Here is a 72,089-nt window from a genome sequence, read left to right as displayed (position 1 = left end):
GTGAAAGAAATAAGAAGGTAAAGCAGTTTATAATAAAGATAAATTATAAAAATAAAAATGCAAACTAAGTTTTATAATGGTTTGGTCGTCGTGACATACATCCACTCCGCTGATTCCCCTTCCGTTGAGGCCACCGACATCTACTAACGATTTTCTTTCAATGGACAAAGATTAACTATCCTTTTACACCCCTTTTTTTCTTTTCACAGGTTTAGGAGATAACCTTTTACAAGCACTCACTCCTCCCTAAATAGAATTCTAAACTTAGAACTAGAGGAGGGAATCTCTCAAGTGTTTGCTATAGTGTTTTCCCACTTTTAAGCTCTTTATGCTTATGTATATCAACCAGTGATGAGAAGGATATTTATAGGCCTTAAATGGATACAAACTTGGAGGTTAAAAATGTCTCATCTTGGGTTTCCCGAGTCCTGGCTGTACCACTGCTTGTGTTGGGCGGTACCACCGCCTACAAAACTAACATTGGGCGATACCACCTCCTAGTCTAGCGGTACCACCAGCTAGTCTAGCAGTATCACAGCCTGACAATCTCTCGGAGACTATGTTTGGGCGGTACCATGGCCCAGACTGACGGTACCATCGCCTGACATAGTCTCGGAGACTGTACCACAACGATTCTACTAATTATAGGTGCCCTACAAGCTAATCATGTGAATAATGACACATGTGACTTAACACGCTGTCTTTTTGCTTATTATATTTTGATATTTCTCACTTTATATATATATATATATATATATATATATATATATATATATATATATATATATATATATATATATATATATATATATATATATATATATATATATATATATATATATATATATATATATATATATATATATATATATATATATATATATATATATATATATATATATATATATATATATATATATATATATATATATATATATATATATATAGTGATGTCCTTCGATTTATGCAATGGGAATCAAATCGTGATGAGATCATGATAATGAGACCGATTCGCCTTTAAACATAGATCTTAAACATAGACCGGTGTGTTGTATACCTGTCCATATGATGGATGCAGCTGGTCTCATAGTTGCTCGTGTGGGGACACTAGGGATACAATACAAGTGCTCATTGGGGAATGAGTTCACTAATTGATCCGCTTACGGAATGCTAAATGGTTGATAATGTCTTATTGTCAGACAATAATTCTACAGTCCTAATGGTGTATATGGTACTTAGACTTGAGACACCAAGGATGTCTTGTATGAGTACTCCACTCTTTGATACCAGACTTATAGATTTGGATATCCCAGATCTAGTACGGTCGGTCATCAGGAGTGGTAGTCAATAGAGGATCATCCACTCTCGTTGTCATAAGAGAAATATCTCATGTGTTCTTGCTCAGACAAATCCCTAGCTGGGTCATTTGGATTGAGAGAGAAAGAGTTCTCTGGGAGAGTCCGATTAGAGCGAGACTCGAGAAGAAACCGTATGGGTCTGACATCACCATGCCCGATATATGGTCTCTAGGATATTAGATGGATGAGGGACTATAGGTACATGGTAACTAAGGACAAACATGTCTAATGGATTGGATTCCCCTGTAGCATTTGAAGACTACAACGTAGTGGCGTAGTATATCTGCAGTCGATGAATCGAGTGAATTATTATGGAGATAATAATTCACTGAGCCAAAAAAAGTTCTGATATATATAACTCACGGCCAGCTCGATATTGGGCATAGAGGGTCACACACATATGGTAGGCGTTGCGATGAGTATGTTGGGAAATCATGGGGGGGCGACATCATATGCGCAGCGGAAGAACAAGAAAACAAAAATCCCCGATTCCCAAAAAGATGTTCGTCGTCGTGCGAAGATTGGTGCGCAAAAATCCGTAAAACATAAAACTGCGTATAGAGATTGTGTTACCTAGGGAGATCGTATATCCCTATTTCCTTGCAGATCCTTAGGAGAGGGTGAAGGAGGTCAAGCGTCCTCCTCTCTAGCGGTGATCCACACAGCAGGGTTGCGACGACGCTCCTCAAAACTCCAGGCCTACTCTAAGGTGGAGAGGGAGAGGAGAATAGGAAGGGCAAGCAAAGACTCTAGCCTATGAGGATGTGAATCCCTCCTATTTATAGAGATCCCGTGTCAAACCCTAATGGGTCCTTCCCTAGTGGGTATTGGATCTGCATCCAATAAGACAAGGGCTCCGTCGGATATCTCATATCCGAACCTCTACTCATCGCAATGCCTACCATATGTGTGTGACCCTCTAGGCCCAATATCGAGCTGGCCGTGAGTCATACCTGTCAGAACTCCTTCTAACTAAGTGAATTATTATCTCTGTAATAATTCACTCGACTCATCGACTACGGACGTACTAGGCCACTACGCCGTAGTCCCCAGACGATATAGGGGAATCCAATCCATTGGACCTGTCTGTCCTCAGTTACCATGTACCTATAGTCCCTCATCCATCTAATATCACAGAGATCGTATATCGAGCATGGTGCTGTCAAACCCATAAGGTTTCTACTCAAGTCTCGCTCTAATCGGATTCTCCCGGAGAACTCTTTCTCTCTCAACCCGAATGACCCTAGCCAGGGATTTGTCTGAGCAAGAACACATGGGATATTCCTCTCATGACGCCGAGAGTGGATGATCCTCTGTCGACACTCAATAGCCCTCGTAAGGTCGACTACCACTCCCAATGACCAGCTGTACTAGATCTGGGACAGCCAAACCTATAAGTCTGGTATCAAAGAGTGGAGCACTCATACAGGACATCCTTAGTGTCTCAAGTCTAAGGACCAGATACACCACTAGGACTACGGAATCGCTATCTGACAATAAGGCATCATCAACCATCCAGCATTCCGTAAGCAGATCAATCAATGAACTCATTCTCCAATTAGCACCTGTATTGTATCCCTAGTGTCCCTACACGAGCAGCTATGAGACCAGCTGCATCCATCATATAGACGGGTATACAGCACACCAGTCTATCCGGTTATCACGATGTCCCTCTCGAGTAACCTATGACCGGGATTATTTAGGATATGTGTTTAAAGGTGAATCGATCTCATTATCGTGATCTCATCACGATCCGATTCCCATTGCACAAATCCAAGGACATCACAATATATATATGCATTTATGCAATAGTTATAAAGTGATATATGCTAAAATATAATAAGCAAAAAGATTCTGTATCAAGTCACACGTGTCATCACTCACATGATTGGCTTGCTGGGCACCTATGACTAGCAATCTCCCACTTGACCTAAAGCCAATCACCTATGTGTCTGATCCCCATCAGACTCCTGTGACGCTCAAAGACAATCTGAGATAACGACTTTGTCAGTGGATCTGCAATGTTATCTTCGGATGGAACTCTTTCTATTGCTACATCTCCTCGGGTTACGATCTCTCTGATAAGCTGGAACCTCCTCAGAACACTTCTGATGAGACTCGGGTTCCCTTATTTGAGTAATCGCCCCATAGTTGTCGCAATATAAGGAAGTCGACTTCTCGCTATTCGGAACGACTCCCAAATCTGTGATGAACATCTTCACCCAGACTCCCTCCTTTGCTGCATCTGATGCAGCAATGTACTCCGCCTCTGTGGTTGAGTCAGCAGTGGTATCTTGCTTGGAACTCTTCCAGCACACTGCTCCTCCATTCAAGGTGTACACATACCCTGAATTCGACTTGCTATCATCGACATCAGACTGAAAACTTGAGTTAGTGTAGCCTTCAACCTTAAGGTTATTACCTCCATATACTAGTAAAAGATCCTTAGTCATTCTCAAGTACTTAAGGATACACTTTACTGCTTTCCAGTGCTCCAAGCCTGGATCTGCCTGATACCTGCTCGTGACACTCAGAGCATGCGCTATATCAGGCCTAGTACATAGCATGGCATACATGATAGACCCTATTGCTGAGGCATAAGGTATCATATCCATGTTCGCCCTTTCTTCTGGAGTCTTTGGGGACATACTTGTAGAAAGCGATATCCCATGTCTCATCGGTATGAGACCTCTCTTGGAATTTTCCATGCCAAACCTTTTGATAATGGTTTCTATGTACTTGGACAGGGACAAGCCAAGCATCCTCTTGGATCTATCTCTATAGATTCTAATCCCCAAAATATAGGATGCTTCCCCTAAGTCCTTCATGGAGAAGTGTCTAGATAACCAAGCCTTTACTATGGATAGCATTCCTATATCATTCCCAATGATGAGGATGTCATCCACATATAACACCAAAAAAGGTGATAGCGCTCCCACTTACCTTTCTGTATACACAAGGCTCATCTTCGTTCTTAACGAAGTCATAAGATCTGATTACCTCATCAAATCTTATATTCCAACTTTGGGAAGCTTGCTTTAGTCCATAAATGGATCTAAGCAACCTACACACCTTATCTGGGCAGTTCTTGGACACGAATCCCTCAGGTTGCATCATATACACCTCCTCCTCGAGGTTCCCGTTGAGGAATGCGGTTTTCACATCCATCTGCCAGATCTCATAATCATAGTGTGCTGCAATAGCCAATAGAATTCTGATGGATTTTAGCATTGCTACGGGTGAGAAAGTTTCGTCGTATTCAACACCTTGCCTTTGACGATACCCCTTAGCCACTAGCCTTGCTTTATAGGTCTCTACCTTTCCATCTACTCCGATCGTTTTCTTAAAGATCCACTTGCAACCGATGGGTACAATACCTTCGGGCGCATCAACTAGGTTCCAAACCTTATTGGAGTACATAGAATCCATCTCAGAATTCATGGCTTCTTTCCACTTCCCGGAGTCTATACTCATAATAGCCTCCTCGTAGGTTTGAGGATCAATATCCTCTACATCCTCTGCTCTAATATGTCCCACATATCTCTTAGGAGGATGGGATACTCTATCAGACCTGCGTAAAGTTGATACTTGTGTATTAGGTACCTGAACAGACTCGGGCTGTAGAGTAGTGCTTGAGCTTGGTTCTCCAACCTCGCTCAATTCTATCATTCTCCCACTGTCTCCGTCAAGAATGTGTTCCTTCTCAAGGAACACTGCTCTCTTAGCTACAAAGACCTTTTGGTCCTCGAGATGATAGAAATAATACCCACAAGTTTCCTTGGGGTATCCCACAAATTTGCATCGCTCTGTCCTTAATTCTAACTTATCGGGGTTGTGTCTTCTAACATGGGCAGGGCAGCCCCAAATCTTAACAACCTTAAGATCAGGCTTCTTCCCTTTCCATATCTCATATGGTGTAGACACTACCGACTTAGTTGGAACTCTGTTCAGAAGGTAAGATGCGGTTTCTAGGGCATATCCCTAGAATGAGATGGGTAGGTCAGCGAAACTCATCATGGATCGTACCATATCTAATAATGTACGATTTCTCCTTTCAGAGACACCATTGAGCTGAGGTGTATAAGGAGGTGTCCATTGGGATAATTGTTAGGATCGAGAGCACTAAGAGGGGGGGGGGGTGAATTAGTGCAGCGGAAATCTTACAGCGATTAAAAACCAAAAGCTGCGTTCGTTCAAAAACTATTATGATGCAAAAGCAAATTCTCAGTTTGTATCTAAGTGCAGTTTGCGTCTAAGCGCAGATTGCGTCTAAGCGCAGTTTTGCGTCTAAGCGCAGTTTACGTCTAAACTCAGATTTACGTCTAAACGCAGTTTTACGTCTAAACGCATATTTACGTCTAAACGCAGATTTACGTCTAAACGCAGATTTACGTCTAAACTCAGATTTACGTCTAAACGCAGATTTACGTCTAAACGTAGATTTACGTCTAAACGTAGATTTACGTCTAAACGCAGTTTTACGTCTAAACGCAGATTTACGTCTAAACTCAGATTTACGTCTTAAACTCAGATTTACGTCTAAAAGCATATTTACGTCTAAACGCAGTTTTACGTCTAGACGCAGATTTACGTCTAAACTTTGAAACTTGTTTGTATACTCGCAGAAGGCAGTATGCAGTTGAAATCAAGACGTAAACGTGAACTAAAATCTGATGATTGAGCGAGGAAAGCCGATTTACGTCTGAATGCAGTTTTACGTCTAAATGTTGAAACTCGTTCGTAAAATCATAGAGGAAAGTTTGCAGTTATCAATAGGATCAAAATGTAAGTGTAAACTGCAAAGAAGCTCGTTCGTAAAAGCACGGAAGACAGTTCTGCAGAATCAAACGTAAACGTAAACAGTAATGTATGAAAATACGAATTTACGTCTGAATGCAGATTCGGAAGAACAGCACTTAGAACTTGTTCGTGAAAGCGCAGAGAGCAGTAGCAATGGAGGAGGTTTGCAGTAATGATAAAGTGCTCGAAAATAAACGCAAACCAGAGATTTAGAGTGGTTCGGTCAGCCTTGACCTACTCCACTTTTGGCTCCCTCCACCGACGAGGTTGCCGACGTCAACTAGGTGCCTTCCTTCAATGGGCGAAGGCTAACTGCCCTTTTACAGTTTCTCTCCTTTTGACAGGCTCAGGAGACAACCTTTACAGACCTTTCTCTCCTCACTTTACAACTGAAAACTTGAAGAACAGAAGGAGGAGACTTAAAGGATTTACAACACTTTTGAGCTCTTAGAATCACAGAAAAGATCAAGATTTCGGTGTAGGTCTGTATCTTTTCAGTGCTGAATGGGTGGGGTATTTATAGGCCCCAACCCAATTCAAAATTCGAGCTCAAAACGATCAAATCGATCAAATCCCAGAATTCTGGGATCAGGCGGTTGCACCTCTCGACTGGAGAGGTGGCACCGCCTGGCAGAGCTCGAAGACTAAGCTCTGCCGATTGCTTCTCTCTGCCAGAGCTCGAAGACTGAGCTCGATGGTTGCATCACCTGGCAGAGCTCGAAGACTGAGCTTGGTGATTGCATCACCTGGCAGAGCTCGAAACTGAGCTCGGTGGTTGCATCACCTGGCAGAGCTCCAAACTGAGCTCAGGCTGATCCACCTCTCTGCCAGAGCTCGAAGACTGAGCTCGGTGATTGCATCACCTGGCAGAGCTCGAGACTGAGCTCAGGCTGATGCACCTCTCTGCCAGAGCTCGAAGACTGAGCTCGGTGGTTGCATCGCCTGGCAGAGCTCGAAACTTGAGCTCTGGCGGTGCTACCTCTTGGCAGAGGAGGTTGCACCGCCTAGTCTAGCTCGAAGACTGAGCTCTGGGCGGTTGCACCTCTCGGCTGGGGCGGTTGCACCTCCCAGCCTCGCAGCCCTGGCGGTTGCACCTCCTGGCTGGGGCGGTTGCACCTCCCAACCCCACAGCCCAGGCGGTTGCACCTCCTGGCTGGGGCGGTTGCACCTCCTGGTGCAATCAGGGTCCGAATGGTTCACTCCATTCGGCCCACTTTGAATCTTTTCAGGGGCCCAATTGCCCCAAGATTAAGCTAATGGGATCACCTCCCATTTTCATGCTTAATCATCATGCTAACTACGATTAACTCTAAGACAACTTCTGCAGCTATGCTCCGATGCGTCAATCGCTTCTTCCGGCGAGTTTCCGGCCAACTTCCGTCGATCAACCGATAACCCTCGGTGATCCTTCTGCGGACATCCGGCATACTCCTGGACTTTGCGACGATCCACTTGGCGAGTTCCGACGAGCTTCGCTTGGCAAGCTTCTGGACTTCTCGGATCTGTTCTTGCTGAACCTCCGACGACCGTCCGAACTTCCGTTGAACTCTCGAACTCCCAACGTGATCATGATCTTGACTTCGGCGCAACACCTGCTGCTTGTCTTACTCTCATCGTAGTTAATCCTGCACACCAAATCAAAACTTCGATCGAGACAATTAATCCTAAGCAATTAACCAAGTTGTCCGACATGTCATTGGTCCCTCGACGCTTCGTCCGATTCTTCGGCGCATCGTCCTCTCGTGCAGCCTATTGCCCAATCGGCCAGTTGACTCCGCAACTCCGATATCCTTGGCACAATACCCGCTCTTCTTGGCCCGATGCCCGAGTCCACGGCCCGAAGCCTTCTGTCGATACGTCGACCGATCCACCAGCCCGACGTCCAATCTTCTGACATGATCCTTCGGCACAACATGATTTTCCTGCTTTAATTGTCTCATCCTGATCGAAGCATCCTGCGTCACTCAAAACGCAGATTAAATCATAAACATATATCAAGTAGTTTCATCATCAAAATACGAGATTCAACAATAATATCCCATGGTCCTTGAGGAACTGAGTAAACTCTGTACTTAAGTATTCACCTCCTCGATCTGATCGAAGAGTTTTGATACTCTTTCCAGTCTGGTTCTCCACCTCATTCTTATACTCTCTGAATTTCTCAAAGGCCTCGGACTTGTACTTCATTAAGTACACATATCCATACCTTGAGAAATCATCAGTAAATGTAATGAAGTAGGAGTAACCTCCAATGGCATGAGTTGACATGGGTCAACATACATCACTATGTATGAGTTCCAACAACTCATTGGCTCTCTCTCCAGTTCTACTAAATGGAGATTTGGTCAGTTTTCCACGAATACAAGGCTCACAAGTTGCATATGACACATAGTCGAATGGATCTAGATATCCATCATTTAGCAACTTTTGAATCCTTCTTTCATGGATGTGACCTAGCCTACGATGCCACACGTATGCATTGTTCAACTCATCTCGTTTCCTTTTGGACACATTTACATTCATGATATGTGGAGTGGTGTCTAACATAAATAAACCATTATGCAATGTTCCTTTCGTGATGATCTTATCATCTAATAATATCGAACAACCATTGTTCTCAAAAACAAATTTATATCCACTAACTATTAAACATGAAATGGAGATAATATTTTTGATAATAGAAGGAACAAAATAACATGCATCTAATGCAATAAAAGCTCCACTAGGCAGATGTAGGGCGACCTCGCCAACAGCTAATACAGCAACTTTTGCTCCATTACCCATCTTGAGGTCCATCTTGCCTCTCTCTAGTCTCCTAGGCCTTGCTAGAACCTGCAACGAATTGCATATATGATAAGCACTACCGGTATCCAATACCCATGTGTTATCATAAGAGTCTAACAAATGGAGACTGATCATGAATGTACCTGAAGCTTCATCAATCTTTTGTTTCGGCCTTTCTGCAATGTACTCTTTGCAGTTTCTCTTCCAATGCCCATCTTTACCACAATGGAAGCACTGGCCTTTGTCCTTTGCTGGGTCTTTCTTAGCAACATTTGCTTTACCTTGTTTGCCCTTGCCCTTGCCCTTTCCCTTCTTAAGGGACCTTTCTACTTTCCTTTTCTTTCTGGTCTCACCAGTGTAGAGAACTGGCTTCTCTTTCTTAATAGTACTCTCTGTCTCCCTCAACATATTGAGGAGCTCTGGGAGAGTCACCTCAAGCTTGTTCATATTAAAATTCATTATGAACTGTGAAAAGGAATCTGGTAGGGACTGAAGCACAATGTCCACACACAAGTTATCCTCTAGGACCATTCCTAGACCTGTGAGTTTCTCTATCCACTCAATCATCTTTAGGACATGGTTCTGAACCGGTGTCCCCTCAGTCATCCTAGCACGGAAAAGGCTCTTGGATATCTCATATCGTTGAGTCCTTCCCTCCTCAAACAATTTGCGGACATGTAGGAGAATGGATCTGGCATCCATCTTTTCATGTTGTCTCTGTAACTGTGGAGTCATAGAGCCCAACATATAGCACTGAGCAAGAGTGGAGTCATCAATGTACTTCACGTAGCGAGCGATCTCATCCTCGCTTGCCCCTTCTTCGGGCGTAGGCATCACTGTATCAAGGACGTACACGATTTTCTCCGGTGTGAGAACAATTCTCAAGTTACGGAGCCAATCCGTATAATTTGGACCAGTGAGGCGGTTGACATCAAGTATGCCACGTAAGGGATTTGAAAGCGACATTTTCTGAAAATAAAGATGTAGCAGAAATGAATAACATGCAGATTTTGTAAGAAATAAACTATCAAGATATGGACTTCTATCTTAATATGCTCTCACTATTTTACTAACGAGTCACGCGACACCCTCAGCACGTGAAACGGAAGTCTCCGGCAGACTTCTAGTGGGGATTAGGATCCAATCAGCGTCTTAGTGTAACCTCGAGGGACTCGACCAATCACACTTAGCCTAAAAAGTAAGCAACTCTTGCCGATCACAACTCCTTGTGATTCCCGTCCTGTTCGGCCTCCGAATCACCATGGCCTCGAGGGACTCGACCAACCATGATGCTCGGTTAAGTCAACACCTTCGTTACAAGATGAGTCTGATTTGATGATATACCCTCGAGGGACTCGACCAAGCATACCATGCCCTCAGGTCACCGGTGACATCTCTATGTCGTAAGCAAGATAGCGAATCGTGATATAGGTGAGTCTCGAGGGACTCGACCAACTCAACCTACACCGGGAATCGGTTCCTACTCATAACGATGGAAGGCCACGTGGGTCAATCTAATTGCCTCACGTTTACCGACTTAATATTATCGAGAGATGTTTCTATAATTTGGTCTCCTAATATGACATGTCACACATATACATATTTAATATATATCTACATCGCATGCAAATATATATACATATCTAGTATGTGTATAAGCAATCACATCAGATGATCATGGACCACAACCTAATATGATTAGGCCCGAGCCAGTAGGCCTAATCACTCACATCAAGATCTATGTGTGCAACGGTGCATCTCCATGCCCTGTGATCGTCCATCTCGTCCTCGTCGGTTCCGTCGACATCTTGATGCATCTCCATGCATCACGATCGTCCGTCTCGTGGGTCCCGCTATCGCATCCACGCTCCCGCTGCGCCTCCTCATGTGATTACAACTTAATCATAGGCACGCAGGCCCAACAATAAACGAGATATATAATGGAGGTTCGCAGACCTCAATAATAATAATCACAAGTACACACATCACACGGTCCATGATCATCCGTCCACACATTATACATCACATGTATAAATAATCATCATCATGTATGACTACTAGATAATAATAAAAATAATAATCAACTAAACCTTTTAATTAATTAATATTTTTCTGAAATCAGGGACATGTAGGGAATTTCTCAATTCCTAAGGGTATTTTCGTAATTTGGACAAAAGACAGAAACTGGAATTTCTCAAATTCCGAGGGGCAAAACTGTCTTTTGCCTAGAAAACCCTAATACCCTTTCCCCTTTTCGCTGCTGCCGCCGCCGCCACCCTGTCGGCGACGGCCTGTGCGGCGGGGCGAGGGCACTGCCCTCGCCTGCAGGCGGCGATGCCGCTGCGGGTGGGTGCCCCCTTCGGGTGTCGTTGCCTTCACAGACGGTGCTGTACCGCCGGGCGGCCGCCCCTGTTGGGGGGTTTCGCTCGCGGGAGCAGCGGCGGCAGGCGCCGCTGCCCTGTGGCGCCTCTGCCCGTGGGCTACCAGCCCCGTCAGCAACAAGCCTGCTGCAAGCAGACCGCCGGCCGGCTGCTGCAGGCACAGCGCTTGCGCATGCGCCGGCGCTGTGCTGCCTAGCTGCGGCTGCGGCTGCCGCTGTAGGTGGCTGCAGGCATGCAGATCGAGGGTAGCAACTGTTGCTGCCCTTCCTCGCTTTTGCATCAACGATTTTGACGTCAATATTCTTCCTAAACACAACACACGCAGTTTAAAACCAATCATTCGCACGAACAACCTGGCTCTGATACCACTGTTGGGAAATCATGGGGGGGCGACATCATATGCGCAGTGGAAGAACAAAAAAACAAAAATCCCCGATTCCCAAAAAGATGTTCGTCGTCGTGCGAAGATTGGTGCGCAAAAATCCGGAAAACATAAAATTACGTATAGAGATTGTGTTACCTGGGGAGATCGTATATCCCTGTTTCCTTGCAGATCCTTAGGAGAGGGTGAAGGAGGTCAAGCGTTCTCCTCTCTAGCGGTGATCCACACAGTAGGGTTGCGACGACGCTCCTCAAAACTCCAGGCCTACTCTGAGGTGGAGAGGGAGAGGAGAATAGGAAGGGCAAGCAAAGACTCTAGCCTATGAGGCTGTGAATCCCTCCTATTTAAAGAGATCCCGTGTCAAACCCTAATGGGTCCTTCCCTAGTGGGTATTGGATTTGCATCCAATAAGACAAGGGCTCCGTCGGATATCTCATATCCGAACCTCTACTCATCGCAATGCCTACCATATGTGTGTGACCCTCTAGGCCCAATATCGAGTTGGTCGTGAGTCATACCTGTCAGAACTCCTTCTAACTCAGTGAATTATTATCTCTGTAATAATTCACTCGACTCATCGACTACGGACGTACTAGGCCACAACGCCGTAGTCCCCAGACGATACAGGGGAATCCAATCCATTGGACCTGTCTGTCCTCAGTTACCATGTACTTATAGTCCCTTATCCATCTAATATCCTAGAGACCGTATATCGAGCATGGTGTTGTCAGACCCATACGGTTTCTACTCAAGTCTCGCTCTAATTGGATTCTCCCGGAGAACTCTTTTTCTCTCAACCCGAATGACCCTGGCCAGGGATTTGTCTGAGCAAGAACACATGGGATATTCCTCTCATGACGCCGAGAGTGGATGATCCTCTGTCGACACTCAATAGCCCTCGTAAGGTCGACTACCACTCCCAATGACCAGTTGTACTAGATCTGGGACAGCCAAACCTATAAGTCTGGTATCAAAGAGTGGAGCACTCATACAGGACATCCTTGGTGTCTCAAGTCTAAGGACCAGATACACCACTAGGACTACGGAATCGCTGTCTGACAATAAGGCATCATCAACCATCCAGCATTCCGTAAGCGGATCAATCAATGAACTCATTCTCCAATGAGCACCTGTACTGTATCCCTAGTGTCCCTACACGAGCAACTATGAGACCAGCTACATCCATCATATGGACGGGTATACAGCACACAAGTCTATCCGGTTATCACGATGTCCCTCTCGAGTAACCTATGACCGGGATTATTTAGGATATGTGTTTAAAGGTGAATCGATCTCATTATCGTGATCTCATCACGATCCGATTCCCATTGCACAAATCCAAGGACATCACAATATATATATGCATTTATGCAATAGTTATAAAGTGATATACGCCAAAATATAATAAGCAAAAAGATTCTGTATCAAGTCACACGTGCCATCACTCACGTGATTGGCTAGCTGGGCACCTATGACTAGCAGAGTAGAGGTTCAGATATGAGATATCCGTTGGAGCTCCTATCTTATGAGATATCCAATAAGCCCTTGAATTATTGAATCATATAGATGGGATCCAATAAGAGCCCATAAGAGATTATTGGATAGAGATCCACTAATCTAAGAGGCTTGGGTAATTGGATGGAGATCCAATACCCAACAAGGGAGGATTAATTAGGGTTAAGTTGATAGGGGACCTCTATAAATAGGAAGGATTCAGTGGTTCATAGGCTAGAGCTTTTTTGCTTCCTCTCCTATTTTCCTCCCCCTCCTCCTCAGAGCAAGCCTGGAGTTTTGGATAGCATCATCGCAGCCTTACTGTGTGGATCACCATCAGAGAGAAGGGCACTTGACCTCCTTCACCCTCTCCTAGAGATCTGCAGGGATTCAGGGATATATGATCTCCCTAGGTAACACAATCTATCTCACATGTGATTTTTTATTCTACGAATTTTGCTCACCAATCTTCGCATGATGATAAACATATATTTGGAAATTTTGGGATTTTGTTTTTTCTATTCTTCTGTTGCGCATGAGAACTTGGGCCTAATTGGCTCCTAATTGAGTTGGCCCAATTTCATCCCAATTACGCCTAAAACCTACTTTGATCTAGATAATTATTGCAAAGCTAATCAAATATTGTTCGGCATGTCATTGATTCATCGATGCCTTATCCAATTCTTCGACGCATCGCATTCTCTTGCGGCCTATTGCCTAATCGGCCAATTGACCTCCGCAACTTCGATTTCCTTAGCGCAATTTTCGCTCTTCTTAGCCCGATGCCCGAACCCATGGCCTGAAGCCTTATGCAGATATGTCGATCGATCCTCCGACTCGATGTCCAATCTTCTGACATATTCCACTCCGACCAAATATAATTCTGCTTATTTTTAATTGTGTCTCCTTGATTGAAGCTTCCTGTGTCACTCAAAATGCATATCAGACAAACACTATCAATTGGTTTCATTATCAAAATTTGAGATTCAATAATATCCCCATTTTTTATGATGACAACCAATTGATGATAGAGTTAACCTTAACTCCCCCTATCAATATGCTATATTGATAGAACCTTGAATTCAAGTTGAATTCAAGTCAAAGTAATATTTCATCATGAATATGTGTATATCATTGCTTTGTATGCATCATTATCATAAGTTTTGCATGCATCATTCAAATCGTCATGGTATCAAAATATCAAAGTATATTACATCCTACCATGTATGATCATCATATTATCATATCTTCTTCCCTTTTGTCATCAACAAAAAGGAGAAGTGCATCTAGAAACCTTTTGCATCTACTTGAAACGTGCAAGCTAGCATTTTTACGATTCTAGCAATTCTTTCTCCAAGCAATTTGCAAGCTAGCAAATTTAGTAAGTTTTACATAATTTTGGAATATGCAGGCTAGCAAATTTTATATATATGAAAGTTAGGCAAAACTTTTACATCTTTTGAGATGAGTGAGCAAGCTTTTTGCTTCTCTTTATGATGTGCAAACTAGCAACTTTTTGCTTCTTCTTGAAGTATGCAAGCTAGCTAGCAAGCTAGCAAACTCTCATTAAATGTGCAAAATAGGATATTTTTCTCTTTTAAGAAGTGTAGTTTTTGCTTCATTTTGCAATATGTAAGTTACAAGTTTTGCTTCTTGAGATAGGCAAGATAGCACTTTTGCCTCTCTTGAGATTGCAAGATAGCATTTCTTGCTTCTCTTTTGAGATGAGCAAGCTAACATGATTTACTTCTTCTTGAATTATGCTAACTAGCAAATTTAGGTTCTCTTTTGAGATGCGCACAGGAGCAATTCTTTCTCCCCCTTTGTCATTGAGAAAAAGAGGGGAATAACAATACAATAGTATAATTCATTTCCTTCTTACATCAATGCTCTAAGCATCACATAAATACAAAGGTGTTATATGAAAATCACAACATGAAAGATGGAAGATCAAGAAAGATCAATTGTGAATGATCCATCCAAATAATTCTCCTTTTTATAATTAGCAAAAAAAACATGAGAGTTCAAAAATAAGATCTTGATTCATAGAAAAATCTCATGTATCAAATATCGAGAAATCAAGATGATGATTTATATAAAAAAATATCACAAGTTATAATCAAGAGAAAAATTATCATTCATTTTCAACTCATTCAATTTGTTAAATCAACATTACTTAGGTATGCATGATATGAAAACATGCTTTCAAGTCTTCAACATATAACATGCATAATTTCAAACCATTTCAAACCATTATCAAGGTCATAGTTTGTTTGCATAAGTCTCTTCTTTAGTAAATGGTAAGAAGAAATCAATAAAGATAGATAATATTTTGATTCTTATAAAAGATAGCTCAAGTAGAGAAATCAAAAGAAAGCTCATGATTCGATTAAAAATTTTTCATTCAAATTCAAATCATCAAAATCACTTTTAAAAAAATTCAATGAAGGGAACATAAATAGATTCCCACAAGAACTTGATTCATGCATAATGTTTCAATTTATCATGAATCATAAAAAAATTTAGAGTATCAAATGAAAGAATCATGATTCGTGTGACAAAAATATTATTGATTCATGCATTCAAACCATTATTACTTCAACTCATCATGCATAGTTTCAAAATGTAAAATCATCAAATATGATACAAACATTTATTTTCAAAATGCATTCCCTTTTAGTTGTTTGAATTTAAGCGATTTGATTTAATACAAGCATGTCCTTGTCCCCCCCCCCTTTTTTTCACCAAATCAAAACATATATCATCATTTAAAATAAAAGTGTAAGATTTATCACAAAAATCATCAAGTTCAATAAATCATAAAAATCATCATTTATAACATCAAAATCTCATGCATAGAATAAAATCATCAAGCATTGTACGAAAACTTTTAATATTTTCATTACATCATTACATCATTATACATCATTAAATCATCAAGACACATTATTTCTTCTTAAAAACATATATAGGATTTATCTTAAGCATTAGATTTAGGTTTAACATTTTGTTCCTTTATCATAAAACATATAATTTTCATGTTCATTTTCAAAATTACTAGAAGGATAAGCATGGTCTCAATTTTCTTTTTATAATTTTTCTAAACTAATTTAAAAATAACTCATGAAAAATATCAAATTATTTCAAAATAAAGCAAAGGGGTTTTGGTTACCTCGTCGTCAAAAACCGTTAAGGCGTAGTTTGCCACCTCGCCTTTATTGGATTGCTCCTCGTCTTCGGAGGTACACAATTTGTCCCAAGTCGCCTTCTTCTTTTTTAGTAACCTCTTCTTTTTAAGTTTATTTTTATTTTTTTATTCTTGTTTTAAGAATTTTTAAGCTTTATTATGAGAAGTTCAAGTTCATCATCACTTGAGTGTTTGCTAAGGGGTCTTCTTTTGTTCTAAGTGTCAAATCCTTCTTGTTCTTTGGAAGGTAGTTCTCATATTCGTTTTGTGTCATACAACTCATTTCATAGGTCATTAAAGACCCAATAAGTTCTTTGAGTAGAAAATGGTTCAAGTTCTTTGATTATTATATTATTGTTATTGTTAGAATCCCAACTTTCAGAAAGTGATCGTAAAACTTTATTAACAAGTTCAAAAATTTAAAAAAAAAATTTCAAAAGCTTTTAAACCATTGACGACATCCGTTAAACGGGTGTACATGTCTCCAATGGTCTCACTTGGTTCCATTTGAAATAATTCAAAATTATACATCAAAAAGTTGATTTTTGAATCTTTAACTTTACTAGTACCTTCATGTGTGATTTTAAGTATATGTCAAATATCAAAAGTTATTTCACAAGTAGAAACCCGATTGAATTCATTTTTACCTAAGGTATAAAATCGAGCATTCATAGCTCTAGCATTTAAAAAAAAAAGTTTTCTTCCCTAAATCATTCTATTCGTTCATTAGAGTATAAGACTTTTGAAAACTACTTTCGACAATATTCCATAAATTTAAAAAAATAATAATTTTTAAAAAAATTAATAAAAAATTATTGAATCTTGGATTTTGATGATGAAACCAATTGATTGTGTTTATCTGATCTACGTTTTGAGTGACGCAGGAAGCTTCGATTAGGGAGAGACAATTAAAGTAGGAAGAATCATATTTGTCGGAGTGGAACATGTCAGAAGATTGGACATCGAGCTGGAGGGTCGGTCGACATATCGATAGAAGGCTTCGGGCCATGGGATCGAGCATCGGGCCAAGAAGAGCGGAAATTGCGCTAAAGAAATCGAAGTTATGGAGGTCAACTGGCCGATTGGGCAATAGGCCGCAAGAGAGGGCGATGCACCGAAGAATTGGACAAGGCGTCGATGAACCAATGACATACCAGATAACATTTGATTGCCTTTGTAATAATTATCTAGATCGAAGTAGGTTTTAGGCGTAATTGGGTTAGAATTGGGCCAACTCAATTAGGGGCCAATTAGGCCTAAGTTTGGGCTATGTTGGGCCAAGTGAAAGGCCTAAATAGTGACCCTATAGGTGGAACCGTTGTGGCACAATCTCCGAAACTATATCAGGTAGTGGTATCACCCAAACATAATCTTCGAGAGACTGTCAAGCGGTGGTACCACCCAGTGGCAGGGTGCTAGGCGGTGGTACCACCAGACTAGGCGATGGTACCACACAGTGTCAGTGCTACAGGCGATCGTACCACCTAGCACAAGCAATGGTACCGCTAGGACCTAGGAAACCCGAGATGAGACCTTTATATGCTCCAAGTTTGAATCCACTTGAGGCCTATAAATACCCCTCTTATCCCTGGTTAACATACACAAGCATAAAGAGCTTAAAAGTTGTAAAATTCTATAGCAATCACTTAAGAGATTCCCTCTTGTAGTTCTAAGTTTAGAATTCTGTTTAGGGAGGAGTGAGTACTTGTAAAAGATTGTCTCCTAAACCTGTGAAAAGGAGAAGAGGGGTGTAAAAGGGTAGTTGATCTTTTTGCTTATTAAAATAAGATCGTTAGTGGATACCGATGGCCTCGACGGAAGGGGAATCGACGGAGTTGATGTAGGTCACGAAAATCGAACCACTATAAAACATGGTTTGCATTTCCATTCTTGCAATTTATCTTTACTACAAACTACTTTACCTTCTTATTGCTTTCACTATGCTCCCATACACTTTCAAGTCAATATCTTTATGAAATGGTTTTCGTCGGAATCATATTTTTATCATACGAAGATTTTTAAACCGACGTAATTTTTCCGTTGCACTAATTCACCCCCCTTATTAGTGCCGCTCTTGATCCTAACAATTGGTATCAAAGCCACATCTTTTTCATTTGGTTTAATACTCAAGAGAAATGACTCTTTTTGGCTTTCAAGAGGGTTTTTCTATCGTTCATCCTCCTATGTTCAATGGAACAAACTACACTTATTGGAAAACTCAAATGAGAGTTTTCTTACTTTCCTTGGATTTTTATCATATAAAGATTTTCAAACTGATGTAATTTATCCGCTACACTAATCCACCTCCCGTTTTAGTGTCGACTCGATCCTAATAGACATAAAATATAAGTTATGGTGCAACTCAACAAACAAAAGTAATTTAAATGAGAAAATTTATCCAACTATTCAACATATATTGTTTATTTCAAATTATTTATATATTATATGTGCTGAAGAAATAACATTATATTTAATTCTCATTAGATCTCATCATTGCATTAAACAAATAATATCTGATAATTAATTTGACATAAATCAAAACTCTATTCAAATTAGTTGCTTATACAATTAAGTTTAAATATCAATACATCATCAAATTTATTCAACTTCAAATACACATATTTTATTAATGTCAACAATAAATTTTACAAACCATCCTAGCACATGTAAAATCTAATATCAATTTTAAGAATAATATATGGTAACAAAATTTATAAAGATAAATACTTTTTAATTTATATTTTTAAAAGATCCTATAAAATTTTTACACTTAAAATTATCAAAACTTTTACATATGAGAGAATAATTGAAACTTAGTATAATATTCAATTAGTAAAACTAAATATGTTTTATTAAATTTACCCTATTCATAATTATATATAAAGTAATATTATAGAACAAAGAGTAACAAAAATAATATATCAAACTATTGTAGAATTTATGTCAAACTTCCTTCACGTATAATCTATTTTAAATTTATAACAAAATTATATGAATGAATTTTAGGTCCCCTATATGAAAATGATATAGTCAAAACCATAAATGCTATAAGTCTTATGCAATAAACTTAATTGATTTATTTTTATAAAATAAAATAAAAATCTAACTATTTTACAATGAACATAAGCATCATATAATATTTCTAGTCAGATGGCCAAATTATTTTTAAAAAATATTAGATATAAATCTAATATGTGCATCTTCATGAATTCTAAGTTAATTGATTTTATTTATTATATATAACTCAAAAAGAAAATAATATATTCTATAATTAAATTAACAACCCTAATCTATTTTTCAAAAAGGAGACAAGAGGGTTATGAAAAAATCATATTTAAAATATAAAACCTTGTGGGAGTTTATAAGATAAACTAATAAAATACTTATTTTAATTTAGAGAAATAAAATTTTGATCTTGCACTCAATAATCCTATTTCAAGTCATTTAACAAGATTCTATTTGAGTAACATCTTTAATTAATTATTTTTTATAAAAAAAATCATATTTGACTGAAAAAATGATCCTAATCTCTTAAATTCATATTTTAGTTTCATTATAACATAATTCTCAAAATCTAAATCTCAAAAACTAATTGGGTCATCTAAAATTCTAACCCTAGGATCCCATATTCTAATAATTCCTAAAAACACCTGGCTTTGATACCATTAAATTATCACATCTTGAATTTATAAAAAGAATAATAAATCAGTAATTTATTATCCATAATTTACATAATAAACCCCCTCTTTTTTTTTCTTCATCCTTGAATTTAAATCCTTGTTTTTACAATAGTAAATATTCTATTAACTAGACAAAGGACCACATCTTCTTGTTAGAGTCACAAGTCTTTCTACCCAAGTTTTAAATCTATTACAAAATAGTAGATTACTTTGAAATAAATATAAGACAAAAATATATCAGCAACTATACATGCTAGTAGGAACCTCGAAAAAATCACAAAAATAATCTTCAACATAAATAAATATTAATAATTTAATAAGAAATAATAATATATTGATTTATCATAAAAATTATGCATCAGAAAAATGATAATAATTTATTACATAATAAACAAAATCATGCATTAATCACATTCAATACATACGTAATAACTAGATAATAAAGGCGTATATCACCTGGTGGTGCCCTCTTCCAACAGTGGATGGAGAGGTATATTCTACGGGATAGATTCTTCCTAATAGCGGATGGAGATAATTTATATCGTACTCCCACAGATGGAGTGGTATCCCTCACCTGCCTAAGTGGAGACATGTTCCTCCCAATAATGGATGGAGGAACCGTCTAACCATCACGTCTGATGGCCCGCTAATCCCCGAAGAGAATCGTCATACTTGCCCTCAACACGGATACATAAATATCCATGATCATTCATTTACACTCATCTATTCACTCATGCATGTATTAAGAAATTAATATAATTAAATATTAAGAGAGATTGTACTTGATGTAAATCTGCTAAACTATGATCAAAATATTTATTTTAGAGTCTTTAACTCTACTAGTGCCTTCGTGTGTGATTTTGAGTGTGTGCCAAATGTCAAAAGTCATTTCGCAAGTAGAAACCTGATTGAATTCATTTTTGTCTAAGGCGCAAAATAGAGCATTCATAGCTCTAGCATTTAAAGAAAAAGTTTTTTTCTCCAAATTATTTCATTCGTTCATTAGAGTAGAAGACTTTTGAAAATAACTTTCGATAATATTTCATAAATTTAAATCCAAGGAAAGCAAGAAAACTCTCATTCAAGTTTTCCAATAAGTGTAGTCCGTCCCATTGAACATGAGAGGATGAACGATAGCAAAGCCCTCTAGAAAGTCGAAAAGAGTCATTTCTCTTTAGTGTTAAACCAAATAAGAAAAATGTGGCTTTGATACCAACTGTTAGAATCGAGTCGGCACTAAGAGGGGGGTTGAATTAGTGCAGCAAATAAAATTATATCGGTTCGAAAATCTTTCGTTCGATTAAAATCGATTCCGGAAAGATGTTAACTTGAAACACGTTCATAAGAGTGTGCAGCTAAAGTAACGATGAAGTATAAAAATTTGCAATAAATGTAAATAGCAAAGTAGAAATGCAAACCAGATTTTATAGTGGTTCGATCGTCGTGACTTACATCTACTCCTGATTCCTCTTCCGTCAAGGCTAATGATATCCACTAACAATCTTTCTTCAATGGGCGAATATCAACTATCCTTACAACTCAATTCTTATTTTGATAGGTTCAGGAGAGAACCTTTACAACCCTCACAACATCCTCTCTTAAACTTTATTAATACTTAGAGTTTGAGAGGAGTTCACACAATATTACAATAGTGTTTTCTTCCTTTTTCGCTCTCAATTCTTGTGTGTGTTAATTAGGGATGAGAGGGGTATTTATAGGCCTCAAGTGGATTCAAACTTAGAGCATAAAAGTGTCTCATCCTGGGTTTTCTAGGTCTTGGCGGTACCACCACTTGTGTTAGGTGGTACCATTGCTTGCAGCACTAACACTGGGCGGTACCATTGCCCAATCTGGTGATACCACCGCTTAACACCCTGCCACTAGGCGGTATCACCGCCTAGTCTAGCAGTATCACCGCCTGACAGTCTCTCGAAGATTGTGTTTAGGCAGTACCACTGCCTGACATAGTCTTAGAGATTGTGCCACAATGGTTCCACATGTTGGGTCACTGTTTGGGTCTTTCACTTGACCCAACACTGCCTAAACTTGGGCCCAATTAGCCCCTAATTGAGTTGGCCTAATTCCAACTCAATTATTTGCTAACTATAAATTTTAAGGCATACACTAAGTTAAATAAGTCCGGTAAGTCTAGGTTTCTTCCAACGAGCTTTCGGCGAACTTCTGATGATCTCTCGGCAATGTTCCAATGGACTCCCAATAAGCTCCTGGACTTCACGACGATCTACTTGGCGAGTTCCGATGAGCTTTTCTGGCAAGCTCCTAGACTTCTTGGTCAATTCCAATAGAACTTCCGACGAACGTTTGGACTTTCGATGAACTCTCGAACTCCCAACGAAATCTCGTTCTTGACTCCGGGACTTCATTTTACTTTATGTCTTGATTGCTATAATAGTTAATCCTGCACACTTAAAACCTACTTCGATCTAGACAATTATTACAAAGCTTCAATTAAATATTGTCTGGCATGTCATTGGTTCATTGACGCTTCGTCCGATTCTTTAGCGCATCACCCTCTCTTACAGCCTATTGCCCAATCGACCAGCGTAACTCCGATTTCCTTAGCATAATTTCCGCTCTTCTTGGCCCGATGCTCGAACCTATGGCCTGTGTTGAATCTCGTATTTTGATGATGAAACTACTTGATATATGTTTATGATTTAATCTGCATTTTAAGTGATGCGGGATGCTTCGATCAGGACGAGACAATTAAAGCAGGAAAATCATGTTGTGCCGGAGGAACATGTCAGAAGATTGGATGTCGGTCCGGTGGATCGGTCGACGTATCGACAGAAGGCTTCGGGCCATGGACTTGGGCATCGGGCCAAGAAGAGCGGGTATTGTGCCAAGGATATTGGAGTTGCGGAGTCAACTGGCTGATTGAGCAATAGGCTATAGGAGAGGACGATGCGCCGAAAGATCGGAAGAAGCGTCGAGGGACCAATGACATGCCGGACAACTTGGTTAATTGCTTAGGATTAATTGTCTCGATCGAAGTTTTGTTTTAAGTGTGTATGATTAACTACGATAGAAGAAAGACATGCAGCAAGAGTTGCGCCGGAGTCAAGACAATGATCACGTTGGGAGTTCGAGAGTTCGACGGAAGTTCGGACAATCGTCGGAGGTTCTGCGAGAACAAATCCGAGAAGTCCATGAGCTTGCCAAAGAAGCTCATCGGAACTCGCCAAGTGGATCGTCGCAAGTCCAGGAGTTTGTCGGAAGTCCGCAGGAGCATCACCGAGGGTTCATCGGATGATCAACGGAAGTTCGCCGGAAGCTCACCGGAAGAAGCGATTGACGCACCGGAGCAAGTTGCAGTAAATGTCTTAGGAAAAATCGTAGTTAGCACATTGATTAAGTTAGAAATGGGAGGTGATCCCATTAACTTAATCTTGGGGCAATTGGGCCCCTGAAAAACCCAAATTGGGCCGAATGGATCAACCCATTCGGACCCTGATTTCTGTCATACGGTTGAACCGCCCAAGGCAGGAGGTTGCACCGCCTGGGCTCAGTCTCCGAGCGAGACTGGGAGGTGCAACCACTCCAGCCAGGCGGTGGCACCGCCTGGGGCTCAGTCTCCGAGTGAGACTGGGCGGTGCAACCTCCCCTGATAGGAGGTGGCACCGCCTGAGCTCGGTCTTCGAGCACTGCCAGGCGGTGCAACCGCCTCAGTCAAGAGGTGCAACTGCTTGAGCTCGGTCTTCGAGCTCTGTCAGGAGGTGCAACCGCCCCTGACAGGAGGTAGCACCGCCCAGAGGCTGAGTCTTCGAGCTCTGCTAGGCAATGCAACCGCTCTAGTCAGGAGGTTCAACCGCCTGATCCCGGAATTCCGGGAATTAACAGTTTTGAGCTCCAAATTTGAACTGGGTTGGGGCTTATAAATACCCCACCAATTCAGCACTGAAAGGGTATGAACTTACACCGAAATCTTGAACTTTTTCTGTGATTCTTAGAGCTCAAAATTATTGTAAAGGCCAAAAGTTCTTCTCCCTCTGTTCTTCCAAGTTCTGAGTTGTAAAGAGAGGAGAGAAAATTCTGTAAGGGTTGTCTCCTAAGCCCGTCAAAAGGAGTGAAACTGTAAAAGGGTGGTTGGCCTTCGCCTATTGAAGGAAGGCCTCTAGTTGACGTCGGTGACATCGTCGGTGGAGGAAGCCAAAAGTGGAGTAGGTCAAGATTGACCGAACCACTCTAAATCTCGGTTTTCATTTACTTTGAGCATCTTATCTTTACTGCAAACCTCCTCAATAGCTTACTGTCTTCTGTGTTTTTACGAACGTGTTTCAAAGTTCAATGCTTTCCGAATCGGGGTTTAAAACGTAAATCAGTTTTATCGTACGAACGTCGTATTTCAGTTTGCGCTTATGTTCTGATTTCCATTATAACTGCAAACTACCTTTATATCTTTGCTTTAACTGCATCTCACCTTATCTCAAGTTAAAGTGGTTTATGAATCAGCTTTTATACCGAAATCGCTTTTATCGTACGAACGTCGTATTTCAGTTTGTGCTTATATTCTGAATTTCATCATAACTGCAAATTGTGTTCATTTCTTTGCTGCATCTCTCCTAGTCAAAAGTTGAAATGATTTATGAATCGGCTTTCTTACCAAAATCACTTCTATCGAACGAAAGCAGTTTTCGATTTTAATCGCAGAAGGTTTTCCGCTGCACTAATTCACCCCCCCGCCCCCCCTTTTAGTGCTCTTGATCCTTACAATTTGTATCAGAGCTCGGTATTTCTCATTTCGGATTTACACCCGAGAGAAATGGCTCTTCATGGCTTTCAAGAGGGCTTATCGGTCTTTCGTCCACCGTTGTTTAACGGATTGGACTACACTTATTGGAAAACTCGAATGAGAGTTTTCTTGATTTCTATGAATTTGGATTTATGGAATATCATTGAAAACGGTTTTCAACTTCCCTCTAAACTGATGAACGAATGGTCGGATTTGGAGAAGAAGTATTTTTCTTTAAACGCAAAGACTATGAATGCTTTATTTTGCGCTTTGGACAAAAATGAGTTCAATCGGATTTCTACGTGCGAAACGACTTTTAACATTTGGCGAACACTTGAAATCACGCACGAGGGAACTAGTAGAGTCAAAGACTCGAAAGTTAACATTTTATTACATGATTTTAAGCTTTTTCGAATGCAACCAAGCGAGACTATAGGCGACATGTACACCCGTTTCACCGATGTCGTCAATAGTTTAAGAGCTCTTGGAAAATGTTTTTTAAATTTTGAACTCGTAAACAAGATTTTGCGTTCTCTTTCTAAGAAGTGGGATTCAAAAGTAACTGCAATACAAGAAGCTAAAAACCTAAACAACTTACCATTTGAAGAACTAATTGGTTCATTAATGATATTTGAAATGGTGCACAATGCACATGATGAACATGATGAACAAAATCACCTTCCAAAGAACAGGAAGGATTTGGAACTCCGAACAAATGAATACCACTTGAGCGATGACTCAAGTGATGAGGACAATGATGAACTTGAACTTCGAACACTAAATCTTAATAAGTTTATTAAAAAAAAATATAAAATAAACAATAAACTTAACGAAGGAAGAGGCCAAAGAAGAAGAACACAAAGTGGGATGAATCGAGCTCCTCCGAAGACGAGGAGAAAATCAAGAAAGGCGAGGTGGCAAACTACGCCTTAACCACTTTCAATGATGAGGTAATCGAAATCCCCCTAATTTATTTTGAAATTACTTGATGCTTTCATGATGTATTTTCTTTTTTAGTTTAGAATTAATGTTTAAGAAAAAAAAAATATGATCATGCTAGTAATTTTGAAAATGATAATATTGCATATTTTATAAACAAACAAAATAATTTTGATTGAAAATATGAAATCATGGTTAAGAAGTAATAATGTGTATCACATTGATGTCCATTGTTATTTCTCGATTTTGAGTATATTAAATCATGTTTAATTTGAAGTTATGATTAATGAGTATATATTTTTGAAATTACGTATGATGATTCTTGATAATTATGGATTATCGATTTTCATGATAATAACAGTGGCTTTAAAAATTGATGCATGTTTTGATTTGACATAAATGAAAAGGCATGCTAACATGAAATCGATCACTTAAGATGAAACACTTAAAAAAGGGAGAAAAATATATTATCAATGAAATCATGAATCTATTTATATTATAAATTTTGTGAGCCATAAAAATGATTTTGATGATTTAAATTTGAAATGAGTTTTATCAAAATCATGATCATGATTTGTCAAATTGAATGAATTGAAAATGAATGATGATTTTTCTCTTGAAAGATTGTGACCTGTATTCCTTGTATTCATGATATGATTTTTATGCAATTCTTTGTATTCATGAAAGATTTATCTCATCACCCAATTATCTTCTTCTTCATATTCCTTATGTGATGATATGAATACATGAAATATTCATTAATTTATTTTGATGTATACAAATGAAAGGTTATGATCATGCATGGTAGGATATAATTTAACAAAATTGATACCATCATGATATGAAACATTTATGATTTACAATGATGCACGCAATACTTGAGCTTTTTAATTATGATGTAATGTATTGCATATGATGTGAATCATGATTTAAAATGCTATGAGTTGTTGCTAAAATGAAGTATTATAAATGTTGATTTAATGTCATGAATGCTCTAAATGATGAATGTTTGGTATCATGATCAAAATGAAGTGATAAATATTTTGAAAATAAATGTTTGTATCATGTTAGATGGTTTGTCATATTGTGCATGATAAGCTATAAATATGATTGAAACAATGATTGAAATAATAGGAATGATGATTTGGAATCATATAATAATGAGTTTGCATGTTCGAATTTGAAAATATAATGATGCACAAATAAGATTGAAACATACCTTTGTCATGATTTAGAAATTAATGTAAAGGGTCTTCCCTTCTTTTTGCCAATGACATAGGAGGAGAAAGAGTTGCTAATGTGTATATCTCAAAGAGAAAATTGCCAGCTTGCGTGTCTTAAAATGTTAAAAAAAATTTGCTAGCTTGTATATTGTAAACTTGCTATCGTACTACCATGATGATGAGCATGTCTTATCTTCATGATTGTATTTGAAAATCAATAGCACAGCCTTGTCCGAATGCATGAAAGTGTTAATTTCATTTTCGGATTCTCTTAACAATTGGATTTTCGAATTATCCTCTTCCAGACTTAATAAGCATATGTCATATCAAGTTTAATTCATATCATTGATTTTTGACATATGGAATCAACTAGCAAATACATCTCTCATACACTTATTATGTGAACAATATTTTGTTTTGAGAAATGGATTTGATGAAATGATTCCTGCTTATAAATTCCTTCTTGAAAAAGGAAGTCATTTTTACGTACAAAGATTTGATTCATATACATATCTTGATACTTGTAAAAATGAAACGTGCTTTAATATCTTATCAATTTTAACTTCATTCGAGTAAACTCACAAATAGCATGTATCACAAATAGTCTTCCTCCTTCATGCAAAAAGATAATAATAGATAAAAAGGAAGAAGTTTTCAAAGCTATCTCCATGTCATATTTTCTTTGAGATGTTTGTATAATTGATATCCTATCACTCACTATTGGAAAATGATATGAACCTAGTTATGACATGAATAATTACAAGCACTTATGCTTAAAATTTGCTTATATCGTTCTCCTTTTTGTTGATGACAAAGGGGGAGAAATATATGAATTGATGCTATGAACACTGATGCTATGATTGTGCCAAGCTTGCATCATCAAGAGATATATGAATTAATATGATTGCCATATTTGCAATGCTTGCATCATCAAGAGATATATGAATTGATGCTATGATTGCCAAATTTGCATTATGCCATGTTTGCATCATGCGTTAAGATATCAAGAACTTGTATCGTAATTTTACACGTTGATATCTTACCATGTAATGAAATGCTACAATTGATAAACAATTGAAATGTTTGCGTTATGATATCAAAAACTTACATCGCAATTTTACATGTTGATATTTGATAATAGCAAACTTGCATGATGATAAAACTTGATATTATGTTTTTCATGCAATGAGTTGAACCAATATCACAAACACTTGATTGTGGTACTTCTCCTTTTTGTTGATGACAAAGGGGGAGAAGTATGTTGATGACATGACATGCTATGCATAAGTTTATGCATAAGTTCATGATGACGTGTTGCAAGTATTCATGATGAATATTGCAATGACTTGAATTTAGTTTGAATTCAAGGTTCTATCAATATGGCATATTGATAGGGGGAGTTTGTTTAAACTCCGGGAGTTAAGTTTAACTCCGTCATCAAGTGGTTGTCATCATCAAAAAGGGGGAGATTGTTGAATCTCGTATTTTGATGATGAAACTACTTGATATATGTTTATGATTTAATCTGCGTTTTAAGTGACGCAGGATGCTTCGATCAGGATGAGACAATTAAAGAAGGAAAATCATGTTGTGCCGGAGGAATATGTCAGAAGATTGGACGTCGGGCCGGTGGATCGGTCGACGTATCGACAGAAGGCTTCGGGCCATGGACTCGGGCATCGGGCCAAGAAGAGCAGGTATTGTGCCAAGGATATTGGAGTTGCAGAGTCAACTGGCCGATTGGGCAATAGGCTGTAGGAGAGGACAATGCGCCGAAAGATCAGAAGAAGCATCGAGGGACCAATGACATGCCGGATAACTTGGTTAATTGCTTAGGATTAATTATCTTGATCGAAGTTTTGTTTTAAGTGTGCAGGATTAACTACGATAGAAGAAAGACATGCAATAAGAGTTGCGCCAGAGTCAAGACAATGATCACGTTGGGAGTTCAAGAGTTCGACGGAAGTTCGGACAATCGTCGGAGGTTCTACGGGAACAAATCCGAGAAGTTCATGAACTGGGTTACGGCCTATAAATACCCCACCCATTCAGCACTGAAAGGGTATGAACTTACACCGAAATCTTGATCTTTTTATGTGATTCTTAGAACTCAAAATTATTGTAAAGGCCAAAAGTTCTTCTCCCTCTGTTCTTCCAAGTTCTGAGTTATAAAAAGAGGAGAGAAAATTCTGTAAGGGTTGTCTCCTAAGCCCGTCAAAAGGAGTAAAACTGTAAAAGGGTGGTTGGCCTTCGCTTATTGAAGGAAGGCCTCTAGTTGACGTCGGTGACCTCGTCGGTGGAGGAAGCCAAAAGTGGAGTAGGTCAAGATTGACCGAACCACTCTAAATCTCGGTTTGCATTTACTTTGAGCGTCTTATCTGTACTGCAAACCTCCTCAATAGCTTACTGCCTTCTGTGTTTTTAAGAACGTGTTTCAAAGTTCACTGCTTTCCGAATCGGCGTTTATAACGCAAATCAGTTTTATCGTACGAACGTCGTATTTCAGTTTGTGCTTACGTTCTGATTTCCATTATAACTGCAAACTACCTTTATATCTTTGCTTTAATTGCATCTCGCCTTATCTCAAGTTAAAGTGGTTTACGAATCAGCTTTTATACCGAAATCACTTTTATCGTACGAACATCGTATTTCAGTTTGCGCTTATATTCTGATTTCCATCATAACTGCAAACTGCGTTCATATCTTTGCTGCATCTCTCCTAGTCAAAAGTTGAAGTGATTTACGAATCAGCTTTCTTACCAAAATCACTTCTATCGAACGAAAGCAATTTTCGATTTTAATCGCAGAAGGTTTTCCGCTGCACTAATTCACCCCCCTCCCCCCCCCCCCTCCTCTTAGTGCTCTTGATCCTAACAGCCTAAAGTCTTCTACCGATTCGTCGACCGATCCTACGGCTCAACGTCCAATCTTTTGACAAGTTCCACTCTAGCCCAACATGATTTTTCTTGCTTTTAATTGTCTCTCTCTGATCGAAGCTTCCTGCATCACTCAAAACGCAGATCAGATAAAACTATCAATTGGTTTCATCATCAAAATCTGAGATTCAATAATGTCCCCCTTTTTTATGATGACAACCAATTGATAACCAAGTTAACCTTAACTCCCCCTATTAATATGTCATATTGATAGAATCTTGAATTCAAGTCAAAGCAATATTTCATCATGAATATTTGCAACACATCATCGTAAAATTATGCATAATTAGAATTTCAATACATCATCCTATGCATGATTGTTCATCATAACTTCTCCCCCTTTGTCATTAACAAAAAGGAGAAGTACAACTATGCAAGCTAGTAAGAAAGCAACTATTGAACATGTAAGCTAGCAAGTTTTAGAGATTTGCAGAGTTTAGTATGTTTGCTTTTCTTTGCAATGTTTAAGCTAGCAAGTTTTCAAAAAAGAATGCAAGATAGCATTTTTTCCTCTTATTGAATTATGTAAGCTAGTAATTCTTGCTTCCTTTTGCAATGTACAAATTGTAAGTTTTGCTTCTTTTTATATTGTTGTATGTTTACAATTTTTGCTTCTCTTTAGATATGCAAGCAAGCAAGTAAGTTTTTTAATCTTTGAAATATGCATGCTAACAAATTTATCTCTCCCTTTGTCATTGTCAAAAAGAAGGGAAGAATATAATTTTGTAATTCTTTTTCCCTTTACAATAATTTTCAAAGCATGTCAAAGATAAATAACAAATTTACATCAATATTCCAATCATAAAAAATGAAAGATCAAGTCATGATTTTTGACATATCTTTTCTTTTGTATATAGAAGGAATGATAGGGAAACGATCTTGATTCAAAAGAAGATTCGAGTCTAAAAATTGAGAAATCAATATCATGATCTGGAAAAATGTATAAGAAGAATTTATGCATTTGGAAGATTTAACATGTCTAAGTTTGTCATTCAAGCTAACAAAAATAAGATCTTGATTCATAGAAAAATCTCATATATCCAATATCGAGAAATCAATATCATAATTTAGAAAAAAAAATAAATCTTAACCCATAAAGTTTTCTTGTATGAAATGCTAAGTCATCATCATTATTACATTAGGTATGATACTATATCAATAAATTTTTAAATCAATATTACTTTGGTATGCATGATACTAAAACGTGGTTTCAAGTCTTCAACATATAAGATGCATAACTTCAAACCATTACTTTTCATTCTTGCTTCATACGTGATATAAAAAATAAATCAATTATCACTATGAGCATACTAAGACATTAACATTTTCAAGCATTTATCACGTTATACATTAAATCAACATTTTGATCATGATACCAAATATTATCATTTCTCTCATTATACTAAAGCATTCATGATACCAAATATTAAATTAATTTTTTAAGCATTTATCACTTCATGATTATTGGTACCAAACATTTATCATTTATTTTCTCCCCCTTTGTCATAGGCGAAAAGGAAAATCATTCAATAATACAAGGAAAATCTATCTCCCTTAATGTGCAAAACTTTTCTCATTACATTATTTTTCAAATCATCACATGAAATATATCAAAATTAACTTGGTGATGAGGTATATAATTCATGAAGACAAATTATGAATATAAGAGACAAATTATGATTCTTTTGGATAGTAAAAAGAAGAAACATATTAAATAATCTTGATTCATAAGAATCTTAAGTTGTTAAGATCATGATTTATATATTAATAAAAGATCTCAAATTATAATTCAAAAAATCATGATTTATATATTAATGAAAGATATCAAGTTATAATTCAAAAAATCATAATTCATAAAAAAAAATCTCCTCTTAAATGATATAAGAACACATAATAAGATATCTTGATTCATAAAAGATTTCAAGCTATAATTCCGAGGAATCAAAATCACGATATAGGTAAAAACTCATTCAAATTCAAATAATCAAAATCATCAAAATTACTTTCAAGAAATTCAAAATATAAATAGATTCATAAATCTCTTTTTGAAAAATCGATAAGAGAGTGATAGAGAAATTTTCAAAATGCATTCCATTTTTAGTTGTTTCAAGTTATGTGGTTTGGTTTCTTACGAGCATGCCCAAGTTTTTTTTTTTTTACGCCAAATCAAAACATGCATCAATGTTTAAAACAGAAAAAGAAGTTTCATTATGGTGAAGATCGATAAGCCATTAATCACAACAATCATCATGCATAATTTTGAAATATAAACTCATTAAGCATAATCATCAAACATGATTTCATAAAGTATTTTCAATCAAAATAGGAAATCATCAATTTAGATACACATTTTTTTTTCTTAAAAACATACATAGGATTAATCATTAGATTTAAATCTAATATTTTGTTCCTTTATCATAAAACATGCAATTATCATTATCATTTTTAAAATTACTAGCATGATCCAAAAAAAAATTATTATATCATATAATTTTTTTAAAAAATTATATATATTTTTTAAACTAATTTAAAAATAACTTATGAAATGCATCATGTAATTTCGAAATAAACGAGTTTTATTTGAGTTGTTTACCTCGTTGTCGACAGCCATTAAGGCGTAGTTCGCTACCTTATATTTGTTGGTTTGCTTCTCGTATTCAGATGTGCTTGATTCGTCCTTGAGTGTTTCCTTTTTCTTTGGCAACTTTTTATTTTTGTGTTCATTTTTATTCTTAGTTTCATATTTTATAAATTTTATAAATTTACTTGTGACCAATTCTATGTCATTTTCGCTCAAGTGGTCTTCTTTTGTTCTAAGTGTAAGTCCTTCTTGTTATTTGGAAGGTAGTTCTCATGTTCATTTTGTGTCATACAACTCATTTCATATGTCATTAAAGACCCGATAAGTTCTTCAATCGGAAAATGGTTCAAGTTCTTTGATTCTTGTACTATCGTTACTTTCGAATCCCAATTTTTAAAAAGTGATCATAAAACTTTATTCACAAGTTCAAGATTCGAAAAAATTTATTCATAGAGCTATTAGACTATTGACGACATCCATAAAACGAGTATACATGTCTCTAATAGTCTCGCTTAGTTCCATACGAAATAATTCAAAATCATGCATCAAAATATTTATTTTAGAGTCTTTAACTCTACTAGTGCATTCGTGTGTGATTTCGAGTGTGTGCCAAATGTCAAAAGCTATTTCGCAAGTAGAAACCCGATTGAATTCATTTTTATTTAAGGCATAAAATAGAGCATTCATAGCTCTAGCATTTAAAGAAAGAGTTTTTTTCTCTAAATAATTCAATTCGTTCATTGGAATAAAAGACTTTTAAAAATCACTTTCGACAATATTTCATAAATTTAAATCCAAGGAAAGCAAGAAAACTTACATTCGAGTTTTCTACTAAGTGTGAAGCTAAAGTAACGATGAAGTATAGCAATTTACAGTAAATGTAAATAACAAAACAGAAATGCAAACTAGATTTTATAGTGGTTTGGTCATTCAATGGGCGAAGTTCAACTACCCTTATAACTCGATTCTCCTTTTGAAAGGTTCAGGAGATAACCTTTTATAACACTCATAACCTCCTCTCTTAAACTTCACTAACTTTTATAAAACCCCAGACATCGTCCTCTCTAGCGGCCTATTGCCTAATCCGTGAGTTGACCTCCGTAACTCTGATTTCCTTGGCGTAATTTCTGCTCTTCTTGGCCCGATGTCTGAACCCATGGCCCGAAGCCTTCTGCCAATACGTCGACCGATCATCCGGCTTAACGTCCAATTTTCTTACATGTTCCACTCCGGCCCAATATGATTCTTCCTACTTTTAATTGTCTCTCCCTAATTGAACCTTCTTGCATCACTCAAAACACAGATCAGATAAACACTATCAATTTGTTTCATTATCAAAATCCGAGATTCAATAGGTTCATGCCTAATCACATGGGCTAGATTATACTTGGTCACATGAGTTAAATCGTACATGACCATATTGGCTTAGTCGATTCAGTCTGATAGATCAACCTGAATCAATTAGACTTCTCTTATCAAATTAGATTTTTAATATTTAAAATTATTAAAAAAGACTCAAATCTACTAATTAAAACTTTAAATTCATGATCTTAAATTTAAAACTAATTACATTATAGAAATTCACACATAATTCTTGAAACATATATATATATATATATATATATATATATATATCTAATTAAATAAATTAAAACTATTATGCTAATCCAAAAATAAAAATTTTAATAATTAAATTAATATTAAAATTCATTTAAGCTTAAGAGATCAATATAATTCAAATAATCATTCTACCATCATAAAATAATTATCATTATTTACTAATAATAAAATTTTAAAATTAAAATATCATTATGCATCATAAAATTATAACAATCTCAATATCAAAGATTTCAAAATATAAATTAAAATTAGTTAAGAAAAGAAATAGCCCCCTTGATATAGGAGAAGAGATCTCGAAAGATAAATAAAAATTTAATTTTTATTTTTAATTTATTTTTATTTTACTTTCATACAAAAAAAGTAATATAATATTTATTTCTTATAGTTGACACAAGAAAATGAAATATAAACTATTTACTTCCTAAATATCAAATCATTAATTAGAAAATAAATTAATTAATAATTTAATTAATTAGTAATATTTTTAACTTATTCATATGATTATGGAAATCAAATTTAATTATTTTCTTAACTATAATATACAAATATAGAAGTTAATAATAAATTAATATATTATTTATAGTAATTAATTTATGTTAAGAGAGAAATGATAGGTGATTACATATTAACCATATTTTGTTTGAAGCTAGAGATCTTTGACTTCTTCCAATTTTCTTCAAGAAACAACAACATTAGGTCTTGTTTATCCTGCTAAGCAGCACAAGGACTGAAATCTTCAGCAAAAAGTATTTGATCCGCCGGATGCATGACTCAAAAGTATCAGCTGCATCATCTACAAGTTTATATGAAAAGCTACAATTTCTGTCTCATTCGTAGCTGTAGTCTCTAACATGAAAGATGGGGTCTCTATAAACAACAAAATTTGCTCAATTCACACAACACTCTCATGTCTCATCTAAAACTTCCTGCGACTAAGATTTGCATGTGAATATAAATATTATATATATATATATATATATATATATATATATAGTGATATAATAATATGGCACAAATTATTTTTAGATACTTGTATATACTCATTTTTAAAATTATATGTCAATAATTTTGATTAAATTTGGAATAAGTTCGACAAACAGAAACAGTTTGGGTCCGACTACGTTGGAATTCAACGTAGGCTAACTATTGCCATGTTACTTAGGGATGACACAACCTATCATATATGTAATTATAGAAGGGATCATCAATTATGAATTAAATCAGAAAGAAAATTACGAACTTGCCTTTTTCGTAGGTAAAATTACTTAGATATTTCTCTACTAAAAACAAAATCACCTACATATTTATTTTTTAATTGTAAAATCTGAGTGCTTCATCAGTTATTAGTTATTGATTGAAACTTTAGATAACATTAATTCCCTTATTATTTTATTATAATTATAAACTATTAGGGGTATTAATATTAAATTTTAGTATAAGTAATTTTGAAGAATATAAATTAATATTTGGAGGAATAAATATGCTACGTAAAAATTTATGAGGGCCAATATCTTAATTTAGAACTGTAAAAGAATATATATATATATATATATATATATATATATGTATATATATTTATATATACATATATATACATATATATGTATATATATGGATATGTATATACATATATATATATACATATATATATATATATATATATAAATACATATATATATATATATACACAAATACATATATGTATAAGTATATGTATATGTATATTTATATATATATACATATATGTATATATGTATATATATGTATATTATATATATACATATATATACATATATATGTATGTATGTATATACATATATATACATACATACATATATATGTATATATATACATACATACATATGTATATACATATATATATACATATATGTATATACATATACATATACATATACATATGTATATATATATGTGTATATATATATATATATTTATATATACATATATGTATATACATATGTATGCATACATATATGTATGTATGTATACATATTTATATATAAATACATATACATATACATATATATATGTATATACATATACATGTATATATACATGTATATATATAACTCAATTAGATTTAAAGAAATAGTTATAGAAATAATCGTCTTTCAAGGGGCTTATATCAAAGTTTGACTGCAACAAGAATTCCCCTTCTTTAGTGTTTTCTGCCTAACTATTAACCTCTCGACACTGATTTCAGACCAATCGGCTGTTACCCTTCCGCGGATCGGAACCCTAATTTGGGGCCAAAAACCCTAGCCTCAATCCAAGAATTTGGCGACCTGTCAATCGAATCCGCGGAGGTCTCCCGTTGTGGTTGCGGCGATTTGGGCAGCGAGGTGCTTCGTTTTCCGCTGAATTGTTGGTGGAGTGGTGTTTTGGGGTCGGGGCGCATGAGGGGCCCCTCCGACCGGACGAAGGTCGTGGTGCGGCGCTTACCGCCGTCGATCTCGCAGTCGGTGCTGATGGAGCAGATCGATGGCAGGTTCGCCGGGCGCTACGATTGGGTATGTTTTCGTCCCGGGAAGAACAGGTAAAGTTCTCCTCTCTTCAAAAAATTGATCTTAGAATTCGATATCTTGATGATTAGTTAGGGTGATGTTGGCTTCGCTTGCTGTAGTCGATCATAGTTTTCCTGGTTAGGACGCTGGAGGCTCGGGATTTGGTTAGTTGGTATATGAAGGAGCTTCTTTGATGCCCTAATTCTTCGTGTCCTTCGGATTTTTGTTTGGGTTTAGTTGTCTATCCTGTTATACCGGCTAATCAGGAGTTTTGTTCTAATGCTCGCAATCAAACTTGTAACTTTCAAGTGTTTCTACTGCCGTACTCTGGTCTTTTTTTCGTTTTATTTTTTTCAATCCCTTTTGGTTCAAAGCATTCTTTGGACACGGAATGTGTTTTCTGTTGTATTAAGGAATCTGTTATTATTCTTAAATGTTCAGGCGATAAATCGTGTTGCGATCTCTTGCAGTTAGCTTAGCTCTTAGATTCTGTGTATGACCTTTTTAGCTGGTTGCTTAATGCCAGACCTTATTTAACTGACCAAATATATGGTGGAAATTATTTTGAGATGTTTCTTTAGCTTTTGACATCGTTCATACGTGTCATACTCATAATGCTTTCAGTCATATAATTTAAGAAATATATATTTGTGATATAGTGTCCTGATGAGAATTGTTCATATATGCTTGTTTTTTGAAAAATCTTGTCACAACTTTGTGTTTTTTGTTGGCAGTACCTATGATTTTCTTTGAATTTCTTTTACATATGCCTTTCAGTTCAGCATGTAAGATAATGTGTTGGATCTTCTTGTCAACCCATAAAATGGCAGCAAGTTTCTTTTATGTTATTCTCTTTGGCAATGTATTCTGTATATTCTAATGTTTATCCTGAAATTTTTTTTATGCAACTTCTGCTTTCTGTTCTCTGTCAATCTTTTTCAGGCAGAATACTGATGGATTTTATGGCATTTAGCTGAAGAGTATTCCAGAACATAAGCACTGTACATATTAAATTGTGGCATTTCCCATAAGATGCTCATGTTATATTTTTTTGTAGAGATATGCCACAGTGATAATTTCGGAAGATAATTGCTGGATGTCAATTTTGGCTTGAAAAAATTGCTTTCTTAGGGTCCTGAACTGTCTTCATTTTTCTAATGCTACAAAAGATAGGAATTCAGTAAGGATTGCCTGTATTAGCTACAACTGTTGTAAATTTGGTGATTTAGTGCTTGACACATCTATGCTGACTGCACTTGGATTTATAAGTTCAGATTTTCTCTTTAACATCTTTTAACGTGTTAGTGATAGATATAGTCGATTTCCTCTTACAGTGTGCATTGAATTTTGCAGCCAAAAGAACCAGAGACATTCTCGAGCATACCTTAACTTTAAGAGGCCAGAAGATGTGGTTGAGTTTGCTGAGTTCTTTGACCAGCACATATTTGTCAATGAGAAGGGTATATATTTTGAACTCCTTAGTCTGAGTTAAGTTTTTGTTGTTTTATACTTCGTCCAGTTGTTGGTTGCAACTAACTTATCCAAAAGGCTGATAAGTTTAGACAGCATAGTAGACAATAAACTTTGTCTTTTGGTATAGTCATGTTAATTTTATGATAATAAATTATAAATTGTATTATTTTTTATGGGACTCAGTTTTTCTTTGAGAGTTCAACATCTTTCATATCTTTTTTCTGCATATGCATGTGCCACATCTTGCTGATTGTTATTTATAAGCATACATATGGATTTCTGTGTTTGCATGCATGCATGCATATGGTTGCACATTTATGTCTAAGTTTCAAATATGGTTCAGAATTGAGCACAGCTAAATTTCTTGTGTTCCAATTAAGTTCTATATGAAGAATTGTCTAAAAATTTTAGTTAGTTTTTTCCATGTAAATTGTGGTATGGTCTTTATATGATGGGCTTTTTGAAATATGCTATGCCAGGTGCTCAATTTAAGGCTCTTGTCGAGTATGCACCCTCTCAGCGAGTTCCAAAGCAATGCCCAAAGAAAGATGTCCGTGAAGGGACTATATCTAAGGGTACACCTTTCATCTATTTTTATTTTTCTTATATATTGTGAACTCAACATATCAGACTCATGTCTGGTATGTGTTTTGTTTTCTAATCACTAGCATTTCTCTGGTGAATAACTAGATCCGGAATATATGGAGTTTCTCGAGCTTGTATCAAAGCCATTGGAACATCTCCCTAGTGCTGAGATTCAGCTGGAGAGGAAAGAAGCTGAAAGAGCTGGTCAGTTTAATTTTTATATTTCATCCTAGATAGTGCTATAAGAAGAACAAGCTGGGTGACATGATGGGTTCGTCACATTTAATCATAATAAGATGTCATCTCAACAATTCAAATTTTCTGTTCTGTAGGTTCTACAAAGGAAACACCCATAGTAACACCTCTAATGGATTTTGTTCGACGAAAAAGAGCTGCTAAAAATGGTCCTCAGGTATCGTGATTGATTGTGCATTTGCTACTTCTCTCGTTTTTATTTTATAAAATTTAAAATGGCTATTTTTCATAAGTATCTGACATCCAAAATTGATTAGGGAACTGCTAGAATGTGTGTTTTCACAAGTGGCCTATCCAGACTCTTGCCTGCCAACCTATGCATTACATATCTGAAATTTTTGGGTTTTCAGATGACCACCCAAACATTTGTGGGGGCATCATTTAGGTGCCAATCGCTTGCTTGTTAGTTGGGTGTTTGCTTAGTTGTTACAATTAATTATTATTTGTGCGAAAGTAGTTGAATTATAATAAATTATTATATTGACATAGTATATATGAGATGGAACTTATTGTAATGCTTGTTTGTTGAGATAAATTGTTCTAATAATTTATAGAACATTCCTGCTGCTGCCTTATCCACCTGTGTGAGTTAAATCATTTAGGGTCTATTTGCATTATAGTGGAAATTGACACTTTAGTGGATCTTGGTTCAACATGAATGTTTGATTATCTGTAAGTAATCAAAGTATAGTTTGTTGAAGTCAAATTAAATAACTAATATCTCCTTTCCACTTATATATGACTTTGGAGAGTCTCCTTACATCAAATAAAAGGCATTGGAGACTTTATTTCAGGGTTTCAATCCACTTTCACTGATAGTCCACTTTGGACTTCTGGCGAGATGTGCCTTTAGTGGAAGTTAATGTCATATTGCATGTAAAATTCATTTTAAATGACAAATTTTGGCACTTGAGTTACAACAAAGACATGTGGTGTTTGGGGCCATCTTGATAATAAGGGTTGTTTGAGAAGAAATATTGGATAGTAAGCATAGAAAGATGTTAGATATGATGATCAGCAGCTACTCACTATTGACAAGAACATTGTGTCTTTAATGATGTAGAAGAATTGGACTGTTTGGTTGAGTCCTGTAAGTTAAACAGTTCAAAGTGGATAATCATTTGAAGTCACTCTGGGAGATGCTGTGGAAAGAATAGTTGGCCGATAAGTGATCCAGGTGAATCAGAGGTGAATAAAGTTTTTTGAGGTGGTTCTTGCAAGGTAATTTATCTTCTGATGAAAGTCATGGGTAAACAGTTAAAATTGGAATATCTTATAAGAAAGTATGTCAAGAGATTAGTTGCAAAATGTGATTAAACAACTGAAGTTACTCTGGAGCAATCTATATGGATCAATGGAGAGAGCAGTCGAACATAAAGTGACCTAAACACATGCTAGTTGCATGAATGTCTTTGAGGTGATTCTTTCTTGGCAATTTAAAAAAGTATGTTAGGCCAATTGCAACAATAGATGTTCAGAATAATGGAAGTTCGTGCATTAACAATTGCAAATCAGATGGGTAAAAATAGCGGAACATGAAAATTTTTAAATGAATATATTTAGGAATCTTAAGCATTGGATGGTGTAATTTTGCATGCAAAGTTTAAGACAAAGATTATAGTTTACATGGACTAAGTTTTTCTTAACAGCATTTCTGATATGCCACAAATGTACAATATTCATATAGGTCTGTGGAGTTTATAGATTGAGATGAGAATATATAATAGAGAATGTGTTTTATCCTAACTTATATGGTGTAGATGTTGATGAATTACAGAAATTTTTAAGAAATAGCTATAGGTTTTTAGTCCTGGCTAGGTGAAGTTTCTTTCAAAAATTGTTTGCTGTGTGTTTCTCTCTGTTTGTGACCTGAACAATTTTAAGCATTGGATGGTGTAATTTTGCATGCAAAGTTTAAGACAAAGATTATAGTTTAGATGGACTAGATTTTTCTTAACAGCATTTCTGATATGCCACAAATGTACAATATTCATATAGGTCTGTGGAGTTTATAGATTGAGATGAGAATAAATAATAGAGAATGTGTTTTATCCTAACCTATATGGTGTAGATGTTGATGAATTACAGAAATTTTTAAGAAATAGCTATAGGTTTTTAGTCCTGGCTAGGTGAAGATTCTTTCAAAAATTGTTTGCTGTGTGTTTCTCTCTGTTTGTGACCTGAACAATTTTAGCCTTTCTTTCTGACACACATAATACTTGCAACTTGAACTTGACTCCTTTCCAGCTCATTTAAGTGATTTTTTTTCTGTTATGTCCAAAACTAAAATGTGTTGTTCAACCATTTGCTGATGCAGTGGTGCCAACTTCCGGCATATCAAAACATGATCATTTCTTGTCATTTTTGTACTCCACTCACCAATTTGGACATTCCATCTTTGAACACTCTCTTCAAGTGCTGTTTTTTTAACTATGTATTTTTTATATTCTTTGCAACTACTTAGGAAGACTTTCTAGCATAGCTTAGATGGTACATGGGCATACCATATGGTGAAGCAACTATTTTGCCATCTTGTGTCCCACATTGTGTTTTCTAGGAAAAATGTCAGGGACTTTAATGGGAGATTGTTGTACCCGCAAACACTTTACATTCTGACAAGGATTATGGTATGAGATGATATACATGTCACTGTCCATCTATAAAAGTAACCAACTTCTTGGGACATACACCTTGGTTTCAGAGAAAAGACCGCATGATATTGATCTTGGGTCATGACAAGGTCTTAATGTAACTGTGGGTAATATAACATTTATTATTTCATGGTATGAATTTTAATGTTAGTACTGTGACGCCAATAGATAGCAGAAGCTGCAGAATTATTACTTTGTTAATCATTATTATAGATGGTTATGAATAATCAGCAACATATATGTATGAATCTCCAAAATTTCAATATCCTATAAAAAAAGTTTGATTGACCATAAGTTTTAGCTACTTTTCAATTGATTATGAAAGTAACTATTACTTTGCTAATCATATTTATGGATGGTTATGAATAATCAGCAACATATATGTATGAATCTCCAAAATTTCAATATCCTATACAAAAAGTTTGACCGACCATAAGTTTTAGCTACTTTTCAATTGATTATGAAAGTGGCTTTGGTACAAAGTTACACTTATTGAGTCTCTATGTAGTACTGTAAATCTTAAACTTATGGATCTTACTAGCTGGTTGATCCATGACTAAAGTTTTTGAGGTTTGATGTGCACACATGTTTCTTTTTATGTGCTCTCCTGGGCTATTAGCTTTATTTTACAGTTTATTTGTGTTGCTATTGTTGGAGATAAGCTATCATTGTTGAACATAAGCTTAGGATATTATTGCTGCAGAAATTATCTGGTGGTGGTAAAGTTAGCAGAAGAGCTTCAGGAGCTTCTGCTGGCATCTCAAGTCCTTCCAAACGAAGTTCTGAGAAGCGTAAAAGTGCAGCTTCAACTGTATGTATTTTATTATTTATCAGTTGTTTTTCAGTTTGAATTAGTTTGAGGTGCTGCAGGATCTTGGATATGAATCGGAAACTTATTTTATCTCCATGAAGATGCTTCTATATTTCATACTTGTTCAATTTGAAGACTGTTTCCATGTGCATTTGGAACTTGATTTATGTTTCTTCAAATTCGGCAAAGAATCTAAGTATCTTTTTGATTAGCTGCTTTTTGTTAGACCAGTTCTAGAAAGAAATCATCATATCTTTTTTATTTTCTGAATTTTCCTTTTCTGGTTTGAGTGAATTTGCTATCAGTGTTCATTTTCTCTTTGCCTTTTTCATTTTTTTGTTTTCAGTTCACTTACCTTGTTTTCTATTGAACATTTTGTCTTTTCATTGTGAAAAATATTGAGCATACTTGTTGTATTCCTTCATTTTTTAAGTGGCCTAGACTTCAAATCTCTGCATGCTATTGAGAAGCAGCATTTTTATAGAGAAATTGGACTTTTGAGAAATATGGGAAGTTACTCAACCACACTTATGTTGTCTGTCAAAGGAAATTACGTAGTAAAGCTTGTTTTTCTACAGTTATGCAATTAAAGAAGCAGTAGTGTAAAAGGAATTGACTAAATTTTTAACATGTTTTCCCATTTCGGGTGCTTGATAGATGTAGCACAATGAGTTCCTATACCTTCTTTTATGAGAGCTTCATGCAAAAGACTTGCCATTGGTGTGGGATAGAGACCACTACTCTTAACCGGTGTTGCTGAAGTTAGGGGGGTCTAAATTTTTTCTCCCACCAGTTTATTGTTTGAAAAATAGTTGCCTAAATTATCTTTGATAAGACTTATGTAATGCATGAAACAAGAGTTAAAGATGTGCTTTCATCTTCCGCCATGCACCTATCCTCACAAATTACAACAAAATTCAGAATGAAGTGCCAGAATTCATTTCGTGTTCCCCAATACTCTCATTGAATAAAATAAGTTTTGAGTATAATTATGTCACTTTTGTAAGCATTTTGCCTTTTATGCCTCATTAAATTTTTTGACTGAAAATCATAGATAATTTCTTACAATTTTGGTACTGTATACATTACGCTCTCATCAAAGTTATTAAAACATATGTACACGGTAACCCCTTGAAAGCCTTAGGTGGAAGGCCTGACACATAAATGATGTTGCCTATGACTATGAAGTAATTCTTCCTTATAGAATTAATAGTTATAGTGGAATCAGATAGTTAATAATCGAAACAGAATTCCAACTTAAGGCTATTTTTAACTTTGGATTTCTTTCTACTGTGTGATTTTCAGGATCTTAAATATGCCATGTATCAAAAAAAAAAAATTACGCTATATATCATACAGTTGCCCGGGAGAGTGTCTTATCACATGCATTAGTACCAGTATATATTTGCTATATGAAGGTTGTTGTGAGTTGTTATGTGATATTTTAGTCCTTGTTTTATTGTGTCTTTCATTCTGATTTGACTTCATATTCATGTACCTTGTCTTCTGTTGGATCATCACCTTTATTTCTCAAGAATCATCCAAGTTGCTTCTGCATGTGGATCACTATCTTTAAGTAGCATCTTGAGGCATCTTCATGGACTTTACACCAGCCTTTCTTCATATTCTAAATATTCAATAATGATGCTCATGTCTTTTACCCTGTCTGCAGTATGTGATAAAGGATAGCACCAAAAAGGGGAGTGCCAAAGACAAACCAACATACATTTTAATGTCAAGGAGAGATCAGCATCTTGCTGTGGATAAATCTGTATCTGTACCTTCTGCAGTGGGAAAAGAAGCGTCAGAAGATGAATTTGGTATGTTATTTTCAATTCTCACTTCACTACGTGAACATCCCATCCTATAGGAATTTTGGTTGCCTTCTCTAGTTTCTGGTGAATATGCTGACATGCTCGATCAGTAGTTTGGGCTTGATTTATGATGCTTCAGCTAAGGCTAGTTATGCTGTCTCGGGCTGCTATTATAGGAAAATGATTACTGGTGCTGCAACTGTGCAACACAAACATAGTTCTGTCATAGCCCATCGATAGGTTCCTTCATTGTCATCTTTTCTAACCGCGGCTTCTTTCTATTGTTTTTATCAGTGATTTAAAAAGCACTAGGTGCCAAAAAGCGTCATGGTCCAAAAACGCCCGAGGCGCTAAGCACTCGCCCGTGCGAAACGAGACGCTAAAATATAAAAATATATAATATAATTAATAAATATAATTATTTAAATAAAAAATATACTATTAAATTAAGAAAATCGGGTGCAAAATCACAATGCCACATTAATAAAAAGTCTCAAAAATCAAAACAATAAAATTTTACATCAAATCTATTGAGTTGCTATGTACACTTGTCATTTATTATGAAAACTAACAATAATTTTAAATAAATACAAATTAATAGTATTAAAATCAAAATAATATATTATTAATCTAATAAATAAAAATACTATTATTAGTATACAGCTAGCAGTAGACTGTTAATATACTGTTAACAATATAGTGAGAAGAGTGTGAGAAGACCGAGGCTGTCGAGACAACGGCAACGGTAGCAAGCGACAGCCGTAGCTAGAGTGGGAGCGGCGAGTGACGGCGGCAGTGGGAGCAGCGAGCGATAGCAGGAGTGGGAGCGGGAGCGGGAGCTACGAGCGGCGAGCGACAGTAGGAGCGACAACAGCAGCGGCGAGCGACAATAGTAGTGGTGAGTAGCGACAGTAGCAGCGAGTAGCGACAGCAGAGAGCAGCGACAGCGGAGAAGAAATCTCGACGGCAAAATCGCGAGTGTTAGGGTTGGGGAAGTCGGGGAAATCGTGAGAGAGAGCCTGATATCGGTGATTTAGTTGGTTCGATTGAACCAACTAAAGCACCGGAGACCAACCAGACCTAAAAATCTGGTTCGATCGCCTGGTTTAACCCAGACACTCACCCGAAGTGCCCGGCGCCTGGGCTTAGGCGAGCGCCCAGGCGGCGCCTCTTTGAAGCGCGCCACCTGGAAATGAAGCGAGGCGCTCGGGCCTCGCCTCGCCTCGCCTCTTCTCGCCCGAGCGCCTAGGCGAGCTCCCGAGCGCCTATTATAATCACTGGTTTTTATAAAACTAATATTTGGATTTACATGATTTGGGAACATATTTTTAGTTTCTTTTATGGTACCTCATATCATTCTATTAGCAAATGGTCGTATTCTCTTTCCTTATAATTTACTTCATATATAGTATTGGCAATTGCTTTTTTACATTAGTTCTTTATCTTAGTTCTTCATAGACAGACTTGAATTTGGTTGTTCTAATATTACTATATTTGGATGCTTTATAGTTTGAGATTGAGAATGTACATTGTTGCACTTGTTGTTTGTATTCGGTGTAGTTGTTTGATTTTAGTCTTGATGACTAATTTTCCAAACTTTGTGCATGATAAACCGAAAGTAGATAGATAAGCGGGCGATGAAGAGTGGAAGAGAAGTATATCATATATCACTAGTTCAAATGAAAGTGATAACACCTTGTCCATAGTTGAATCTCTGTAGCTTCTAGAAGCCACAAAGTCACAAACTATATTCTCCTTATTGGCTGCAAAAGAATCAATGGGCCCATTAACAACTGGTTTAGTTTACTTGTTGATAAATGAATTTACATTTTATACTCATGCAAGGAACTATTTAAACTATTATGAGAAATGAATATAAGTCTTGGTGATTAATTCTATGCTGTTATGGTCCATGTTCGGTGGTATAAGAATCTGGCAACAAAAATAAATTAATTAGGGAGATATAAGATCATGTATATGCATCAACATATTTTTCTTGTGCGGACCACATGTATGTGGTTGCATGTGTAGGCATGTATTCTGCATTTGCATTAATGTCACATAATGGTCTGCGGTGTGTGTCGCTTGAGGTGGCATGAGTGCATATGCCTAGAGGATAGTTTTCAAATGCAGATCTAAGACTTCTTTTTTAACCAGTAGGAGAAGTGCATGATCTACTGCAGTGATTTAAAAAACGTTAGGCGTCAAAAGGCGCTAAGGTCCAAAAACGCCCGAGGCGCTCGCCCGAGCGAAGCGAGGCGCTAAAATATAAAAATATATAATATAATTAATAAATATAATTATCTTAAAACCTAACAATAATTTCAAATAAATAAAAATTTATCAGTATTAAAATCAAAATAATATATTATTAATCTAATAAATACAAATATTATTATTAGTATACTGTTAACAGTTAACAGTATATAGTATCTTGTTAACAGTATACTGTATACTGTTAACAGTATACAATATACTGTATACTGTTAACAATATATAGAAGGAGAAGAAGGAAGAGGAGTAAGGGGGTGCTGACTGAGAAAAGAGGAAGCGGCAGCGGCAGCGGGAGTGGGAGTGTAAGGAGGCAGCGGCAGCGGGAGTGTGAGGAGGCACCGGCAGCGAGAGCAGGAGTGTAAGGAGGCAGCGGGAGCGGCGACAGTGGCAACAGCAGCGACAGCGACAGCGGCGAGCAGCGGGAGCGACGACAGTGGCAGCGACAGCGGCGAGGAGCGGGAGCAGCAGCTGCAACGAGCAGGGTTAGGGTTGGGCAGCGATAGCTGATATCGGTTTTAGTTGGTTCGATTGAACCAACTAACCACCGGAGACTGAACCAGACCTAAAATCCTGGTTCGGTTGCTTGGTTTAACCTAGGCGCTCGCCCGAAGCGCCCAGTGCCTGGGCTCGGGCAAGCGCCCAGGCGACGCCTCTTTGAGGCGCGTCACCTGGAAGTGAAGCGAAGCGCTCGGGCCTCCCCCGAGCGCCTAGGCGAGCGCCCGAGCGCCTTTTTAAATCACTGATCTATTGGCACATTAAAGCTACACTTTCTCTTTGTCTTTTGGTTTTTCTCCTTTTTATTATATTTCAGCCAATTTTTCTTCAGCGAAAATGTAATTTTGTTCATGAGACATTGGTAAGAAATAATGTTCTTCCTACATTTGACCTAAAATTAAGGTAGGTTTTCAACATAATGTTCTTCACTGAGTTATTATGTATATAGTTGACAGGGAGATGATTTAGGTTCTGATGAGCATATGGGTATGAATGGGGATTCAATGTTGACAAGCTATATTATTTGGATAAAGAGAAATGGTTTCAACTGTTGGTGTTTTCAAATAATCTGACAAGGAAACCTCCAAATGAGCTCATTTGTGTATTATACATAGATGTGTTTGTTTGTTGATTACTTGCTCAACTTAATAAGAGCAAGTGAGGTTACTGTAGGAGAGCTAAGAATTTCAGATGTGGTTGTGATACATGCATCAAATTTTGATTTATGCAAGAACACTGCAACTTACTTTATTTCATATGTATAATAACCAAGTAAACTCTCAAATAAATTAAAGATCATACAGTATGTTCATTCACGAACAATGACAAGATTTGAGAATGCTTTGGACTGTATTGAGGGTTTTGTTAAATGGTTTACAAAAAGAAGTTAGCAGTTCTTCTGAGAATTGACTGATAAATATGGCTTCTTGACTTACATGTATGTGCAATTGTGCTGGTCTTATGCATGCACATTAATGCTTGGTTACTACACATTTGTCCCTCTCTGTTTTATTATCTGTATTCTGGTTGTTGATTTATTTTGCATTTGTTCTTTCTTTTGCTTCCACAATAATATTGGGCTTGTGGAGTTTTAATTTATGAGCATCCTTTACTTGATCTACCACCCCCAAACTATTTACCCTTATGAATTATTTGTTCTGAGTTTTTCCCTGATATGACAAAATAATATACACTGGGCTTTTTCTTAATGCTCAATATCTGGATTTGATGGAACTTTTGTAGCTTCTGGGGCTATTGAATCTGGAAAGAGCAGATTAGTACTTTTGAAAGGGAAGGAGAAAGAAGTCTCTAACGTGAGAAACTGATAAAGATGCAACTTTTTTTGTCCTTCGATCTTTATAATCATAGTAACCATTTTGAATATTCTTCATCAGGTGTCTAGAAGTTTGGTGCGACAGCCTTCAGTAAGAAATTCACCAACTCCAACATCTAGACAGAACCAGCCAAGTGGAAGAATAATTAGAGGCATACTTTCAAAGGAAGGGCATGTCGATCAGCCATATGCATCTGAATCCCATCCTGATCTGCAAACACAAATGGCAAAGGTGAAGGACAAGCGCCTTCCTCGGCCTCCCAATGCAAGCTCAAATATGAAAGACTACATTTCACATAGTTCGTCACTTGCATCTGTTTCTGACGGTGATGATAAAAAATATATAGATGATAAGGTTGCTATAAACAACAAACATGGTTCTGTATCAATTAGCGAAAAGTATGAAAAGCGAACCAGGAACAGAGATAGACCTGATCGCGGTGTATGGGCACCCCTTCGTCGTTCAGACAGATCTCAGTCTAATGATGGAGTTCGTCCATATTCTGAAGCTGCTCAGGCAACAAATTCTTTAGAAAGCATCCCCATTTTCCAACAGGCAACTGGTAAAGTCGGGGAGGTGGACATGGTTGTTCCGAATGCTTGTGTTGGACATGGCAGTAATTCACATACTACGTATGAAACATCATTAGGTCATGGAGAAAGAAAAGCTGATCTGCCTTCTGCAAATAGAAGTGAAGACATGAAGATTCATGGAGGTGGACGAGTTGATTTTTCTTCCATGGAGAATGGTGAAGCCCTGTTTCTGCACTTTGAACCAACTCAGTGTTCTTTTGCTTTTCTTTACCATATCACTGATCATTGTTTGGTGACATTTTAGGTTCCCATAGGCATGTTGGCCGCCGTGGATTAGCACGTGGCTTAAAGGAAATGGATAGCTCTTTGAATCTTTCAGAAGGAAAGAGTTCCAAGAGAGCTTCCACTGTCTACAGTACCCATGAGGTGAATAATGATGAATTTATATTTCTAGACCACTATCCTTTCACAAGATTGTACTTATTTGTCCCAAATAATTTGCAGAGACAAGTGTGGGTTCAGAAGTCAGGCTCTGCCTCATGAATTTTCTAGTGATTGGTAAGATTTTTTTTTCAAAAATTTTTAATTTTCCATTTGTTAGTTACTATTTCAGCATAAGTTGAGGTTCCACTAAATTAAAATTTAACTAAAAATTAGATAAGATTGCTCTGCAACTGTCCTGGTCGTGAGGATAGAAATAATATACTGTCCATCATCACATAATCTACAGGCATCTTTTGTCAGATAGTTCATACATTAGCACCATATTCCTATGCTGCTATCTTGATGAACACAAGATTTTCAACCTGTTATCCAAATTTTCTTGAATTTTCAGAAACTTGTCTTTTTTTATAATGCTTAAACTTTGATAACTTACTTCTTCTTAGAGGAAATATGACAAGCCGTTTGTCATCTCCTTTGAATTCTGAAAAGGAAGATAACAATTTTTTATTTGATGATTCATGAATTGTTTAGGCTGTGAATATAACTAGGGGGCATTGAGTTATTTGAGTGTACAACTAGATGGTTGGCAGTGGATTTGTAAATTTCTTTCAAATAAATGGATGACTTTGTTATGCTATATGGAATTTCCTTCAGCAGTTACCTTGTAGTATACTTGATCTTGTAAGTCCATGCAAAATTGCATTCTTATTCACTTCTAAATCGACACATTTGAGTTTTTTTTTTGTTTAGTTGTTTTTACTTGCAAGGAATTTGATGTTATATTGACATCCAGGTAGAGCCTGTCCTATAAAAACCTTCAGTGGTGGGAACCTCATAATGCACTGGATATTTAGTGTACTGTTATATCCAAATCTTTTGAATGTAGCTATTAGTTTATAGTTTAATTTTTCCAAGTCATATGTTGTTAAATTGATTCACTTATACTAATTCTTGAAGTTCATATTTTTTGTTCTTTGGTAGGACAGTAATAATAGTCTCCCTATCTTTTTCCATATTATCTGTTTCCAGTACTGAATGCTTGGCTCCCTTGTATTATGTCCACCTTTCTCTTGATCAACTTACTAATATTCTAACTTCAGGATATATGCAGTACTGCAGATTTGTGAAACTGTGAGAACATTTTGGCTTTGGAGCTCAGTTTATCAATTATTGATAATGTAAAGTGCGCAAACAGTAATGCGTATTTGGGTAAATGCTGCTTCAAGGATGCTATTGCCAAATTGTTCACAATGAATTCCATTCATATCTCCACTAGAACCAAGAGCTGCATGACCTAAAGTAGCTAGGAGGTAAAATAAATTTTCTTATGGGTCTGTGAGTCACAAAGAAGAAGGGGTAGTTCTAGATGATGGTGGCTGTAGTTGTTGGCCTGGAGACGGAAGCTTTGTTGTGCTCCAATTACCATCAAAGAGTTTGTGTTGGCTAAGATCTCTTTGGCATGGAGACGTAATCGTACTTCCTTCTCAAGCATGTCATGCAGAAGAACGAGGAGGCTTTTTCGAGCAACTGCTCTTGGTAGAAAATGTAAAGAATAGTTGCGAAGGCGCATCAGTTCTTTCTGGCCATTGTTTATAGGTTTGAAAAATCTTATATGACAATGCTTCTGCAAGCTACTTGATTCGGTGAATTACTTATGTATTAGTAGGAAAAATCCCTATTACTGGCTACAGAGTGGAGGGTAGTGAAATTGAATGTGTGGATTGGGTACTCAGCAAAGTCTGTTTGGATGAAATTAATGTTCTTTTTTTCTTTTTTGTAGTACATGGATGAAACTAGATGTTCACTGATGCATAAAACTCAGATTTTTGTTCCTTGCTTTATGCTGTTCTGCTAAATGGACTATGTGGTTAATGCAGAAGTTTGAAGGTTATATGCTACAGAGTGGAGGATAATGTGGTTAATGTTCTTTTTTTCTTTTTTGTAGTACATAGATGAAACTAGATGTTGACTGATGCATAAAACTTAGGTTTTCGTGTCTTGCTTTATGCTGTTCTGCTAAATGGACTATGTGGTTAATGCGGAAGTTTGAATGTTATATCCTAATCTGCTAAATATTCACAGAATTTATATTGTTAGGTATGTGCAGTGGGATATTTCTGAAGCTATTCTTTGACGATCAATCTCTTTGTTTTTGGATTTCAATGGCTTAAATGTAGTTGTCGAAGTGTCTGGCACAGATGATATATTAGTACGTAAAGGACTTTTGGGATCATTCTCTTGAAGGTTGGAAAAACTGGTGGGAATGGTCAAACATTTGTTTGACCACCAAATGTGGCAAGTGTAGCAACTTCTTTACAGTGATAATGTATAATTAATTCCTGTCAATGAGATGCATTAGTAGAACTACAGCAGGTTAGTGATGGGTTGCATGCTGATTTGACTTTAAATCAGCTGCGTAGCTGAGATAAAAATCGCCAACAGATGGTGAGTAATCTTTGCGGACAAGCTGGTTAATGAATCTTTAGTTTACGATCATCTTCGGAATGATTTGTGGAGTGAATCTACTGAATTGTTTTTGCCACTTTGATCTCAGTCTGCGTAATAATTTAAATATTCGAACTCAATGCTAAAATGTTTTAAGGACAAATTTTTTCCTTTCTTTTCTCTTGTCCTCCCTTCTTTTTCCTCTAGTGTTTATTGCTACTGTGATGTTCTATTTCATTTCCTCTGGAAAAAAAAAAGAAGAAAATTATAGCAATTAGCCAGATTTAGCACTTAAAAAGCTGCAGGAGAAGAGGAGCATGATTCTAATCTGCTGAACAGAGAATGAAGAATACATGGCAGTCGGACTGGGAAACACCATTTAATATCTGTTCTTTGTTGATGGGGTGATTGATAGGAATGAGAAAGTGTTGTTGAAGGAAGGCCTCACACAAATAAGCGTATGAGCTTGTGGAAGACATGAATGGATCAATTGGGGATTCTCTGAGAAAAGCTAGGGAGAAGCCAAAGCATGGTGGTCATGAGAAGGCCAACTGATGATGCCTTCTCTTGGGCAAGGGAGAGGAGCTGGTTGAGCAATGTAGGTTGGATAATGCTGCCCTGGCATCAAGACCGAGAACTCGACCGAATCCAAAGGTGCCACCTGTAACAACATATAGATCAGAATTAATTTTATTTACAGGTGATAAAAAAAAAAAAAAGGTTAGGCAGGGCTTACAGAATGAATCCATGTAAAAAACAACATCTTAATAATGTACAATGTGGGAGTGAAAGGGTGCAGAAAGGAAAGGAGGAGCTTCTTTGTAGGATTCATGTTTGCTGAAGGCTTGAAACTATAAATCAATAAATCACTGATATCATCATAAAAAAAGTTGGCATTCTTCTAGACGTGGGATTATTAAATCTTCTCTTTTCCAACTTGATAAAAAAAAATGTGAAAAGACTCGGTTGATGTTTCTCCTAGATGCCGAATTAATTCCTCCATCATCATTTAATATTAAATTCATAGATTATCTCCAATTATCCAACATGATTAAAAAAAAAAAGGCTTCAAAAATGTGAAATATCTCACAACTATATCCTCAAAATTCTTCCGGATGTGAAACTCAATCTAAATTTAAAATTAGTTGTTCATTGATCATCTCCACCTATTTTCCAACCCCAGCAAAGCACCTCAGACATCGGAAAAATATCATTCTTCTTTTAGCTGTCATTATTCTTCTGGATGTGGGATTAAATATTCCATTTCATTTTAATTGTTGATAGAGTATTTATTATTATCTCCTGTCAGAAAATATGAAAATTCTCAGTAGTTAGTCTAAGCTATTCCACCATTGCAAGACATTAGCAATCGACCGAACTTACATTTTGCGACTTCTTGATCTTCTCCGAATGCATCTGATCCAGTTCTCCATGAGCATTGGATTGGGGTGGTGGACTAGAGGCTCTCGATCGAAGTAAATGTTCGAAGATTGCCATGATTAGGAACATGGACACCAAGATCGCCGTTGCAAGGAAGCCGAAGGAGAGTGCACTCATGGATGAGCCGAAGTCCTTCCATGCTGCATTCCTGTCGCTTGTTCCTGATGGAGTGGAGTTGTCATGCCAAATCTTTGTCCTGTCGCCGAAGCCATTCATGGTGCTGCTCTGCAACGACCGAGGCCTTCCTTCCTTCCTTCCTTCTCCAACGTGCTCCGGTTTCAGGATTGGCTCAGCGTGGCACGAGAGACCACCATGACTAGCCTTGTGCTAACTTTAAATTCTCTGTGACCACAACAAGTTTTACGTGTTGAAGGAAAAGGAAATGACAACATCGTCTAAGAACACATAGAAACTAGAATCAGCATGACATGAGAAATAGGAAATTTATCAGCATGACAATAAATTCCTACGGTCGAAAACTCGAATGAAACAGCATTGGAGGACTCCTTTTGCTGACACAAGTTGTTTTCTTTGTAAAAAGGAAAAAGGAATTTGATATATAACTTATGATGAACAAAATATATTTCGTTGGTATGATCACGCTATGCTATCGTCTGAAGAAGAAGAGAAGGTTATGTTTTCTACCTGAATGTTGTGATAACTTTGATTGAGAATTTGTTTTAGGAGAGAAGTCAGTCAGGCAAAAACACCACAAGCTAAATTGTTCCGAGTTGGCTGCTATCTGGATCTAGATTTTCTGCTCCTCATTCTCAAATTACATCATGGAATCATCTGTTTAAGCTCGAGAGCAACATTTTAATGCAAGTTCATGCTGCTCAGAGCAGATGATAACATCAGAAATTAGCATAAAAGAAATGAATGAGTAAATTCAATTTAGTTAGATCTCTCCTCAAATCAGAGGTATCAATTCCTTAAAAGTTAAAATACAAAAAAGAAATATGATTTGAAACTAATGGATAAGAAACAAAAAAGCAAGGAAATGGAAGAAAAATAGCTAACCTTGAAACCAAGGCCACAGATGATGATCCAACACCGGAGCTTCTTGAGAAGGCCTTTGTCATGTAATCTGATGCCAGTGTCAGCTTGGCTTTGCTGTAGCTTAACTATCAAGGAAAGAATAATTGATGTTTAAGCCCAGATTGCTCTGATCTCGTTGTACATCAACTTACAAACTGTGTTAATGAAGGCCCCAAAAGCATGCCAACACTTGGGAATCTCCCGAACGCTTTTCCTGTGCCTGCCCAACTTTATGCTCTCCATTTGCTTCTTGTGTTCCTGTGATGAGTTCACCAAGCTCTAACAGTAGTCAGAAGAAAGGGTGGATTGGTCATTGCCACAAGCACAAGTGCATTACAGTCAAATCTGATAAAGGTAAATGCACATAAAGCAAGTTTTGATCTTTATTTTTACAGATGAAAAGCTGCAAAGGAAGGTGACGAATAATCATTATGTAAACCACATTTGAGTGATGGAACCACATGAACAGATGCCATCAAGGAACTATTAGGAGGATATCAGAGAGAGAATGAAAGAACACTGAAAGCCAAGAACATGCATGACAGGAAAAACCAAAGAAGAGGAAGGAAGAGTTGAAGTGATCCATAACCTGAGGCTTTTGTCAGAGACACACAGCTGATTTATGCAGCACATGCGGAGGCAAAGAAACACTGAAGAACTGCAAAGATCCAATTGGTACCGCAAACAAATGATGTGCACCCACCCTTTGCTTCAAAGAGAAAGAATATGATGCAGAAGGTGGGCTCATCAAAAGAAGAGATGACTTCTTTTTCAATGTAATGACGATGTCCCGAATGAAATTAAAGCCTACAAAGATGTACAAGCTATCTTTGCCAACAGGTGGATTGAGTGACAAACTAATTGCATGATCTTTCTTGGTTTTATATGTTGAGATGTTGAATTTTCTGCTATCTCAGGATCTTACTTGTAAAGCACATGAACATCAATCAATATGAAGCAAAGCTTCATGCCTTAGTTAATCTAAAATAGCATGTCATTAACTGTGAATAATTCTTGAAGGTGATAGCTAGCTTGGCAGGTAATGATTGAATCTCGCATTCGTCGCTTATATGAACAATTCCCTCTCAGAATTCACTGTGTTGTTTCTGCTGAAATCAAATAATTGAATCACATGATAAAGTATTCTATTTTTCTTAAGATTATTATTTGAAGAATATCTATCATTCACTTTTTTATCATCATCAAAAAGACTGTCAACCGACACGAAGGTCCTTCCCACGTGCTGATACCATAATCACAAAGTATTCGTTGAACTGAATACTAAACTATATTCAAGAAATAAAAGCAGAGATAGGTACGAAGAATTAGAAAGAAACTTACAGATTTATCACTTGAAACTCAAAGTAGAACTTCATATGTTTTCTGACTGCTCTGTAATGAGCTGAACTAAGACTTATATAGAGAAACTAAGGTAGAGGGTCGGGTGATCATTGGTCCCCATCGACACCCTTTGTCAAAGTTTTCTATCTTGCCTTTACTAAAATAGGGGCGCCGACGCTAGACTCCAATTATGCATGGCTTCCCGGGGCTCAGTGCAAAAGGATGGTAAAGTAAAAACCAGTGGCGCAAAACAGTGGCGCCGACGCTATACTCCAATTATGCACGGCTCCCCGGAGCTCAGTGCAAAAGGATGGTAAAGTAAAAACTAGTGGCGCAAAACAATGGCACCGACGCTAGACTCCAATTATGCACGGCTCCCCGAGTTTCTAAAGACTGAAGTTATTTATCCTCTGGGTGGAATCTTTGGTTAGTGCAAGAGCTCTTTCCGGTTGTTGCTGGTGCTGGAGGACAGTTGGTAGCCAGTCTTTGTACCAATTGTCCTTGCCCCCACTCCTTCTCTGATATTTCTTTGCCTTTGCTGAGTGGATGTCGTGGAAGCATTGTAATGCTTCGCAGGCTTGGCGGGCAGCTTCTCTTTGAATGGTCCTGAGCTCTCCTTCGGTTGCCTTGATTTTACAGAAGGGATTCCTCCTCGCATTTCTGATTTGAGCTCGTCCAGCTTTTGTTGATATTGTTGGACAAGGTTACTAACAGTTTGTTGTGGTATGCCGCTGCTTTCGGGTTTGGTTGTGCTTGAACCTCTTGGGTGGCTTCTAATAGCAGGAATACTTGTTCGCTTGGCCATCCTGCAATTAGAATATTTATTAGTCTGGACAAAGAGTCTGCAAGGATATTACTAGTCCCTTCAATGTGTTCGAATTTTATCTCTACGCCACTTCTTGTTATATAGTCTACGAAAGCCATCCACCGAACTCTAGAAGGTTTGTTCTGAGCAGACTTGTTAAAGAAGCTAATAATTGCCTGGCAGTCTGTCCTGATAATGACTTCCTTTTTATCCAGGAAATATATCTATAAAGATTCCAAAGTCTTCATTACCGCATGCATTTCTATATCAATGGTGGATTTGATAGGACTGAATTTTCCACTAGCATAGGCGCAGATTTTCTCAATGTTTCGAGGGTCATTTTTGTATTTTTTCTATTTACAGACCCCTCCCCACCCTTCCATGCATCCGTCGGTTTCAAGGATGATGAAGCATTCTTCTGGAGGAACCTCTATATCTGGGAGATTTTTAACCAGGCTTTTGATATTTTTGATCAACTTCCAATCCTGCTCGTTAAATCTTTTCTCCCCAGTTGGGCTTGTCTTGGAATAGAGTGGTCCCAAAAGTCTGCCCAAATTAGGTATATAATTTCGAGCATAATTGAGTATACCTAACCATGATCTAAGACCTCTCCTGGTGGTAAGGTCCTCCTCCTGATATTCAGTGATCCTTTTGATGATGTGGGGTTGTAACTTCATATTTGAGTTTCCTAAAATTGCCCCAAGAAATTCTATTTCCTTGACTGCTATCTTTATTTTTTATGGGCTTAATACCAGGCCGTTTATTTGACAGATTTCCAGCATTTGGGCTAGGTGTCGGGCATGGTCATTTTCATTTTCAGAGAAGACTAGTATATCATCGATGTATACTACAATGAATTCCTTTGTGCCTTTAAAGCATTCATCCATCTTTCTCTAGAATATTGCTCGTGCATTTTTAAGCCCGAATAGCATGACTAGCCATTCATATAACCCATCAGGGACCCAAAAGGCAGTCCATTCAATTGAGTCTGGGTGCATAGCAACTTGAAGAAAACCAGACTTAAGATCAAATTTTGAATAAATTTTGCTATTGCTGACCTTTCTTAGAATGGTGTTGATTCCAGGTAGACTGTACTGGTCTTTCTCCGTGATGTCGTTCAGCCTCTTGTAGTTGAATACCATTCTTTCTTTGCCTTTATTTTCTACTCCACTGATTGGGTCAATTGTTGTTCCGTAGTTAACAATTATGGCAGTCGTTCGGTGTTTACTCTTGCTGGGCCTTATTACTCTAATTTCCAAGAGGGCCCTTATATGCTTTGAAAAAGCATTCTTAGCTCTGTGGTGTGAGATGCTTCAGGGGTTTGTCTTCCACCACGAAATCAGGGTTTTTGATTTCCAGTTTGCACTGAATCTTGTTTTTCTCCTAGTGTTTAAGGGGGTCTTCCCCAATGTATCCTTGGGCCTTTAGTTGGTCCAGTAGGCTTCCAAATTTTGCCCTAATAGCATTGTCACTTTGTTGGGCTTCAACGGAGAAAAACACTGCTTCTTGGATCTGAACATAGTCATCTTCCTCAAGATCCAATTCTTCTATGGCCGCTGCTGTTGGGATGTAGGGCAGTGTGTTAATTGTAGTGAGGTTCTTGTAAAAAGTAACGATATTACCTTCTATCCTTACTCCTCCCTGCATTGCCCATATAAAATTGCATTCGATTATCATTTGGATGTCATCCCCAAGTTTCATCGCGAAAGCATAGGTATATGGGATCCTGAACGAGTTATCCCCAATGGTCATTTTGCCTCCTTTCAGCTTTTTATTTGCTGTTGTCTTAGAGGCGATCCCACTAAAGTGTATTACGTAGGGATTTTCCTCCATTGCAGCATCTGGTACGGTATTTTCATCTATGCAGCAAGTTGTTGCTCCTGTATCTAATATAGCATTAACTTCAAAAGGGGGGATGTTTGAAATTTCGATTTGTACCTTTAGATTAAACAGCATATTTTTGGTTTTCCTTGAACCACTTGTTTCCTTGGTTTTAACGGACAAGACTTTCTAGGTTTCGTCTGCGAGTAGAACGAAGATTTCCTTATCCTCCTCAATTTCTTTTTCCTTCAATCTTTGTATTTCTTTTAATAGATCAGCTCTTTCTAGTCTTAACCTGTCGACCTCCATTGCCTCTTTTTCCAGCTGATCATACTTATTTTTCCATTCGCATACTTCATGTTGTAGGCGAAGGTTTTCTTGGGCAGTGGTTACGACCTGGATGTGCATTTCTTCCAATTCCTTGGCCTTTTGCAGTTTAGATTCTACTACAGTCTTGAGCCTCCTAATTTCTGCTTCACAGTGATTAATATAATCCTGTTGCTACTGAAGCAAGTTTCTTGGTTCATACCTTGGTGGTTCCTCAGTCATTACGGGGGTTCTTTTATCAAAGTAGTAGATACTGCACATCCCGCATGAAGTAATTTTACACAAGGGGCAGTGTCTCCTGTGCCTCCTTTGTGATGTCCGTTTGCAGCATTTGCACTTCTCCAAATTGGCTGGTAACTCGGTGTTGATTTCCCATATGTGTCTGTATTCAGCTTGTGTCTGGGAGACTTGAACTCTGGCCCGGTAACCTGACTCGGGTCCTATCCACCAAGTTCTACTATCTTCTTTTAGTGCAAAAATTTTGTGGGTGAATGAGTGAATACCGTGTTGTAGGTCTTCTACAACTTCTCCTTCAGAGATGGAGTAGATTGCGTCGCTCTGGTTTTCCCCTTCTTGTACTGACAAAATTTCATAATCATCAGGAAGGTCTAATTGTTCAAACATAGCGACTCTCTTGATGTTTTTACGGTCATTGGGACATTATCTTGCAAAGTGTCCTTCTTCCCCGCACAAGTAACACTTGCACTTCTTGTTTCTTATCAGGTGCTTCCTCTTTTCAATTCTGACGTGAGACGAGTGGGGTTTGCCTTTGTAGGTTGTTGATCTTCTCACGCCATACTTCCTCTCGGGCTTGTTATAGTATCCAGGGATAGGGAACTCGCTGCAGAAGGATAAGTCTTTTCTAACTGTCTTCTGAAGACAGCATCTTTGCATTCTGCTTCCAGATCAGGTATTAGTTTTCTCTTATACACTTGAGAAAAGGTGGGCAAAAAAACCTTGGAGAAGTGAATGGCAAAGGAAGCTACCAAAAAGAATTGGAACAAGATCAGAAAATAGTAATTCTGGAGCAATTGATTATAGCGGGAACATACAGAAGTAGTAATACAATCTAATAAAAGATCAAAGGTAATTTTAAGAGACTAGTCTAACTAATAACACATCTCATTTTCTAATTACTCATGTTACTACTGATGAACAAGTGTAAAACTCACAGAAGACTTCTGAACTGAATCCCATAAAAAGCAATTACAACAAGTGTTGCTGCTGCTGCAATTAGGAATGCAGACCCAAAAGCATGATGAAACAGTTTAATGGTGCATAAACGATGCTAAAAGATCTTCCTAACATCACCAAATGATTGTGGTGCCTACTCCAAATGAATCTGTTTGTTTGCAGATATCACGAGAACTGAAGTGTCTATGTTGGCCAATTGCTAGAGACCCACTGAATAAAGCTCACAAAAGATCTCCTCATATGTAGCCCTGCCCCATATGTGTTGCTCAAAAGAATATTAGCTTAACACAGTTGGTAGCCAAACAGATCTTAGCTTTTCTGCTCAAGAAAAAAGAGTATCTTAGCTTAGTTCAGCATTTTTCTGTTTTTTCCCTCTTTGAAGTCTTTGGACTGTCTATAGACACCCCATCTGTTCATATAATATAATATTATATTATATTATATATGTATATTTATATGTATATATGTGTGTATATATATATATATATATATATATATATATATATATATATATATATATATATATATATAGAGAGAGAGAGAGAGAGAGAGAGAGAATATGGTTTACTTAATAATGGCTTCTGCAGCCAACTTTGCTAATAAATGATTGGCTCTTAACATTGCAAATGCTGAAGAATAGATTAAGTTGGAGTAATGTAAATTATCAACAACAATCTTCTGAAAGGATGAATAGAGTTGTTAGGAAATATAAGAACTTGTATTGCAGAAAATAGTGAAGAACACAATGTCTCTGTTGTTTTGTGTAACAAGAACTCTGCAAAGAGCACCTGTGTTCGGAAGTATGAGGTAGCATCAAATCTATCACCACCCAACTCAGAACTAATCATTAAAAATTTAATGTCTGAACTGTTGATAATACAGTCCTTATAAGTCAATCAAATATTTTGATATCGACTTAATAGGATAATTGAAAAGAAAATTTTCACTTCTCCTTTGCCAACCAAACACATTTCTTAATTTGATTGTGAATGACAATCTCTTCAACCAAACACATTTCTTATATCACAGAACATATTTCTAGATCTAATTGAAGGTTTTGCAAATATTTCTTATGGCAACACCTAAAGCCTTATATCTTATACCACATCCAATATATTTTATACCTTAAATAGTAGTGTGATGATGATGCACCAAACTTACTCACCAACATATTTTTGAAGGTACTAGCAAGCTTCATTAGCAAATACTTTGTTAGATCATAAATTTTTGGATCAAATCCCTTTTTTTTCACATACCTTCTGCAAAAAAAATATATATATATTTCTCATGACAAATTTGTAACTTCAAATATTTCTCATACCAAGTTGATCAGAGTTGTAAATATGTTTTTCACCACAAGTACGTACATCAGCATATATTTTCATTTCCCAAATCTTATATTAGCAATTTATTTTTCTAATACATTATTTATCATTTGTAATGAGGCATGTGCAGATGGTGGAGCCAATTCAACACCAAAAGAAAATTAAGGGGGAAAACAAGAGCAAACAAGGTTGAGTATCACTTCACAGGACAAGGTTAGGAATTCCAAAGCATGATTAGCTCCCCTCCTAATGATGACATAAGCCTAAAGTGTGATGGTGCTTTCACTAGCACACTTGAGTGTTCCAACATAAACTACTGTTGACCTCACAAAGAATTTGAGGCCACAGATCGCAAAGCTTCACAAAAGCAAATAGCTATGATGCCAAAGTAGACTCTACATGGACACGCATAGAGAGAGCTGCATGACTACATTAGCCATGCTTTCTTTAAAATCTGATGAAGATTACAACCACTATACACCTTTGAACAAAGTACATCTTTCTTGGTTTTCCTGGTTCTCCTCTGCAACTTGCATCCAGATCTTGGGAACATATAGAAGAAGCACCTGTGCATACTAAAGTCCTTCATTCCTTTACAGTTTTGAAGTAATTAGGTCAAGAGATCCGGAAAGAGCTTGCAGTAGTTGGTCTGCTTCTTGTCACGTGCAGTAGAAGAAGAAGAGGGAGACTGGTTCTCGGGGACATGGTGAGGGAACTCAGACAACATCTGGACCACCTCCCTCATCGTCGGCCTCTCCACGCTGTTCTCCTGGACACACAGCATGGCCACGAAGAAGACATGCATCAGCTCGTCAACGGGCACGGTGCTCAGCCTTGGGTCGACAATGGCGGCGGCGTTGTCTCTGCTGCAGCTGGTGACACTCTTGGCCCACTGAACTATGTCAACTCCGTCGCCGAAGCCTCCCACCGGGCGTCGACCCGTGATGAGTTCAAGTAGAACCACTCCGAAGCTGTAAACGTCGCTCTTCTCGTCCACTTTGAGTGTGTATGCGTATTCTGCGTGCACAATGCAAGCAAAAAAGCCAAACTTATTTAGATCAGAAGAAAGAATCCCTTCTAATACTAATCAGATACCAGGAGAATCGTATTCCTTCCTCACATGCTGATTCATTGGAAGCATTCTAAGAAGAAAGCAATTTAGATGGACCGAATCATCCGAATAATGAAAACTATTAGAGGTGATTATTTGGAAATTAGATGCATGAGCTCCATCGAGAAAATTTTCTGCAGATCTGAAGGGTAAGATAGAGACGGAGAGAATATATGTTAGTAGAGCGTTTGGTAGTTCCCAGGAAAATCCTTCACGAGGATCAAAAGATCTCATGCTTAAGCACCTATGCATGGGAGAGGAAACATGCTATCTATCCTCACTAAATCACCTCAAGATTCTTCTCTTCTTCATGTGATGGTCTCTCGTATCCAAACAAGGAATCAACTCATGAGTGCTGAAGACGGGAGATGACAGCGAGCAAAAGCCAGATTGATGAGCGCACCTGGAGCGATGTATCCGTAGGAGCCGGCGATGGCAGACATGGTCTCAGAGGCGCCGCCGTGCTGCAAGAACTTGGCCAGCCCGAAGTCCGCCACGTGTGCCTCAAACCCCGCGCCCAGCAAGATGTTGTTGGACTTAACATCTCGGTGTACGATCATGGGACTGCAATCGTGGTGTAGGTAGCACAGCCCCCTCGCTGCCTCCACCGCTATCCTGTACCGGCGGTCCCAGCCCAGGAATCCGCCCCCCTTGCCGTGCAACACCTCCCCCAGGCTGCCGTTCCCCATGTACTCGTACACCAGAACGTTGGTCTCCTGGTTGGTGCAGAAGGCCAGCAGGCGCACGATGTTCCGGTGGCGGATGCTTCCCAGCGTCCTGACCTCGGCCCTGAACCCGTGGTCGTGGCCTCCGGCCCGCAGCTGCTTTACCGCGATGGCGTCCCCGGCGCGGGTCCGCCCCATGTACACCACCCCACCGCCGCCGCGCCCGACCACGTTGCCGTCCTTCATGCACTCCAACACGTCGGACACGCCGAAGTCCACCTTCTGGAACGCGGTGAGCCGCCACTCGGCGCTGCCGCGGTGAGACCGGGCTCGCACCGCCGCCGCGGCCGCGAACACCAGCGAGCACAGCAGCAGCCCCAGCGCGAAGACCAACTTGAAGTCCCCCGCGCCGCGCTGCGCTTGGATCGGGCTGACCGTGATCTTGCACGGGTTGTTCACGGCCGGCCCACAGAGCCCGGCATTGCCCACGAACGCGGAGGCGTTCAAGTAGCCCAGCTGCCCGGCCTCCAGCAGCTCGCCGGACAGGTCGTTGAAGGAGAAATCAGCCGCGGTAAGGCTCCTCATCGCCGCGATCGACCTCGGTATCGAGTCGATCAAGTGATTCCGCGACAGGTTCAGGTAATTCAGGATCGAAACCCCTGCAATCTCCGCTGGAATTGAGCCCGACAGGTTGTTCTGGCTGAGGTCAAGGTAGGTTAGCTGGGTGCAACTGCCGATCTCCGGCGGGATCGAGCCGGACAGGCCATTGCTGCTCAGGTCGAGTTTGACCATGCGCCGTAGCTGGCCGATGGAACCGGGGATCGGACCGGCCAGCTGATTGCTCCCAAGTAGCAACGTTTGGATCGAAGACAGGTCTGAGATGGAGGATGGTATTGGACCAGTGAGCAAGTTGTTCGATAGGTTGAGCTGCGCCAATTGGGTTGGATTGTGGCCCCTGTTAGGATCATTCTCCGGTATTAGACCAGAGAGGTAGTTGCTCTGCAACTCTAACAAGTTAAGGTTGGGAAGGTAAAGAAGGCCTGATGGGATGCTGTCATTGAGATAGTTCTGGCCAAGTCTCAGTCTCGTGAGGCTCAAACACTCACCTAAGCTATCAGGGATTGGCCCGAACAAGAAGTTGTTCAAGAGGATGAGGACTTTGAGCTCGTTTAGTGGACACAGGTGGGCAGGGACTACACCGGTGAGCTTGTTCGACGAAAGGTCGAGCACCCGGACCCGGCCGCTGGAGCCGAGCTTCTCCGGTATGGCTCCCGTGAAGTTGTTCATGAAGAGCTGGAGGATTTCCAGGTCCGGTAGCCCGGCGACGAACTCCGGTATCGAGCCGTGCAGCCGGTTCATGAACAGGTTGAGCAGGCTGAGCTCGGCGAGGGCCGCGAGCTCGTGGGGGACCTCTCCCGTGAGTGCATTGTTGGAGAGGTCGAGCAGGGCCAGCCGGGTTAGGTTCCTGAGCGTCGTTGGGATAGGCCCCGACAACCGGTTGGAGTGGAGGAACAGCGTGTCGAGATTGGTCAGATTGCCTATCTCCGGCGGAATTTCTCCGTCGAGGCCGCAGCTAGGGAGGTCGAGGTGGACCAGATTGGTTAACTTGCCGAGCTCGGTCGGAATGCCGCCGTCGAACACGTTGTAGTAGCCCAAGTAAAGCTGTTTGAGGCTCGTCAGGTTCCCCAGCTCGCCGGGAATCCTGCCACGGAGATCGTTGCCGTTCAAAGATAGGTACTCCAATCTGGTCAGGCTTCCATAGCTTGCCGGAATCCTCCCGCTGATGTAGTTGCCCCCAAGGTCCACGTACTTGATTCTCTTCGAGCCATCCAGGCCGGATGGCAAGCATGCCGTGAAGTTGTTGTCGTAGGCGTCGAGCACCTCCAAGTTCGGCAGGCTGGCGTAGTCCCAGTCGAGCCCGCCGTCGAACAGGTTGGACGAGATGTTCAAGTATCGAAGGCTCGGTAAATCGGACACTGTGATTGCACCTTGCAGCTGGTTTCCGGCGAGCGAGAGGTTGACGAGGGAGTCGAGGCCGGAGATCTCGAGCGAAGCAGAGCCAGAAACGTTCAAGTTGGAGAGATCCACGGCGACGACGCGGCCGTGCTCGCACCGGACTCCGAACCAGGAGCAAGCTGAGCTCAGGTCTGTAGTGTTCCAGCTGCCTAGTTCTGGGGTGGAAGAATGGAAGCCTTTTCTTATGAAAGCCAATACCAAAGCATCACTCTGAAGTGAAGCACAAGTAGTAGGACTTACAACAGTGAACAAGGTGAGAAGGAGAAGAGAAGGGACCATTTTGATGAGGTATTGGTGATCTACCTAGTTGGACATGGTTTTGTAGGAATAAGACATGGAGGAAATGAGAGAGAATAATGGAGGTTTACACAGACTGTACATAGGAGAATATAAGGCTACTAAGTACATGGAATGGAAATGGAGACTGAGAATGGCATCTTCTAGAGAAGAGAATTCACACCAAAGATTTCTTGTCTTTGTTGTTCTCTGTGCTCTGATCTTTGATTTGTGTGCAGAATTGAGAGAGAGGCTGGAAATTGTGCTCAGATATGGTTAGAAATAGGATGATTGTTTCTCAAAAAACCATTTTATAATGCTACAAAACCTAGTGAAATTAAATATTATATACTAGATTATCTCCTATGTTATTTGAGAGAAAGCCTAAACTCCTGTAACTAGAAAACAAAATTAAAATAAAAACTGTATGTGCAATAAGAAATTGCTTGGAAGAAACAGCAGTTGATTCTTTGGAGACCATGTACCGAAACTGGCATCTGCTGCTGATTGCTGCTTGGGTCCCACATCAGAGCCTGCACACTGCCATTAGAATGCCCCAGATGACCATGAGGACGAGTTTTACTCATCATTTAGACATTCTGTTTGATCCGTAGATAATGGGAAACAAAAATTCATGTGCAGAAGATGCATGGAGTTTACTGTCGTAGCATTTTGCAGTTGATGAGCTGCAGTCAGTAAAGCAAGCTGTGATTATAGCAGAATCATTATGTCAAGGTTAGTGAGTTCAGACAAGTCATATTAGAAGACAGTGGAATGATTGTGGACTATAATGACGGCCGTAATAAAGCATGTAAAGCTGTGGGCATGCTGTGTGGAAAGTGATCATTGAAGGAATACATGGTCCTCCAGAGAGGCCTACAAAAGCGGATAGCAGAGAGAGAGTTGTGGGGTTGAATCCCCTACACGTTCAAAGGAAAATAAAGATGCACATCTATGGCCCCTCTCACATGGGAAAGAGTGCTCTTGTATCATATGGAATGTAACAGATACCTCTCTCTCTCTCTCTCTCTCGCCCCTCTTCTTTGCTAAAGTTGCCTTCTTTGCTTCCTAGTGCTTCTACTGGTCTCCTTTTTCTCGTTTAGGCCTTGTGGATGGATATTGGTTCCACCCTGTCTAAAGTTATTTCACTCCCTTACAGGGGTGTTGAAGCCTGCATTTGAGACAGCATTGTAGATAGCCAGCCATATGAGCGTTTTTTGGCAGTAGTGTAATCAGCAAGTGGTCTGCAAACATGGGCAAGAGGCAATGTGATCATGAATGCTAGTGGATTGAGAAGAGGTCCAATGAGATGCAGCAACTTGGGTGAGTGGATCACCCTTTGGATGTAATTTAAGTGAGATGACCACCTGAAAGTTCTCTAAAGTTCTGTCATGCCTTGATACCCATAACAAGGTTCGTTTGCTTCTTCCAAGTATCCATCCAGGATCCTTCTCCAATGGCCTATGGTCCCTATGCAGCCTTTCTGTGTTTGATGCAGGATCACTCACCTGGGTATGGCTGCTCACCTTTGTTTAGTTTGGTGGCATATATTCTCTTGCACATCAAGAATATGTTGACCAGTAAAAGGGAAGATTTCCATCTGACATGATCTTCATATATAATTCAGATGAACTTAAACTATATCTGCCTAAACTCCTCATTCTTAAGAACATGCAGATTGTAATGGATAGGCTATTAGGATGCACCATGAGACTATCTTCACAACAAAAGAGCAAAGTCAAATTTCACCCCATATTTCTAGTCTTACGTAAAGAGGGCAGGAGGCCATGAAGATGCTCAGGCAAAGGAAAAGACAAAAAGAGAAAGCCGTTGATCAAAGGGAGGAAAAAATAAAGGAAGAACACAGCATTTTGCTTTTCTCTTTTGCCTCCGAAGACTTGAGAAACAGTTGAAAGAGGTCATTGTGGCTTCAAGGACAAGTGAGGATCTTTAGAAGGTGCCATGGGTTACCCTTTGTGATGGCAATGGAAGAAGGCATGAGAGGAGAAAGCACATGAGTGCCAACACCGGGTGTCTGCTAAAGCTTTAATGTGTGCACATCTCCCCAGTGTGATGTTGGATGCTTACTTATAATCCATGGACATCTCTCTCTCTCTCTCTCTCGCTCATGTGCAGGACTTAGCTTGCGCAAACTCCAACTCAAGAGTCTCAGTGGAATATTACTGAAGAAGACCATGAAATGGGTTCTTCCAAAGTTTGAAGAGAGAGCCGCCGGTGCACATCAATTGTACAAACTTATGTGGGGTATTTACATATAAATCCTCCCAATTTTTCATATTAGCATAAACTTTTTTATGAAATAGTTTGTATATATTTAATAAATAGTTAGTTTTATTTATTTATTTCATTAATTTATAGATAGTCATTAAGGACTTTAAATGTAGTTAACAATTACTTTGCACATAATTTTTAGGAATTTGTACATAATTAGATAGAAATACATTGTTAGATAGTTAGTTGGAAATTATTTTATTTAAAAAAATATTTTATGCATCATATACATTTTATAATTAATTAGCAGGAATTATTGAATATTTTATACATAAGCAAAAAATTCAACATGCTTAATGAGATTTGGCAACTAGGCCATTGTAATACTGTACATTATTAACAAAACTATGTACATATTTATGTATTTAACAGAGATTTTATATTTCTTTGTAGATATTTTGTACACAATTAATAGTAGGGAAATCTCCCAAAAAAAGGGCCCTTCTTTTCCCTCTTTTCCTGCATAGGCCCCGAGCACTCCTTTTTCTTTTTGCTTAGTTACGTTTTTACCTCATATCGACCATGCTTTCCCGCCAAAAGTAGTGGCCAATTGACCACTAGTTCACGTGGATTCACTCCGATATTTTACGATTTTCAGCTTTTTTTTTTTTGGCTAAATTTGGTTCCGTACGAGGGTATGGTTGTCATACAAATGAAAATAATATATGTTACTCTAAGTGGGTTTAAGATGTGGCTTTTGTGGCTTAAAAGGAATTATTTTATGTTAGATTATGTCAGCTAATCTAATTAGATAATATATATTATAAATATAATTAGATTTTAATTATGATTATTCATCAATAAATTTTTTTAATTATAATAATATTCCTTAGAAGATAATTTTGATTAGAGAGACTGTCCTAATTATTTATACTATACTCTTTGTTCTAACTTATAAATAGATATGATATCTTAGGAACTCAGTATATATAAGTGATAAAAATTATATATCTTCTCCTATCTCCCTTTAATCACATGAACTGAAATATTACAAATCATCTCTCCTATCTTCGTAATCAATCACTAACCCTATAAAGGATAGAAACAGAATAGAAAATAAGTTTATATTTTCTTATAGATCAACATCACTATAGCTTTTGGATCTGACGACAATACACCTATAGATCAAATAAAAAGGTAAGTATCATAAATTCGATTTATTACTATTTAATTTTAACCTTTGGTATTAAATTTTTTTTCGTATAATATAATAACCTAATCATTATTTTTATGCTTATAATGAGTATCAGAGCTATGTTTAAAAATCAAATACTTTAGATCATAAAAGTATTTCATATCTATTTATTAACACCATTCGCTTATAAAAAGGTATTATTTAGTTTTGATTTACAATACTTAAATGATCTATTTGTATTATTGATTTGCTTTTCTATCCTGCCTTTCTTATTACTTTTTATAAGTGATGCGAGATTTCTCATATTTGATCGATAGAACATTATCGATAACTTTCTCGATGATAGTACTATTGAGGGCGATAGTCTCTAATGGTCACCGGCTTAATCATGGGTAACAATTGCATACGTAACGAAAGCACCGTGGGGTGTGACTACTAGTCATAGGTGCCCTACAAGCCAATCATGTGAGTGATGACACGTGTGACATAACACGCACTCTTTTTGCTTACTATATTATTGTTACCAACTCATCTGCAATGTATTATCTGACACCACCATGATTCACATTTACTACATTACATCCCTTTGGGTAAACAATATTTATGGAGTAGTATAATATTAATTGGCATCAAATCCTATATTTGCTCCATCTATTTCACACACCCTTAGAATAATATCTCTGTAATATTTAGAAAAATAAATCAAAATTTATGCTTTATACATAGAGATAATTTTGAACATAATCTGAGTTCCTACATGGCTTTTGATTTCAGATTAAGTAGTTTTTCATTTTAGTTAAGCTCAGAATTTTATATATATATATATATATATATATATATATATATATATATATATATATATATATATATATATATATATATACTTTACCTTAAAAAAGGAAAACCAAAAACTAAATCAATGGAATCCAAAAGTGAAAGGCAAACAATCGAAATCCAATAATTAAACCCAAGTTATTGGCCAAATATCTAAATTAAAAGGCCATATTAGTTCCTAGAATAGGGAGGAGTCAAGGAAATGTTTGATTGCCTGCAACTGGAAAATGATTGGAAGCAATGATTGACCGGATAGATTAGTATACTATATACCAATTCATATGATGGAAGAGGTTGATCTCATAGTTGCTCGTGTGGGGATAATAGGGATGTTAGGACCGTTTTAGCATTAAGAGGGGGGGGGGTGAATTAGTGCTTACGTAAAAAACTTAGTTTAAAAAATTATATTCAATAAAAATTGATATCAGAAAAGATTTTAACTTAAAATATTTGTAAACTAGTGAGCAAGTAAATCAGTTAGCAATATGAGAAAAAAAAACATAATAGAAATGGTAAATCGATTTATAGTAGTTCGGTTGTTGTGACCTACATCCACTCCCGATTCATTTTCACTCGAAGCCACCGACTTCCATTACCAATCTTCTTTCCAACAAGCGAAGATCAACTACCTTTACAACTCTTTTATCCTTTTCATAGATATAAGAGTTAACCTTTACACCCCTAAGTATTCCCTCACACTCTCCTTTAGAACAACCTCAAAGCATATGGAGAAGGAAACTTAACTTTCTAATAGAGTTTGCAACCTTAGAATCATAGAGTTTTGGTTCTACTTTTGTGCTTTGTCTAAGTAGAAAATATTGGATATTTGTAGGCCCCAAATAAATTCAAATTTGGAGCCAAAATAATCTTATCACGAGTTTTCAAGGTACTAGTAATACCACTGCTAGTACTATGAGATAACACCGCTTGATAGACTGATAATTGGTGGTACCATCACTTATCAATCTGACACTAGGAGGTACCATCACTCAGTTTAATATTAACGTTGGGTGGTATCATCGCCTGACATACTCTTGAAGATTGTGTTTGAGCGGTACCACCGTCGGTCTAGGTTATACCATCGTCGGTCTAGACGATACCACCACCCTAATAACCTGGGAGGTCGAGTCCCAAGCGGTGCCACTACCAGACCTGACAGTGGGCCTGGGCCTACTAAGGGTTGCTATATGGGCCTCACTTGGCTCAAAATAGCCTCAACTTAGGTCCAATGGGCCCTTAATTGAGTTGGCATGGTTATACCCCAAAACCAACTCTCTAAACTAACTTGATCTAGACATAATCGATTACAAGCATGAATCATATATTGTTCGATATGTTATTGGTTCATCCAATGCTTCCTTCGATCCTTCGGCGCATCATCCTCTCCTTCGGTGTATTGCTCAATCGACATATTGACTTTTATAACTTTCGATCTCCTTGGCGCAATGTTTGATCCTTTGGCCTACTGCCCGAACTCACGACATGAAGTCCTTCTGCAGACACGTCGACCGATCCTCCGGTTAACATCCAATATTCTAACATATTTACTTTGGCCCAACGTTCGATTCCTTTTGCTTTAATCAATTTATCTTTCCTTAATCGAAGTTAGTCCTGCATCACTCAAAACGTAGATTAGATCATAAATTTATTAATTTATTTCATCATCAAAATCCAAGATTCAATAATCTCCCCATTTTTTATCATGACAACCAATTGATGATGGAGTTTAAACTAAACTCCCCTATCAACATGTCATAATTTCAATCATGAATTATATGTAATACATCATATTATTACTTACATTATAAGTTCAAGTATTGCATCTAAACCATCATACATAATAAAATTTCATTTTACCATACATGATCATCATCATACTTTCACCCCTTTTTCATCAACAAAAAGGAAAAGTGCAACTAGCAATTTTTAAATATGCAAGCTAGTAAAATAGCAAGTTTTGAACATGCAAACTAGTAAGTTTTTCACATATGAAAGTTAGCAAAATTTTGCTTCTTTTGAGATGTGCACGATAGCATATTCAAGCTAGCAAGTTTTTGAAAAAAAAATGCAAAATAGTAAATAGCAAGTTTTTGAAACAGAATGCAAGGTAGTAAATTAGCAAGTTTTATATCATTTTAGAATATACAAGCTAGCAAGTTTTTTTGAGATATGCAAGTTAACATTTCTTTGGTTCTTGAGATGGGCAAGATAGCACTTTTACTTCTCTTGAGATAATCGTAAGCTAACAATTCTTGTTTCTCTTTTGAGATAAGTTTGTAAGTTTTGATTCTTGAAATATGTAACATAGTAATTTTTGCTTCATTTTGCAATGTGCAAGCTAGCAATTTTTCTTTTTTTTGTGATGTGCAAGCTAACAAGACTTTTCTCTCCCTTTGTTATTGTCAAAAAGAAGGAAAGAATACAATATTGTAATTCTTTTTCATTTACATTAATTTTCATATCATGACAAGAATAAATTTAAATCAAATGTGATGAGGTATACATTTATGAATACAAGGGAGTATCATAAATAAATCATGACATGAAAGATATAATAACAAAAATCATTTGAATACCAAAAGACATGATTCATTTTGACAAATCTCTTCTTTTGTAAATAGCAAAAAGAAACATAGGAGAATAGAATAGTAAAATATCTTGATTCATGCATAAAAAATATTATGATTCATATAGAAAATCTCCTCTTAAATA

The 72,089-nt window shown here is 37.6% G+C and overlaps 2 protein-coding genes and 1 long non-coding RNA gene across 7 annotated transcripts; 1 reads left to right on the top strand and 2 right to left on the bottom strand.

The window, feature by feature from the left end:
- Positions 1-36,318: 36,318 nt before the first annotated feature.
- On the top strand, positions 36,319-51,153 carry LOC103985204 (regulator of nonsense transcripts UPF3). Of its 2 annotated transcripts, none has more exons than XM_009402836.3 (12): positions 36,319-36,675; positions 37,997-38,103; positions 38,596-38,691; positions 38,807-38,905; positions 39,034-39,113; positions 42,311-42,418; positions 44,091-44,238; positions 48,244-48,314; positions 48,396-49,083; positions 49,173-49,294; positions 49,373-49,426; positions 50,413-51,153. In XM_009402836.3, exons 1-11 carry the CDS (start codon positions 36,536-36,538, stop codon positions 49,409-49,411), a joined length of 1,698 nt encoding a protein of 565 aa, XP_009401111.2. In that variant the 5' UTR covers positions 36,319-36,535; the 3' UTR covers positions 49,412-49,426; positions 50,413-51,153. The 2 variants fall into 2 exon arrangements, with proteins under 2 accessions (XP_009401111.2, XP_009401110.2); XM_009402835.3 differs by having other exon boundaries at positions 36,320-36,675; positions 50,424-51,153.
- Positions 51,154-52,120: 967 nt separating this feature from the next.
- On the bottom strand, positions 52,121-54,946 carry LOC135674127 (uncharacterized). Of its 4 annotated transcripts, none has more exons than XR_010513529.1 (4): positions 54,825-54,946; positions 54,218-54,493; positions 53,141-53,539; positions 52,121-52,418 (listed from the first exon to the last, which is right to left on the bottom strand). It is a non-coding gene; the product is annotated as an uncharacterized LOC135674127 (long non-coding RNA). The 4 variants fall into 4 exon arrangements; XR_010513530.1 differs by lacking the exon at positions 54,825-54,946 and adding an exon at positions 53,843-54,029 and having other exon boundaries at positions 54,218-54,817; XR_010513531.1 differs by lacking the exon at positions 54,825-54,946 and adding an exon at positions 53,843-53,989 and having other exon boundaries at positions 54,218-54,817.
- Positions 54,947-61,513: 6,567 nt separating this feature from the next.
- On the bottom strand, positions 61,514-65,199 carry LOC135674126 (leucine-rich repeat receptor-like serine/threonine-protein kinase BAM1). Its single transcript, XM_065183615.1, has 2 exons — positions 62,563-65,199; positions 61,514-62,065 (listed from the first exon to the last, which is right to left on the bottom strand). The coding sequence occupies exons 1-2, from the start codon at positions 65,117-65,119 to the stop codon at positions 61,659-61,661; spliced, it is 2,964 nt and encodes a 987-aa protein (XP_065039687.1). The 5' UTR covers positions 65,120-65,199; the 3' UTR covers positions 61,514-61,658.
- Between the last annotated feature and the right edge of the window lie 6,890 nt (positions 65,200-72,089).

This window comes from Musa acuminata, chromosome BXJ1-5 (genome assembly GCF_036884655.1).
Source record: "Musa acuminata AAA Group cultivar baxijiao chromosome BXJ1-5, Cavendish_Baxijiao_AAA, whole genome shotgun sequence".
Taxonomy (NCBI): Eukaryota; Viridiplantae; Streptophyta; class Magnoliopsida; order Zingiberales; family Musaceae; genus Musa; species Musa acuminata.
This window is presented reverse-complemented; position numbering and strand designations above follow the sequence as displayed.

Excerpts from the sequence above, each read along its gene's own strand:
- LOC103985204 (XM_009402836.3), top strand. The coding sequence starts at position 36,536 with ATGAGGGGCCCCTCCGACCGGACGAAGGTCGTGGTGCGGCGCTTACCG. Across the intron at positions 38,104-38,595 it reads CATATTTGTCAATGAGAAGG|GTGCTCAATTTAAGGCTCTT; the intron begins GTATATATTTTG and ends ATGCTATGCCAG. Across the intron at positions 49,295-49,372 it reads CTGTCTACAGTACCCATGAG|AGACAAGTGTGGGTTCAGAA; the intron begins GTGAATAATGAT and ends AATAATTTGCAG.
- LOC135674126 (XM_065183615.1), bottom strand. The coding sequence starts at position 65,119 with ATGGTCCCTTCTCTTCTCCTTCTCACCTTGTTCACTGTTGTAAGTCCT. Across the intron at positions 62,066-62,562 it reads CTACGGATACATCGCTCCAG|AATACGCATACACACTCAAA; the intron begins GTGCGCTCATCA and ends TTGTGCACGCAG.